The sequence below is a fragment of the Ovis aries genome, chromosome 3 (genome assembly GCF_016772045.2).
Source record: "Ovis aries strain OAR_USU_Benz2616 breed Rambouillet chromosome 3, ARS-UI_Ramb_v3.0, whole genome shotgun sequence".
Classification (NCBI taxonomy): Eukaryota; Metazoa; Chordata; class Mammalia; order Artiodactyla; family Bovidae; genus Ovis; species Ovis aries.
The window spans coordinates 171,686,149-171,758,237 of NC_056056.1; the positions used below are offsets into that span (position 1 = coordinate 171,686,149).

The 72,089-nt window shown below is 42.2% G+C and overlaps 1 protein-coding gene and 1 pseudogene across 1 annotated transcript; one reads left to right on the plus strand and one right to left on the minus strand.

Annotated features, from left to right (window-relative positions):
- The first annotated feature begins 11,621 nt into the window (after positions 1-11,621).
- Positions 11,622-15,536, plus strand: LOC114113795 (uncharacterized). Its single transcript, XM_027965964.2, has 3 exons — positions 11,622-12,048; positions 13,357-13,500; positions 14,941-15,536. Exons 1-3 carry the CDS (start codon positions 11,622-11,624, stop codon positions 15,534-15,536), a joined length of 1,167 nt encoding a protein of 388 aa, XP_027821765.2.
- A 14,680-nt stretch (positions 15,537-30,216) lies between these two features.
- Positions 30,217-31,812, minus strand: LOC114113649 (T-complex protein 1 subunit epsilon-like; annotated as a pseudogene).
- Between the last annotated feature and the right edge of the window lie 40,277 nt (positions 31,813-72,089).

Below are 72,089 nucleotides of genomic sequence, written 5' to 3' on the forward strand. Positions count from 1 at the left end.
CTAGGTGGAAGCAGAACTACATTTATTGATTTAATAAGTATTCATTCATATCAACAGATGGACATCCAAAAGACTAGCTGATGTCTCAAACTTCACATATACATAATGGAATTTTTGAGTTTCTCCAACTTCTTCCTGTCCTACCCTATACCCATCACAGTAAATGGTACCACTGTCCAGCTAGCTGGTCAAGCCCAAAGCCCAAGAGTTATCCTTATTTTCTCTCTTTCACTTCACACACCCAATCCAACAGTAACCACTATGATTCCAAAACAGTTATAAAATGCACTCTCTATTCCATTATTGTCATCACTATTGTTATCCAGGCTATCATTGTCATTTGTCTGGACTACTATGAAAACCAGCAAACTGTAGACCACATTATCCACCCAGCAGCCAAAGTCAAAATCTAAGTCAAATTACACTCTAAAAACTTGTGTTCAGTTTGTTATTGTTGTTGTTCATTCACTCATTCGTGTTTGACTCTGAGATTCCATGGACTGCAGTAAGCCAGGCTTCCCTGTCCTCCACCATCTCCTGGAGTTTATGCAAACTCATGTCCAGTGAGTCAGTGATGCTATCCAACCCTCTCATCCTCTATCACTCCCTTCTCCTTCTGCCCTCAATCTTTCCCAGCAGCAGGGTCTTTTCCAATGAGTTGGCTCTCTACATCAAGTGGCCAAAGTATTGGCACTTCAGTTTCAACATTAGTCCTTGAATGAATACTTGGGTAGTTTCCTTTAGGATTGACTGGTTTGATCTCCTTGCAGTCCAAGGAACTTTCAAGAGTCTTCTCCATCACCACAGTTCAAAAGCATCAATTCTTTGGTGCTCAGTCTTCTTTATGGTCCAGTTCTCACATCCCTACATGACCACTGGAAAAACCATATCTTTGACTAGACAGATCTTTGTCGGCAAAGTAATGTCTCTGCTTTTTAATACACTGTCTAGGGTTGTCATAGCTTTTCTTCCAAGGAGCAAGAGTCTTTTCATTTCATGGCTGCAGTCACTATCTGCAGTGATTTTTAAGCCCAAGAAAATAAAGTCTGTCACTGCTTGCATTGTTTCTCCATCTATTTGCCATGAAGTAATGGGACTCGATTCCGTGATCTTAGTTTTTTGAACACTGAATTTTAAGCCAGATTTTTTTCACTCGCCTCTTTCACCTTCATCAACAGGCTCTTTAGTTCCTCTTCACTTTCAGCCATAAGGGTGGTGTCCTCTGCTTATCTGAGGTTATTGATATTTCTCCCAGAAGTCTTGATTCCAGTTTGTGTTTCATCTAGCCTGGCATTTTGCATGATGTACTCTGCATATAAATTAAATAAGCAGAGTGACAATATACAGCCTTGACATGCTCCTTTTCCAGTTTGGAGACAGACTGTTGTTCCATGTCTGGTTCTAGCTGTTGCTTCTTGACCTGCATATAGATTTCTCAGAAGGCAGGTCAGGTGGTCTGCTATTCTCATCTCTTTAAGAATTTACCACAGTTTGTTGTGATTACACAGGCAAAGGTTTTAGCACAGTCAATAAAGCAGAAGTAGATGTTTTTCTGGAATTACCTTGCTTTGAGAATAATCATGAACAGGGATTTGACTGCCCTACTCATGAATATTCAATATCTTCCCATTACCCTTAAAATAAAATTCTAACTCCTCTCCATGGCCTAGAAGGCTCTGAATGATCTAGCTTTGACTATTTCTGCAACTTCATTTTGAGCCACTTTCTTCCTCATTCGGTCTATCCGGCTACATTGACATCTTTCTTTTTCTTGAATACACCAACTTCTCTTTCCATGTAATCTTTGTCTTTGCCATTTCCTCTGCCTAGAAGCTCTATCTTGGAACTTTGCAGTGCTAGCTTCTTCTCATCCTTCATGTCTCAGTTCTAATGCTGCCTCTTTAGATATGTCTTCCATGATCCCCACATCCAAGACAGCTTAATCTTCTTAAGCCCTCAAGTCCTATTATTTTCTTTCTCAGCATCCAGTTTGTTTCCTTTATAGCACTCATTATGTAAACATTTGTCTATTTGGTTTTTGTTTCTCTCCCTTACTAGAATGTGAGCTTCTTGAGGGTTAATTTAGTGTTGCACCCCTAGTGTCAAAAACAATGGCTAGAACATAGCCAGTACTCAATAAAATTTGTTGAACAGATAAACTTATTTAGCACCATCTATATATCATCCTCGGATTGCTGGTGGCTCAGATGATAAAGAATCCGCCCGCAATGTGGGAGACCTGGGTTTGTTCCCTGGGTTGGGAAGATCTTTTGGAGAAGGGAATGGCAACCTACTCCAGTATTCTTGCCCAGAGAATTCTATGGACACAGAAGCCTGGCGGGCTACAGCCAATGGGGTCACAAAGAGTTGGACACAACTGAATGACTAACACACACATATGTCATCCTGGGCTTCCCTGGTGGCTCAGTGGTCAAGAATCCACCTGCCAATGCAGGAGACGCAGGTTTGATTCCTGTTCGGGAAGATCCCCTGGAGAAGAAGTGGCAACACACTCCAGTATTCTTGCCTGGGAAATCCCATGGACAGAGGAGCCTGGTGGGCTACAGTCCATGAGGCTGCAAAAGAGACTGACTTAGTGACTGAACAACAACAATATATCATCCTAGACTTGGTGATTTGAAACTAAAAGACGCTTGCTCCTTGGAAGAAAACTATGATGAATCTAGATAGTGTATTGAGAAGCCAAGATATCCCTTTACTGAATAAGGGTCTGTATAGTCAAAGTTATGATCTTTCCAGTAGTCATGTATGGATGTGAGAGTTGGACCATAAAGAAGGCTGAGTGCTGAAGAATTGATGTTTTCAAACTGTGGTGCTAGAGACTCTTGAGAGTTCCTTGGGCAGCAGGGAAATCAAACTAGTCAATCCTAAAGGAAATTAACCTGAATATTCTTTGGAAGGACTGATGCTAAAGCTGAAGTTCCAATACTTTGGCCACCTGATGCAAAGAGTTGACTCATTGGAAAAGACCCTGGTACTCAGAAAGACTGAAGGCAGGAGGAGAAGGGGTGACAGAATAGATGGTTGGATCGCATCGCTGACTCGATGGACATGAGTTTGAGCAGACTCCAGGAAACGGTAGAAGGACAGGGAAGCCTGGTGTGCGGCAGTCCGTGGGATCACAGAGAGCTGGACACGACAGCGACTGAACAACCACAAGACTTGGTGATGGAGACACAGTAGCAAGCAAGCAAGAGCAGTACTTTTTCTTTTGTAGTTCAGTACTTAATGAGGGAGACATATATTAATCATCAGGTACAAAATTAACAATTTAACTATTATTGTGGTTGGAGCTGTGGAGGAAACACATACAGGGGAATGTGACTTTATTTCCCCCCAAGGAAGAAGTGTCTGAGATAAACTGTCTGAGATTCAGAGAGAGTAAACCAGTGAAAAGGAGTGGCGGAAGATCAGTCTTAGAAAAAGAAATAGCATATGTATAGGACCTGAGGCAGGAAGAAGCATGGATGTGAGACAGCAGAAATATCCTGGAAGGTTTTAGTGCTGAGCTCAAGAGTCTTCTTGGGCCCCCTGCTCCGGGTAGTTTTGATCTTAGGGGTTCAGTGTTAGGCTGTTGCCTTGCTCAGTGGTTCTTGTAAATTTTCATAGACATACGACTTTGTACAACAGGCACAGACTGTCTGCTTTAATTGGAAAGATAGATTTTTTTTTAGCATTTCAGAGAAACCCAGGAGAGGAGGTGGAATAGTTTTTCTTTCCACCTCGACCTCTCTTCATTCTGATGTATATCAAAGGCAAGGGAGCCTCTTCTTTAATTTATATTTGGAGACTAATATTTAAATGTGTGACAGTAAAATGGTGAGAAGCAGAGTTGAGTCTGGTGAGTATGAAGAGCTCTGATGTGACCCCAAGGAGTACCTCCAACCCTGACTCCGTGGTGGTCCACCTGCAAGATTCTGCAAAAGCCATTAGCCCTCTCCAGGCTTCGGTTGTCTTGTTTGTACATTTGACAAAGGACATTTGAAATACGTTATTGTATGAACTTCCTTACAAAATGGAAAGAGACTCACAGACTTAGAGAATGAACTTGTGGTTGCTGAAGGGAGGGATGGGAAGAAGGGATAGTTAAGGAGTTTCGGATGAACACATACACACTGCTATATTTAAAATGGATAACCAACAAGGACCTATTGCATAGCACAGAGAACTCAGCTCAGTGTTATGTGACAGCCTGGATGGGAGGGGAGTTTGGGGGAGAAAGGATCCACATTTATGTATGGCTGAATCCCTCCAATGTTCACCTGAAACTGTTACAATATTGTTTGTTAGTCGGCTATACCTCAATACAAAATAAAAAGTTAAAAGATATCTTATTGTTAAGATTTTATTTATACAATTCTTTTCAGGAATACCTGTTGAGAGGCATTCCCAGCTTACACATGTTTGAGGAATCAGAGCATTTGTGAGCATATCCCTAACCTCTGTAAACTTTAAAATATAAGTGTTACTCAAAAAAGAATCCTGGGATCTAAATCACCTTTATTTATTTCAGCTTTGCTTATTTTTATGACATATGTGCAATATTATTTCATCGCTTTCTGATCTGCCTCATATTCTCCACAGATAACTGTGGTTTATTTTTGTGAGAAGATTGTTGAATCAAAGCACTACATGTGCTAAGGGTGGTGGATTCTTCTGAAGCTCTTTTTTAAACTCTTATTGGTAAAATATCCCTTTGTTATAGAGTGCAATGTGGTTTGCTTAGGGTAAATGTGAAGAAGGCAGGATGTCTGTCTTTGCTTGGTATCCTAGCCCCTGTCTCTCATTTGGAAGAAGTCCGCTTCAGGTAGTTACATCCTGAGAAGGAAATGGCAACCTGCCTCAGTATGCTTGCCTAGATAACCCCATGGACTGAGAAGCCTGGTGGGCTACAGTCCAAAGGGTCACAAAGAGTTGAACATGACTAAGGACAAGAGCCTACATTCTAGTGGAAAATATCAAACTACTGTGTGGCCTAGAAGGCGTTTAAAAATATTGAGTTATCTCTGAGAGTCTATGAATTCACTTCTAAGACTTGTAGAGGTATTATTGGAAAAGGAAAATGAGAATGGTCTTTGAAGCCAGACAGTACTGTTTTGAAACCTGGCTGTACCACCTCTGGGCTTTGCAAGTCTTGAGGAAGTTCCTAAAGCTTCTGAAGTTCAATTAGTGTTTTTACCTTCAAAAGGAGAGTATTTGGGGGAGGGCTAAATGGGATAATACACATAAAGTCCCAGCACCTATTAGGTGTGATAGTTTGAAGGCGTGTTTAGTGAAAATGAAGACTGGATTAAACACAGTGACTTCAGGGTCTTTTGTTTTTTTCTTAATATATGTGTCTGTGGGATTGGAGGAATGAGAAAGGGAAGATGTTTTATAATAAAAAAGTAAAAAGGCAGAAAAATGTGACTATCTAGTTTACTGGGGAAGCAAGGCAATCCTAGGCTAGTGATGGGTAATGAATGATGTGGACTGAGCCGGCTCTGAAGCAGGTAGTGCATCCCAGGTGTACCCAAAGAAGATTAAGACATTCAGCACGTCCCACTGAGTGTGTCTGATGATAGTTTTGTGGTCAGGCTTTATTTGCCATCTCAGAGAACATGGAAAAGTTAATTTTAGTACTGCTGATTTTTTGGACAAAAAAATTCTTCTAAAAATATTTAATTGTTTGACTCACAGTCTTCAAGAACAAGCTTATGGTTATGGAGGGAAGGATAGGGGAAAGGGATAGTTAGGGAGTTAAGGATGGCCATGTACACACTGCTATATTTAAAATGGATTACCAAGAAGGATCTACTGTATAGCACAGGGAACTCTGCTCAGTGTTATGTGGCAGCCTGGATGGGAGGGGAGTTTGGCGGAGAATGGATCCAGGTATACGTATGGAGAAGTCCCTTCACTGTCCACCGGAAACTATCACAACATTGTTTGTTAATTGGCTTTACATCAATACAAAATAAAATGTTTAAAAATGTTTATTTTTAATATTATTATTATTTTAAAATATTATTATTTCTCATTAAGGAAAGAATAATGCTTTCCTGGCCAAATCCTAACTTGTTAGCAGCTAGTTCTTTGTGAAGCACTTGAGTGATAATTGCCAGTGTTTTGTTGTAGCTCTTGACAGTGGCAAATGCTTTTCCATGGACAATCTCATTTTTATCATCACGATATTACAGATGGAGAAGAGAAACTCAGAAATTATTTGGTTGAAGTAACACAGATAATATGTGTTTAAGTTGAGACCTCAAGTCTGGTCTTTTCCATCATACAGGACATAAAATTATGGGCCAAATCTTGGATTAAGAGATCAGAATTTTCAATGAAAGTAAAATTAAAATTGGATTGATACCTGTCATTCTATTTTCTTCTATTTTATCTTAAGTGTGAGTGGATAATCTTTGAAAAGCTTTCGTATTATTATCTAATTTAGCTCTGCTGAGCAACTGACTATCTAGACTCAGTTTTTATATTCTACTCAATATTATGTGACTGAAAACTTCACAGATTATAATAAGCTGGTAAGACTGAACAAACAACTCCTCACTCACTCAAAACACACACACACATAAGCATTTATTTGAGTTCAAGAACTGTATGGAATAATTAATTTAAGCAATTAAAATTTGATTATTATGTTATTGCTGTTACTTTTAAATAATCCCATATAAATACTATGATGTAAATTAACTTTAATTCATACCATAGGAGTGGTCAGGTATTGTCATGTGCTGGTAAATGTTTAACAACGAGCCCTAGGGAGGAGTGAAGTCCTGATTTTTGGCATTTGTTGATTTCTCCTGTGTAAATATTCCCACCATGGCCAGTTTCAAGCTACCAGTGTAAGGTTATGAAATGCAGGGATGTGCACGATAGGTTCACAGCCAGTACCACCTGCTCTCCTACAACACTATGACCCCTGCAGTTCTCTGCTCAGGGATCCAGACCCAGAGCTCTTCATATGTTGCACCAGAGGGTTCATTGATCGATATAAGGAATGTTTGACATAATTTGGGGAGTAAGTGAATCAGTTCAGTTCAGTTCAGTTCAGTCGCTCATTCGTGTCTGACTCTTTGCGACCCCATGAACTGCAGCACGCCAAGCCGCCCTGTCCATCACCAACTCCTGGAGTTCACTCAGACTCGCATTCATTGAGTCAGTGATGCCATCCAGCCATCTCATCCTCTGTCGTCCCCTTCTTCTCCTGCCCCCAATCCCTCCCAGCATCAAAGTCTTTTCCAATGAGTCAACTCTTCGCATGAGGTGGCCAAAGCACTGGAGTTTCAGCTTTAGCATCATTCCTTCCAAAAAAATCCCAGGGCTGATCTCCTTCAGAATGGACTGGTTGGATCTCCTTGCAGTCCAATGGACTCTCAAGAGTCTTCTCCAACACCACAGGTCAAAAGCATCAATTCTTCAGTGCTCAGCCTTCTTCACAGTCCAACTCTCACATCCATACATGACCACAGGAAAAACCATAGCCGTGACTAGACAGACCTTAGTCGGCAAAGTAATGTCTCTGCTTTTGAATATACTATCTAGGTTGGTCATAACTTTTCTTCCAAGGAGGAAGTGTCTTTTAATTTCATGGCTGCAGTCACCATCTGCAGTGATTTTGGAGCTCCCCAAAATAAAGTCTGACACTGTTTCCACTGTTTCTCCATCTATTTTCCATGGAGTGATGGGACCGGATGGGAGGTAATATATGCATCAGGCTAGAAGTGTCCCTGAAGGAACAGCACTGAAGGACCTAACAAACCCAGAAGCCTAACATCTTCAAAGTATGTCCTGGGTCTAAAATTTTGTTCTTTTTCTCCCTATTTAATCAAGACTCTGTGACCTGCTCCAATTAGTAGGTTTGCTATTTTTTAGATATATTGTTAGAGTATTATTGTAAAGCTTGTTGGAGTGCCAGAAAAGTAGAGAGCAGGAACTTTTTCAAGCCCATTGGAATTGTCTTGTTTGACTCTTTTGCAGTTTTCTAGCTAATAAATATTTCTAGGGGGCAGAATTTGGCCTGACATTTACTTGCACTATGCTTACTGCCTAATGGTGAGGTAGAGGAAGCTGTCACAACTTCTATTTATCTCTTATCTTGTCACCAAATATTGAGAAAAGCAGTGTTTACCAGAAGAATTGGAAAATTATGTGGGGCCAACTTGGCATGTCAATTTGCATTGTCATGAAGTGTCTAGTATGTTTGGGACACTAAAGTGTGATCAAATCCCTGTCTAAAGAGAGCTTTTAGGTTGATTGTTCCCAGTGTTATTTAAAAATGTGATGTTACCAGTTCTACTTGTAAAGTGAGAAAACAATTTGGATGCCAAGACCACACATGCCAGCAGAGAATGGTCTTGTTTATAATACGGAGAGAAGTTATGGTCCAGGTGAATACACAAATCCCTTCACTCTCTGATGGGGGGAGCAAGGACTTAATGAGAAACTAGCAAAAGTGTCCAGGTAATTTTTAACTGTAATGATTGTGCGGTACCTTGACTTTAAAATGCAGCCATGGAAGTTACTGAAACTCCTTCTTTCTAGTGGTGGAAGGTCTGTGTCTCTTCGCCTTGAATCCTCATGGATTATGATTGCTTGGCTGATAGAACATGGCAGAAGTATTGCTGTCCCAGTTTCTTAAAATATGACTTTGGAAACTGGCACTGGATCTGGTAATGAAGAAGGAATTCATAGGGCCTGGACTCCATCTTAGGTCTGTTCATGCTGATCATGCTCGGCCAGCTTTTCAATGGACTCTGAACACTGTGTTTAGTGCCTATGAACAACAACAGAAGGATAAGGCCCCCTCCAGACAGGGGAACCTTGACGATTGTATCTAGGTTACTCATCACCTAAGAGAAAACATACACTAATCACCCCTTCCTCCAGACAGGCCACACATTTTCCTGTATCTATCGGAGTGTAACCTCGGGTTTATTGGTTATTGGCTAATTGTTTGACTGTTAGAGCACATAGCACATGAATGATGGGGTTGTTGGGATTGTATTTTCCTTGGTTTATGTAAGTCTCAAGGAATTTGGGGTGGTGGGTTCAGACATGTACACATGGGGTATAAAAGATTTTCACAAATGCTGGTCGGAGTCCTTGGCTAAGAGGAGACTCTGCCTTGGGCCTGCCGGTATAATAATCTGCACTCCACTATCTGCATTGTCCTGAGTGAGTTTGTTTCCCGGAACATGTGGCTACAACATTTGGTGCATTGGCCGGGAAACTCCTCACTTTGAGGAGACAGGTCTCATTTGAGGCCACCCCGAGGCTTTGTGGCTTGAATCTCCTAGAGGGGGGAAGGCGCCTCGCCCCTCTGGAAGAATTCAGCCTTTCAACTCCAGGTTTCTTCGCTTTGGCAGATAGTGAACGGCAGCAAGGGAACTGAGCGCTCAGGTGAGGAGGAACCCACCCAGTAGGGTGGAAGAGGGGGCCTGATCACCCCCCTGGGAGGGACTAGAAGGGGCACGGACCCACAGGGGCCTAGAATAGGCAGGAAGCAGCGATTGCTTGGTACACAGGTCAAGAAGCGTGCTACGGTTTAGGAAGGAAATTTGTGAAGGTCACTTAGGAGGTGTGTCCATGCCATCTCAGGGAAAATTATTACCAGCGATCGCCAGGGGATTTTTAGGATAGGAAACTGGTCCTTGTATGCTCGTATTCTGCCCTCCCCCAGGATGTGTCTCGTCTGCTGTGAAATTCTTGACCCCCTCTTAATTGTTAGGCTAGAAGGAAGGGGATACTTAAGTGAGTATGAATTGGCTTTCCCGGAAATGGCCTGGGACATGGGATATTTAACTCATCTGTGTTTTCATCCACACCTGATCAAGCCCACCAAAGCAGAATGGACTATAATTGAGAAACAGTCTTGGACCACGTGGTGTTTGAGGTTTGGCTGTGCTGACTGGCAGGTGAAGGCATGCCGATGCCCCTTCTCCCTCTGGGATCTGGCAGGTAAGGCTCTTCTCACCCCAATTAGGAAGGAGGCAGAATGGCAATTTAAGTGTCATTGAGTGGAAATATCAGAAGTACATAGGGTACTGAGAACTTCGTAGACAGAAAGAAAAGGAAAAGTAGAAGAAGGTCCGAGAAGGTAAGCAAGATGGGGGGAAGTGAATCTAAGGCAACTGTATTGGAGTGCATGATTAAAAATTTAAAGAAGGGATTAGGAGATGATGATGATTAGGGGTGAAGATGAAGCCTAACTGCCTCCACATACTCTGTGAGGTCAAATGGCCCCCTTTGGGAGTAGGATGGTCACCAGAGGACACCATGAACTTAAAAATAGTGGAAGCAGTCTATACAGAAGTCACAGGAGAGCCAGGACACCCGGATCAATATCCATATATTGGCTCATGGCTAGGGTCAGCTCAAGACCCTCCTACTTGGACACGGTTCTGTATCCAGAAGGGAAAGGGAAAAATATTAATGGCACAAAAATTGACTGATGATAAAAAAGGAAATTCTACAGGATTTGGACAGGGATGACCTTCCCCCTCCCCCATACTGGATGATGACGCGCCCGCCGCCCAGTGCTCCACCAGGACTGGAGGCCGCCTTAATGCCCGATCCAGGGCCAGGTGAAGTCCTGCAGCAGCCGCTGCTCCTCTTCGAGCTCTCCCTGAGGTCATAGAGCCGCCACCTCAGCAGGTGACAGAGTGACACCTCTGGCCAACACTTCCAGGATCCGGCTCCAGCCAAACCGCCCAAGCTATACCTGCCTCTCCCAGTGAGTACTGACAAGAAGGGGAGGGAGATGTTGGAATTAAGCAGAGATTGCGCTCTGCCAGAGAGCTGGAGGGAATGAAAGAGAACAGACAAGAGATTTACAATGCTAGCTGCTGCTCTGGGAAAGTCTATCTTGGGCCCTCCCAAAAACCGCCTCTGCCCCAGGGGCAGGACAGTCCTTCAACCGGTCCCAACGGAGGCCCTGGGCCCCGTTACAGCCAAACCAGTGTGCCTGGTGCAAAGGTTTTGGCCATGGGAAGAATGAATGCCCTAAGTCAAGGAAGGAAGAGGAAGCTCCCGCAGTTGTGGGGCTTGCAGACTTGGAAATTAAATAGGGCTGCCGGGGCTCAGAGAAATCAGGTCCCCGAGATCCCATGGTAACCTTAAAAGTGGGGAACCAAAACATTGACTTCATGGTGGATACAGGAGTGGAACTGTCGGTAGTAACAAAACCTGTGGCACCACGGTCTGAAAAGACTGGGGTAACTGGGGTATCAGGAGAAGAGATGATTAAATCATTTTGCCAGCCCAGAAAATGTCAGATGGAGGGTGGGGGGAGCACCAAGTGATTCATGAATTCCTCTACATTCTTGAGTGCCCAGTACCCTTGTTGGGAAGAGACTTGCTCTCCAAACTAGGAGCACAAGTGATTTTCTCCCCTGAGGAGAGGCCCACCTTCCAGATGGGCACTATGACTTATTTTCTCTCTCTATCAATACCACCCTAAGATGAGTGGAGGTTGGATGAACCTCTGAAGGAAGGACCAGGTGGGCCGGAAAAGCATGAGAGAGAGCTAACTCAATTATCCCCCAAGGTCTGGGCAGAAGACAATCCCTCCTCCCCCCAGGCTGGCTAAACATCAAGCCCCAATGATAATAGAACTCAAACCAGGCACCATCCCTGTTAGAAAGCGCCAGTACCCGCTACCGATAGAGGCCTGGGTTGGCATACTGCCCCACATCAATAGATTGAAACAAGCGGGCATTCTAGTAGAGTGCCAGTCAGCTTGGAATATGCTGATCTCGCCAGTCAAAAAGGAAGGAGGACAGGACTATAGGCCTGTACAGGATCTCAGGCTAGTCAACCAGGCTACTGTGACTTTACACCCCACTATTCCAAACCCCTATACCTTACTTAGCCTCCTCCTGCCGAGGACTAAAGTTTATACTCGCCTAGATCTCAAGGATGCCTTCTTCTGCGTACCCCTCACCCCAGCGTCACAGCCCATCTTTGCCTTTGAATGGGAAGATCCAGTCGGGGGCACCAAGCAACAGCTCATCTGGACCCCCCACAAGGGTTTAAGAACCCCCCAACCATCCTTGGGGAAGCCTTGGCTTCTGACCTGAACTCATTTCATCCGGAAGAGTATGGATGTTGGCTCCTACAATATGGGGATGACCTGCTGCTGGATGCCGAGACCAAGGGAAAATGCTGGAAAGGGGCAAAAGCATTACTCCAGCTGCTGATGGAAGCAGGTTCAGTTCAGTTCAGTTCAGTTGCTCAGTCGTGTCCGACTCTTTGCGACCCCATGAATCGCAGCACGCCAGGCCTCCCTGTCCATCACCAACTCCCAGAGTTCACTCAGACTCACGTTCATCGAGTCAGTGATGCCATCCAGCCATCTCATCCTCTGTTGTCCCCTTCTCCTCCTGCCCCCAATCCCTCTCAGCATCAAAGTCTTTTCCAATGAGTCAACTCTTTGCATGAGGTGGCCAAAGCACTGGAGTTTCAGCTTTAGCATCATTCCTTCCAAAGGAATCCCAGGGCTGATCTCCTTCAGAATGGACTGGTTGGATCTCCTTGCAGTCCAAGGGACTCTCAAGCGTCTTCTCCAACACCACAGTTCAAAAGTATCAATTCTTCGGTGCTCAGCCTTCTTCACAGTCCAACTCTTACATGCATACATGACCACAGGAAAAACCATAGCCTTGACTAGACACACCTTAGTCGGCAAAGTAATGTCTCTGCTTTTGAATATGCTATCTAGGTTGGTCATAACTTTTCTTCCAAGGAGGAAGCATCTTTTAATTTCATTGCTGCAATCACCATCTGCAGTGATTTTGGAGCCTCCAAAAATGGAGTCTGACACTGTTTCCACTGTTTCCCCATCTATTTCCCATGAAGGGATGGGACCGGATGCCATGATCTTTGTTTTCTGAATGTTGAGCTTTAAGCCAACTTTTTCATTCTCCTCTTTCACTTTCATCAAGAGGCTTTTTAGTTGCTGTTCACTTTCTGCCATAAGCGTGCTGTCATCTGCATATCTGAGGTTATTGATATTTCTCCTGCAATCTTGATTCCAGCTTGTGTTTCTTCCAGTCCAGTGTTTCTCATGATGTACTCTGCATAGAAGTTAAATAAGCAGGGTGACAATATACAGCCTTGACGTACTCCTTTTCCTATTTGGAACCAGTCTGTTGTTCCATGTCCAGTTCTAACTGTTGCTTCCTGACCTGCATACAGATTTCTCAAGAGGCAGGTCAGGTGGTCTGGTATTCCCATCTCTCTCAGAATTTTCCACAGTTTATTGTGATCCACACAGTCAAAGGCTTTGGTATACTCAATAAAGCAGAAATAGATGTTTTTCTGGAACTCTCTTACCAGGTGTCAAAGAAGAAGGCACAGATCTGCAAGGAGGAGGTAAGGTATCTGGGGTTTGTTTTAAAGGAGGACACAAGGTTCGAGATCCTAGTTGGGTCCTATATACTGATGGCACTAGCCTGATAAAACAAGGACAACGGCTGTCAGGTTAGCCAGAGTGGAAGGGGACATCAAGATTGAAAACGGATGGTGGGAATTGCAAAGTGGCAAATTATCGGTACTGGAGGAGCTGGCATACAATCTGGTAAGCCAAACACACCAAGCGACCCACCTAGGCCATGCTGCCTGCTCACAGGTTAATGCTGCCTCTCGGGTACTCAGACAAAAACTTCCGGCTATTTAGCTGAAAGGCATGTTGCCCTTTGAACACCTGGGACTGGACTTCACTGAAATGAAACCTCACTGACACTACCATTACCTGGTGGTCATGGTATGTACATTGTCAGGATGGGTAGAAGCTTTTCCTACCTGGACTGAAAGAGCATCAGAAGTAGCCCGGTGCCTGCTTAAGGAAATAGTTCCCAGCATTGGTTCAGACAATGACCTGGCTCCTGTAGCTGATTTAGTACAACAAGTAAGCAAAACTTTAAACATCAAATGGAAACTGCACACTACATATAGGCCCAGAGTTCTGAGATGGTGGAATGAACCAACTGGACATTAAAGAGACTCTCCAAGTGAATCATAGAGACTGACTGCTCCTGGGTGGACTTGCTTCCGACAGCTCTGCTCAGACTCAGGATGACCCCACAGTCCCAAGGCTATTCTCCATATGAGATTGTGAATGGGAGGCCCCCTCCCATAATAAAACAAGTGTCAACAAATTTACCTCAGGTAAGGGGGATAGGATTTCGCAACAGATGGAACTGGGTAAGGCAATAAATCGGGTAACTAAGTTTGTACAAGAAAGGGTGCCATTCCCCCTTGGGGAACAGATTCATGAGTATATGCTTGGTGACCAAGTATGGGTCAAAGATTGGAAACATGATTTGCTAGCCCCTTGGTGAAAGGGCCCTTATGTTATTCTAACTACCCCTACTGCAGTTAAAGTTGCAGGTATTGTCCCTTGGATCCGTCATACTAGGGTGAAGAGAACATACCACGCAGACTGAAAAAAAATGCTTAATGGACTGCACAGAGGGACCCTCTGACCCTCAAGAGACTAAGACCATCCTTAAGAAGAAGGAAAAGAAGATCCTGGACGAGCCCCTTCAGGAAGCCGCACAATCAACTCCTGCTGCTTGGGCTCATCAACGTGATTTTGAATTTAATTTCCGTTTCAATTTATGACAGTGTTTTCATCTCATGGGCTCATTCCTACGCAGACTTCCACAACACTTCCAGCTGCTGTAGGGCTATGCCTCTGTCAGTGATGGATGGACTTCCTTGGTGGGTGTCACTGCTCTTCCAAGGAGATTTTTAAACCATTCTGCTCTTTTCTGGGATGACAAAAAGAGACTTTCCTCTCTCTCGTCAATCATAACCTCTCCTTGCTCTCTTGGTGTAAGACCTACAGGCAATAGACTTGGGTCATGGGGTTACATTTGATATAAATGCCAGTGTAACAAAAGCCTAACCTACAACAAGCCCCAGTAAATCTACCTTATTTACATGCTAGGTGGACAAGATCCGTGTTTCAGTGGTATGAGTATATTGCTGCCTTATTCGTACCCTCTATAGGGACAACAGATATCATGATTAAAGTAGAGGCCTTGACAAATTTCACAAAACGGGCCCTCCTAGATAGAACAAAAGCCATCCAAGCCTTAAATGAAGAGCAAATCCAAATGGGAAAAGTGATAATTCAAAATAGAATGGCTTTGGACACACTCACAGCTGCTCAAGGGGGGGCCTGTGCTGTAATTGAGGTGGAATGCTGTGCGTACATTCCTGACATTGGCAATGTATCGACTGCTTTAGATGACATGAAAAACCAGGTAAAAGCAATGTCAAATGAAAACATTCCCTTCTGGACTTTGGTCCTATCTTGGGTGAAAGGCGATTGGTGGAAAACTATATTTACCACTGTTATAGTTGCCTTGATAGTTCTGCTTTGTGGACCCTGGATTTTACAATGTATTATGAACTTTGTAACCCAAAGGTTGATGTCATTCTCCCAAAATGGTGGTCGGAGAGCCAGGGTGCAATATATCCCTATGAATAATGCTCATAATATGAGTTAAGAGCATCAAGAGACGGGAATGAAGAAGGAATTCAAAGGGCCTGGACTCCATATTAGGCCTGTTCATGCTGATCATGCTCGGCCAGCTTTCCAATGGATTTTGAATTCTGTGTTTAGTACCTATGAAAATAACAACAGAAGGATGAGACCCCCTCCAGACTGGGGAACCTTGAAGATCGTATCTAGGTTACTCATCGCCTAAGAGAAGACATACACTAATCACCCCTTCCTCCAGACAGGCCATAAATTTTTCTGTATCAATTGGAGTGTAACCTCAGGTTTATTGATTACTGGCTAATTGTTTGACTGTTTGAGCACATGAGCACATAGCACGTGAATGATGGGGTTGTTGGGATTGTATTTTCCTTGGTTTATATAAGTCTCAAGGAATTTGGGGTGGTGGGTTTGGACACGTACACATGGGGTATAAAAGATTTTCACAAATGCTGGTCAGGGTCCTTGGCTAAGAGGAGACTCTGCCTTGGGCCTGCCGGTGTAATAAACTACACTCCACTATCTGCATTGTCCTTCTGAGTGAGTTTGTTTCCTGGAACGCGTGGCTACAACAGTAAGATCCAGATCTTAAGAAATTAGTTGCTTTTGCTTCCTATCTCTTGGGATGCTTGCTCTTAGGAGCCAGTCTCCAAATTTTAAGAAAGAAGGCAATGGCACCCCACTCTTGTACTATTGCCTGGCAAATCCCATGGACAGAGGAGCCTGGTAGGCTGCAGTCCGTGGGGTTGCTAGGAGTCGGACACGACTGAGAGACTTCCCTTTCACTTTTCACTTTCATGCATGGAGAAGGAAATGGCAACCCACTGCAGTGTTCTTGCCTGGAGAATCCCAGGGATGGGGGAGCCTGGTGGGCTGCCGTCTATGGGGTCACATAGAGTTGGACATGACTGAGGTGACTTAGCTGCAGCAGCAGCAGCAGCAGCAGCAGCAAGCCTCCCCCATGGAGAGACCCACATGGAGAGAAACTGAGAGGCGGCATCAATCAGCTTTGCTGGAGGTGGACCATTCAACCCCAGTCAGGCCACGTGGAGTAGAGATGAGCTGTTCCCCTCAAGACCAGCCCAAAGTGCAAAGTGCAGACTCTTTATGCCAAATAAGTGATTGTTATTTAAGTTACTAAGTTTTGAGGTAACTTGTTATGCAGTGATTGAAACCTAGAACACCTGGTAAGTCCTCCAGCTGTGAGAAGAGGCTAATAGATTCTTTTACTAGAAGTTCCCTATAACTTCCCTGTTATGTTGTCAGTCATCCCTTTGGAAGCTGTAGATATGTTTCTCTTGCTCCCTCATGAAAAGTTTCCTTGCTCTTTGCCTGGCTTCTCTGGACAGGAATCCACAGCAGGTAAAACCCAAGGTGAAGCAGGGAACAAGTACTAACACCAGTGGAAGTTTCTGCAGAGGTGTTTCTGGCAAGTGAGATGCAAATACACTGATTTGCTTAATTCCTTTTGCTTTCTGGTTAGGGGTTATTAAGTCATATGACTGCTAATTCTTCTGATATGGAACTCTCTTCCAGCTCTATGAACCTTCTCTAAAAGACAAAACCCTTAGATGAGAGATTAAAGGTGCAAGTTGTTGCTCTACCACCTACTATGAGAATAGTGCAGTCATTTGACATTTCTGAATCTATGGCAAGATTAAGATGCTTGGAAGCCCTAAACAGTGAGCATATCATGACAACATGACCCCAGATGTAACTGTCAGCAAATACAAGAACATTCGGATTCTCTCCAATCTGATTACTTGATGCCTTTTTCAAAAAAACAAATGACCAGTTGTCAAATTTGCTTATCTTTTGTTCTTTTGGTGTCCCTAATTGAGTCTACTTATTGAGTAACCATTGTCTTGCTCTCAAATATGCTTCATCCACAAAATGAATAAATAGATGGGTTGATTTGTTAAATTTCTTTCAGATCTAAACTTTGATTCTGATTTTTAAAAAAATCTTATTTATTTATGGCTGTGCTGGGTCTTCATTGCTGCGTAGACTTTTCTCTGGTTGTGGTGAGCAGGGCTGCACTCTAGCTGAGGTGCGCAGGCTTCTCATGGTGGTGGCGTCTCTTATTGAGGAGCATGGGCTCGAGGGGGCGCAGGGTCAGTAGTCATGGCTCTCAGGCTCTAGAGCACCGGCTCAATAGTTGTAGTGCATAGGCTTAAGTTGCTCCGCAAAATGTGGAATCTTCCCAGACACAGGGATTGAACCTGTGTCTCACACTGACAGGCAGATTCTCCACCACTGAGCCACTGGGGAAGCCCTCTGAATCTGTTTTTAGTCCCTTTCTTTTGTTTGCTGTGTTCTTTTTTTTTTTTTTTTTTGCCCTTTGCAATAGCTTTACTGGGGGCTTCCCAGGTGGCACTAGTGGTAAAGAACCCACCTGCCAATGCAGGAGACATATGAGACAGAGACTTGGGTTCCATCCCCGGGGTGGGACGATCCCCTGGAGGAGGGCGTGGCAACCCACTCCAGTATTCCTGCCTGGAGAATCCCATGGACAGTGGAGCCTGGCAGGCTATAGTCCACAGGGTCGCAAAGAGTTGGACATGACTGAAGCGACTTAGCGCTCACGCACGCATAGCTTTGTTAGTCACTTAGTCGTGTCTGACTCTGCAACTTCATGTATTGTAGCCCGGCAGGCTCCTCTGCCCATGGGATTCTCCAGGCAGGAATACTGGGGTGGGTTGCCATTTCCTTCTCCAGGGGATCTTCCCAACCCACGGATCAAATCCAGGTCTCTCGCATTTCAGACAGATTCTCTACTATCTGAGCCACCAGGGGAACACATTATTGAGGTATAATTGACAAATCATAAATTGCATAAATTTAAAGCATGCAAACTGAGAATTTTTGACAGACTTATACATCCATGAAACCACTGCCATAGTCAGAATAGTGAACACAGCCCTTGTCCCTACAATTTCCTTGTTGTCTTTGGTAAGCACCCCTTCCATCTTTACTCACCCCAGCTACCAGGCAACTATTGAGTTAGTTGTTTTCTGTTACTATAGATAAGTTTACATTTTCCAAAATTTTATATGAATGGAATCATACAGTATGGACTTCCTGTTTTCTGGCTTAACTCAGCATAACTATTTGGAGATACAGCCGTGTTGTTCGTGTATCAGTTGTTCATTCCTTTTAGTTGCTGAGCAGTATTTCACCATGTAGCTATACTATAATCTATTTATCCATTCTCCTGAAGATGGATGTTCGTATTGTTTCTAGATTTTAGCTATTTTGAATAAATTTGCTGGAAACATTAAGGTATGAATCCTTATAAGAATATATGAAAGCTCCATTTCTTCCATATTCTCACCAACACTTTGTATAGTCATTCTTTTTAATTTTATCCATTCTAATTAAATTCACATTTCTCTAACCTAATGTTGTTGAAAACCTTTTCATGTGCTTATCTCCCATCAGTGTATCTTCTTAGGTAAAACATCTGTCCAAATCTTCTGTACAATTTTTTATTATTGAATTTTGAGTGGTTTTCAAATATATGTACATTCTTGATAACATTTGTTGTATATATAATTTGTGAATTTTTAATTTTACTCTATGGCTTATTTTCATTCTCTTAAATTATGCTTTTAAAGAGAGAGTTTTAACAAATGTAAGTTATTTTGCAAACTCTGTTAAGCTCAAAGAGGAGCATATGTGAATCTGGGAATTAAAAGGATATAAGCAAATAATTCTACATTTTAGCATTGAATTCCTTTTTGCATGATTTTCTTTAGTTAGCACTTATTGAGTGACTTTTCTGTGTAAAGCATTGTAGTATAAATAAGCACGGTGGTAAGTAAAGTTTAAACTTGAATTCCAGGCTCAAATCAAACTTTTGAAATCAGTCTCCAGTTTAGATAAAACTTTTATTGTCATGGTTCTCACAGTATCATGTCTGGTCAGCAAACAGTCTAAACTAAAATATCCATGCATACCATCTATATATCTATACCTACATCATCATCCATATGACTTATATTTCCATATATGTATGTATGACTTGTAAAAAGCAATCTAACTTGCATTCACATTCAACTTATGTCTTTGGTCAGACATAACCATTGTGGAGACTGTTATGAACTTAGAGGTAAACTAAATGATAATATGAAAATACATGTCACAAAGCCAATGAACTTTACTCCACAGTAAAAACATGGATCTTCCTTCAGGTCTTTATCCAGACAATTATTTATAAAGTAAGATATATTATAAGCAGCAAGGCCAGCATGTGGAATAACAGTTTACAATGATGGGAGGAGAGAAAGCTAAAATACAGAGCCAAAAGCTACAATGCACAGAAGCCTGGATTTATTTTGTATAGCTACAGTAAGCTTAAAAGCATGAATTCTCCAGAGGACCCTGAGTCATGCAAAGTTTATAATAATTTATTTCAGAAATGGTTGGAATAAAATATAAGTTCTCAAAGGGAATAAAGTTTTAAGGAACATATAATTAAATCCTTGATAATGTAAAAAAATTATATTATGATATAACTTGAAGCTATAAAATGTGTAAGATTTTAAAAGAATGGAGCCAGAGATCTGAACAAAGTGAAGGTCGAGTGTTTATCTTGAAAACGCTTCCGCTTTTAATAGTCTAAGAACAGATAGGAAATTACAGTTAATTCTATGTGAGAAAGCAATAGCTATTAAATGGATTTCTAGTGGATACTGAATAGATAGTAACAGTAATTGAAAAGGGGTACTCTCAAGTAATCTTGAGTGAAAAAAAAAAACTGCTTAAAACTCAACATTCAAAATACTAAGATTGTGGTATCTGGCCCCATCACTTTATGCCAGATAGATGGGAAAACAATAGAAACAGTGACAGACTTTATTTTCTTGGCCTCCAAAATCACTGTCAATGTTGACTGCACCCATGAAATGAAAAGATGCTTGCTCCTTGGAAGAAAAGCTACGACAAACCTAGGCAGTGTATCAAAAAGCAGAGACATTACTCTGCCAACAAAGGTCTGTCTAGTCAAAGCTATTGTTTTTCTAGTAGTCATGTATGCATGTGAGAGTTGGACCATAAGGAAGGCTGAGCACAGAAGAACTGATGCTTTCAAACTGTTGAAGTTTTAAGGAACAGCACTTGGAGAAGTTTTGGTGTTGGAGAAGACTCTTGAGAGTTTCTTGGACTGCAAGGAGATCAAACCAGTCAATCTTAAAGGAAATCAACACTGAATATGCTTTGGAAGGACTGAGGCTAAAGTTGAAGTTCCAATACTTTGGCCATGTGATGCAAAGAACTGACTGATTGGAAAAGACCCTGATGCTGAGAAAGACTGAAAGCAGGAGGAGAAGAGGACAAGAAGATGAGGAGAGAGATGAGATGGTTGGATGGCATCATCGACTCAATGGACATGAGTTTGAGCAAGCTCCAGGAAATGGTGAAGGACAGGGAAGCCAGGCATTCTGCTATCAGTGGGGTCTCAAACAGTCAGACACGACTGAGTGACTGAACAACAACAGGCAACCTATTATTAAACTTCATAGTATCAAACTTTTAATCTAACATTTGAAAATTTTAAAGGTAGGACTTCCTCCATTGTTTGTTATTTCCATTGTTAGAGCTAATTAGTGCCTAACAGCATGCACTTTAGAAACTGTCCAATGTGGGTGTGAGTCCTAATACTATCACTGGGCTGGATTCTATAAACCGCAGGATTCTCATCTGCAAAACAGAGCTAGAAATCCTCACCTCATGGGGTGGTGGTGAAACTGTTAGTTGCTCAGTTGTGTCTGACTCTTTGAGACCCCATGGACTGTAGCCTGCCAGGCTCCTCTGTCCACTGAATTCTCCAGGCAAGAATAGAGGGGTGGGTAGCCAATATCTTCTCCAGGAAATCTTCCTCACCCAGGGATTGAACTTGGGTCTCCTGCATCGGAGGAAGATTCTTTTATCATCTTGAGCCACCAGTTGGTGAAGATGACATGAAATACAGAAAAAAAGGCTTATTCCAGTGCCTGGGCCAAGGTTTCAAATAATACATATTAAATATTACAGTCATTATTATTGTTTGTTCTAGGCAGAAATCAGAAAGTGAAGAAACATTGGAAAATTCAAGCAAAGAATACCAGTTGTTGGTATTCTATAATTTAGAATTGCGGATTGAAACTAGGTTTTATTTTCATCTGTTTTTGTTTCTCTGATTTTAATAATAATACTTGAGGAAGCCCCAAAACATACTTGGCCACTTTTAGGGGAGTCTCTTGATGCTTCATGTGCTCCATCTGGGCTGCAGCCGTCATTCTAGCTCTACAGACGAAGAGGTCACTGAGGTTAAGTGTCCTTCACAACGACACCCAGGTCGATGGCAGAGTTAAAGTATGCCCCCCAGGTCACATAACTCATTCTCTGTTCAAAAATCTTCCCTAATCCCTGTGCCATTTGGGAATGGTTTCAAAGGCATTCCAACTGCAGAATCATGCCAGTGCACTGGTTATCAATTATTTTGTTGATCCTTTAGCAAATCCTCAAACTGATTTTTCTGCCCTCCTGGGACACAAGTCACAAAGCTGACCTTAACCGCTTTGGCATCCCCCTCCTACCCCCAAGGCACACAAAAGAGCTGTGCGAGAGTGCTGATTTATTGTTTTCCCACACAGGTCATGCTCGAGCCCAGACAGATAGAGAAGATCTGTCTTCAATGAGAGAAATGTACCATTACTTGGTCGTAAATTCAATGTAATGGTAATTTTAGTAGGGCAGCTTGCCCAGGGTTTGTAGCAACACAAATCAAAAATCCCAAATTCCAAGCATATCCTCCTAGAAACTCTTTTGGCAACTCCATTCCCTTTGCTTTTTAAGGAACTCAATTTCCCTAGTTATGGTCCCTAGTTGCTTAGGGTAGATTTGCACAAGGGCTAGAATCACTGTGGCAGCAGAGAGTAGAGTGAGTGGCATGCTGCTCAAATTATTTCTGCCAAGCATCAGACCTTGACTTCAGTCGTCAAGGAGGCACAAGTGAACTGACACACAGATTCGGTATACAGCCCAGAAAAGTAGTTTGCAGTAAGAATATTCAAAACAACTCCAAGGAAAGGTTTTATTTATTTATTTCAAATCCTCATGTCCTTGGTCAATTCTAAACTGACTCTTATTGGTCATTACCACTCTCAGATCTCAAAACAACTTTTTTTCCTAAGATTTATTTTTTTTTTTTGGCTGACCTGGATCTTCATTGCTGGGCATGGACTTTCTCTAGTTGTGACAAGTGGGGGTTACTCTTTGTTGGGGTGCATGGGCTTCTCATTGCAGTGGCTTCTCTTGTTGCAGAGCACAGGCTTTAGGCATGTGGGCTCAGGAGTTGTGGTGCATGGGCTTAGTTGCCACTTGGCATGTGGGATCTTCCCAGACCAGAACTCATGTCCCCTGCATTGGCAGGTGGATTCTTAACCACTAGACCACCAGGAATCCTCAGAATAAATTTTAACCTCTGCAGAGTTGACTTAGTTGGTGGTACTGGGTTAGGAGGATATGCAGAGTATATTCAGGCCCAATGCTGCTAGATACCCCATTGAACTTTCAGAAGTAGATTTGAATATACCCTCTTGTCTTATATCATATCCTATGCTCACTTTCATCATAGCAACTAGCATCTCCTTCTGGGCTTAGTTATTCAAATGCATTGCCTTCTACTAAACTGTATGCTGCCAGGTAGGGAGATATCACACCTGTGCATTTTTCTCTAGTTTCTAGCCCTATGCCTGACATGTGACACATGGTGTATGTAGATGGGTGAGACAGTGCTCTGGAAGACATTGGAGAGAAAACAGAAGTGAAGATAACCACCTTTCATGGAGTCTGTTAAAAATATTACTTCTTTCATCCGAACAAATATGTATAGATTGCCAATACAGCTAAAGTGTTAGTGCCAGGTATTGAAGGATATTCAAGATGAGTAGCAATCAAAGAGCCTGCAATTTACTTCTATTAATAACATCCAATGTATACTCTTATGTTATTTTTTCCTAAAAACATAGATCTGCTTGGTGAAAGGACATGAAATCTAGTTCTCCTTCAGTGATTTGGTTTTGCAGTGGGGTGTACCTAAATACTCTCTCCAGATATAGAGGGGAGTTTAACTGGCACTTTATTTGTATTTTATTCACACATCTAGCATGTGGGAAGGTCAGGTTTAGAGCAGAAAGGGAGGCCTGGAGGCCATGAGAAACTCTGGGCTGGATGAAGCACAAGCTGGAATCAAGATTGCCAGGAGAAATACTAATAACCTCAGATATGCAGATGACACCACCCTTATGGCAGAAAGTGAAGAAGAACTAAAGAGCCTCATGATGAAAGTGAAAGAGGGGAGTGAAAAAGTTGGCTTAAAGCTCAACATTCAGAAAACTAAGATCATGGCATCCAGTCCCAACGCTTCATGGCAAATAGATGGGGAAACAATAGAAAGAGTGGCTGACTTTAAGCCACTGTAGCCATGAAATTAAAAGATGCTTACTCCTTGGAAGGAACATTATGACCAACCTAGACAGCATATTAAAAAGCAGAGATGTTACTTTGCCAAAAAAGGTCCTCCTGGTCAAGGCTATGATGTGAGTGTTGGACTATAAAGAAAGCTGAGCACTGAAGAACTGATGCTTTTGAACTGTGATGTTGGAGAAGACTCTTGAGAGTCCCTTGGACTGCAAGGAGACCTAACTAGTCCATCCTAAAGGAAATCAATCCTGAACATTCATTGGAAGGACTGATGTTGAAGCTGAAACTCTAATACTTTGGCCACCTAATTCAAAGAACTGACTAATTTGAAAAGACCCTGATGCTGGGGAAAGATTGAAGGCGGGAGGAGAAGAGGATGGATGAGGAGAGAGGAGAGATGGTTGGATGGCATCACTGATTCAATGGACATGAGCTTGAGTAAACTCCATGAGTTGGTGATGGGCAGGGAGGGCTGGCATGCTGCAGTCCATGGAGTTGCAAAGAGTCGGACATGACTGAGCGACTCAACTGAACTGAACTGAACAACAATAATAACAAAAAGGCAGTGATGGGCTTCCCTGGTGGCTCAGTGGTAAAGAAACTGCCTGCCAGTCCAAGAGACATAAGTTCAACCCTTGGGCCAGGAAGATCCCACATGCCACAGAGCAATTCAGCCTGCGCTCCACAACTACTGAAGACTGTGCTCTAGAGCCCAGGAGCTGCAACTACTGAAGCCCACTTGCCCTAGTGCCTGTGCTCCACAGCAAGAGAAGCCACTGCAGTGAGAAGCCTGATGTATCGCTGATCCTGTTCGTGATGCCAGTGGCCTTGCTGTTCATATTGCACCATTCGTTGGACCCACTGTAGATAAGGTGCAAGCGGGGACGCTGGAAGAAAACTCAAGGAACCGTAGGAACTACAGACATGTTTTATTCTCTGCTGGCTGGTGCAGCAACTGTAACAGTATTCTCTCTCGGTTGGTGCATCCGCCATAGCAGTAGACATACTGCATTCTCTCCTCTCGTGCTTGACCCAACACACACAGCTGGGATGCAACAGCAAATGCCGCCACTTTCTACATGGAACTCACTTAGTAAAAGTAGCCTGTGGCCAAGCGAGTACCTTGTGACACACATGTGCAATGTTATAAATGATCTCAGCTGTTACATAATCATTATTTACAAATCATGGGGCAAGAACAAGGGGCTGTGGGGTGAGAGAGCCTGACTATGCCATCTTGGCTAATTTGCTCTTTCCCTACACTTGAACACTGCAACAAAGATCCAGCACAGCCATAAATATTAATGCATAAATAAAATTTTTTTAAAGGCAGAGAAGGGCATGACAGAGGATGAGATGGTTGAATGGCATCACCAATTCAATGGACATGAGTTTGAGAAAGAAAGCTGTTGTAGATGATGAAAGACAGGGGAAACTGGCGTGCTGCAGTCCATGGGGTCACAAAGAGTCGAACATGACTGAGTGGCTGAACACAACAAAAAAAATTTTTTTTTAAAGCAGTGACTTTTAAGCTTGAGCAGGTTTGAGAATCATCAGTTTGATGATTTGAGAATCATCTGGGTCTGTTAAGACCCAGACTTCTGGCCCCCACCTCCAGAATTTCTGTGTTAGGAGGTCTGGGTTAGGATTCTGGAAGTTGCATTTCTAACTGGTTTCCAAACAGTGCAGATGCGGTAGGTCCAGGACAAGCTGATCTAAAGTAAGCCCTGACACTTACCTTCTACCAAAGTTTATTCTCCCATTCTCTTGAATAACCCCACAGAGTGATTCAATTTGTATGGTTGTGTCAGGGTGGCCTTGAACTGAGGTAAAAAAAAAAAACAAAAAACAAAAAACAATTTGGTTTATTTTGTAGCCATGTGCTAGTGATTGACCAGATTTTTCACGCTGGTGTTTTCCTTTAGCCATTTAGCCCATGGAGTTATAGGCTGCATCTCCTAGCATTAGTTCAGAATAAGAATAACTGTGTGGATCACAATAAACTGTGGAAAATTCTGAAAGAGATGGGAATACCAGACCACCTGACCTGTCTCTTGAGAAACCTATATGGAGGTCAGGAAGCAACAGTTAGAATTGGACATGGAACAACAGACTAGTTCCAAATAGGAAAAGGAGTACATCAAGACTGTATATTGTCATCCTGCTTATTTAACTTCTATGCAGAGTACATCATGAGAAACGCTGGGCTGGAAGAAGCACAAGCTGGAGGTCAAGATTGCCGGGGGAAATATCAATAACCTCAGATATGCAGATGACACCACGCTTAAGGCAGAAAGTGAACAGCAACTAAAAAGCCTCTTGAAAGTGAAAGTGGAGAGTGAAAAAGTTGGCTTAAAGCTCAACATTCAGAAAACGAAGATCATAGCATCTGGTCCCATCCCTTCATGGGAGATAGATGGGGAAACAGTGGTAACAGTGTCAGACTTTATTTTGGGGGGCTCCAAAATCACTGCAGATGGTGATTGCAGCCATGAAATTAAAAGACACTTTTGAAGAAAAGTGTCAAAGACACTTTGAAGAAAAGTTATGACCAATCTAGATAGCATATTCAAAAGCAGAGACATTACTTTGCTGACTAAGGTCTGTCTAGTCAAGGCTATGTTTTTTCCAGTGGTCATGTATGGATGTGAGAGTTGGACTGTGAAGAAGGCTGAGCACCGAAGAATTGATGCTTTTGAACTGTGGTGTTGGAGAAGACTCTTGAGAGTCCCGTGGACTGCAAGGAAATCCAACCAGTCCATTCTGAAGGAGATCAGCCCTGGGATTTCTTTGGAAGGAATGATGCTAAAGCTGAAACTCCAGTACTTTGGCCACCTCATGCGAAGAGTTGACTCATTGGAAAAGACTCTGATGCTGGGAGGGATTGGGGGCAGGGGGAGCAGGAGCAGGGGACAACAGAGGATGAGATGGCTGGATGGCATCACTGACTCAATGGACGTGAGTCTGAGTGAACTTCGGGAGTTAGTGATGGACAGGGAGGCCTGGCGTCCTGTGATTCATGGGGTCACAGAGTTGGACATGACTGAGCAACTGAACTGAACTTAACTGAATATGAATAAAAATAACACTTAGATAATTTGTTAACAGAGGGAAGTGTACATGTAAAGTATTTCGCTTATGCCATTGGCCTTGTGTGAAAAACTCTGTGAAATGATGAATTTAACATTGTCCCTTGGATTCCTGCTTCTTCCCCTCACCTGCTCTGACTAGGAAAATAATTGTAACTTTAGTCTGAATGGGAATGTATCAGCCAGGTCTTTCTGACTTTTAGATGGCTTCTGTAGCCTGGCCAAGCTATCTGGCTTTCTGATTACACAGTTTTTATGAAGAGGGAAAAAATATTTTCACAGGAATCCTTTTTAAATTATTTTCTCCTCTAACAGAGGAGATCTAAAGATCTAAAAGCTGGCACTTCATTCAGGACTGTTTCCTACTCTTTGGTCATTCCCCATTCTTCCCTGATGCCACCTACCCCTTAGACAGTCAGGGATTTAAAAGTATGTTGGAAGATTTTGATGGTGTCTGCAGAGTTGAATTACATTCTTCTATGTAACATTCGGACACCAAGCAGAAAGATAGCACAGTCTGTCTAGCTCTTTGTAATTAGTTTCACGTTATTGTTTTAATTGTGGCACAGCTTAATCACTGGCTGTGCCCAGATTATGCCACATGGTTAAAATAATTATGGGGATTTGATAAGATAATGCTTTGAATTCATATAATGCTTCTTTTCCAAAAAGCTCTACACTTTAAAAGGAGAGGGAGAGAGCAAAGAAGGACAGCCATTCAATTCCAGCTTTGGTTGTTTTTTTGCACCTTGTCAGGGCTTGTTGGTAATTATGTATATATATGTGTATATATATACATAATTATTTCAGGTCATAGTCTACTTGTCTAAGGAAATATTTTATCCAGTACTCAAAGGTTCTGAAGGTAGTGTGAAATGATACATACTTGATTTGCTGCTGCTGCTCCTGCTGCTAAATCGCTTCAGTCGTGTCAGACTCTGTGTGACCCCATAGACGGCAGCCCACCAGGCTCCCCCGTCCCTGGGACTCTCAAGGCAAGAATGCTGGAGTGGGTTGCCATTTCCTTCTCCAATGCACGAAAGTGAAAAGTGAAAGGGAATTCACTCAGTCGTGTCCGACTCTTCTCCGACTTGATTTGCTAGCTAATACTTAATACAGACTATACAACTGGTAGCCTAGGCAAGCCTGTATGGATGCATTAGTTCTAAATCTAAATATTTGCTTACAAAGCTGATGACTACTGGCTCTATGAGCAGTTGTTTACTTTCAGAAGAGTGCAGTCTGGTCATAAACCTTTCTTAGAACTACCATACAGTTTGTATGGTTTATTGAACATTCATTCATTCATTCCAAGTAGTATGCCTACTATGTGCTAGTCAGTAAGTTCAGTCACTCAGTCATACCCGACTGTTTGTGACCCCATGGACTGCAGCACGCCTGGCTTCCCTGTCCATCACCAACTCCCAGAGCTTGCTCAGACTCATGTCCATCGAGTCAGTGATGCCATCCAATCATCTCATCCTCTGTTATCCCCTTCTCCTCCCACCTTCAATCTTTCCAAACATCAGGGTCTTTTCCAATGAGTCGGTTCTTTGTATCAGGTGGCCTAAGTATTGGAGTTTCAGCCTCAGCATCAGTCCTTCCAAAGAATATTCAGGGTTGATTTCCTTTAGGATTGACTGGTTTGATCTCCATTCAGTCCAAGGGACATTCAAGAGTCTTCTCCAAGACCACAGTTCAAAAGCATCAATTCTTCGGCACTCGACTTTCTTTATGGGCTCAGTCATTAAAGAGTCTGCCTGCAATGCGAGAGACCTGGGTTAAATTCCTGGGTTGGGAAGATCTCCTGGAGAAGGAAATGGCAACCCGCTCCAGTGTTCTTGCCTGGAGAATTCCAAGGACAGAGGACAGGGCTGCAGTCCATGGGGTCACAAAGAGTCAGACACGACTAAGTGACTTTCACTTCACACTTTTCTTTATGGTTCAACTCTCACATCCATACATGACAACTGGAAAAAATAGCTTTGACTAGACAGACCTTTATGGGTAAACTAATGTCTGTGCTTTTTAATATGCTGTCTAGGTTTTCCATAGCTTTTCTTCTAAGGATCAAGTGTCTTTTAATTTCATGACTGAAGTCACCATCTGCAGTGATTTTGGAGCCCAAGAAAATAAAGTCTGTCACTGTTTCCATTGTTTCCCTATCTATTTTCCATAAAGTGATGGGACCGGATGCCATGATCTTTGTTTTTTAAATGTTGAATTTTAAGCCAGCTTTTTCACTCTCCTCTTTCACTTTCATCAAAAGGCTCCTTAGTTCTTCTTCCCTTTCTGCTATAAAGGTTGTGTCATCTGCATATCTGAGGTTATTGATATTTCTGCCAGCAATCTTGATTCCAGCTTGTGCTTCATCCAGCCTGGCATTTTGCATGATGTACTCTGCATATAAGTTAAATAAGCAGGGTGACAATATACAGCCTTGATGTACTCCTTTCCCAATTTGGAATTAGTCTGTTGTTGCCTACGCCGTTCTAGCTGTTGCTTCTTTATTTTTTTGTCAGTATTTAAATAAATTTAATAGGACCAAGCCGATATTCCTCAACGTTAAAGCAAATCTTGAGAACAAACTGAACATTTACAGTTGTTAAAAACAGGTTCTACATCTTATTTTTAAAAAAATCAACTCAAACTTCTTCAATTAGGGCATTTGATGAATGTTAGTGAATGTTTGTTAACTTGAGCAGAATATAAAGGTTGTTTAAAGTGTTCCCTTTAATACAACAAATACAAAACCTTGTGAGATCATAACTCTATAATTTCATGCATGTCTTTGAACAAGTGAAACTATGGTTACCAAACAGCTACTGTTGTCACAGTGTCTGATACGGGGTAACAATAAATAGCTGTATATGCAGCACAAGACACCCATTTATTTAGTCACAGTAGCAGGACACTTACTTAGCGACTTCACTCTCACTTTTCACTTTCATGCATTGGAGAAGGAAATGGCAACCCACTTCAGTGTTCTTGCCTGGAGAATCCCAGGGACGAGGGAGCCTGGTGGGCTGCCGTCTATGGAGTCACCCAGAGTCGGACAGGACTGATGCGACTTAGCAGCAGCAGCAGCAGCAGCAGCGGATCTTACTCCTCATTTTATTCTAAATTCTGTCTTTACTGTTCAGATTCTCCAGGCTTATGGATGTTGTCAATCTTCAAAGTCATTCTAACCATTTGTGTTACAAGAGAGATCTGCTGCTTTTTGCCGATCAAGGTTTCTATGACATGTTGATGTTTCATATTATTGGTTCCCTTGTGCAGACAGCCAATCCCCGAGGGCGGGGTTCACCTCCTTCACATGTCTGGCCCGGATTTCAGTCATGGTCTGGATGGGGTTCATGCCTCTGTTCTCCGTGAGCTCCATAGGGATGACCACCAGTCCCTCGGCAAAGGTGTGCATGGCCTACTGCTCCAGGGCTGGGCACTGGTCGACCTCCTGGCTGACCACCAGGGCACAAGCGATCTCGGTAGTGCCCCTGCAATATACCATGTGGTTGTCCTGGATGAGGTTGTGGATGACACACAGAGCGTCGTGGCGGGAATGCTTGGCCTCCTTGATGATCATCTTATTTCCTCCTCTGATGAAAATGATGACGGCTCTGGAGTTCTTACACTGCTTGATGACCAGCCTCTTGTCTCTTGTGGTCCCAAACGAGATCTCCTTCACAAGACCTGCAAGCCTAGCTTCTTAGCTGTGAGCTCTGAAAACCTAGGGATGATGTGGCCACCTATGGCGATGGCGATCAACTCAATTTCAGATCCTTCAACCTAGTGGACCGCCAACAGGTTATTCTGGAGAAGTAAATGATTAGCTTCATCATCAAAGCCCCACTGGCAAATAGCTAGATTAGCACCAGTTTCTTTAATGTGCTGGATCATCCCTTCAAACTTCTCCTTTACAGAAGTGCTCCTTCAGTACTTCTGAAGGGCTTTAAAATCTTCCACAGATGTCACATCCACCTTCTACTTCATCTTTGGTTTCAGTGGCTCAAATAAACATGTGAGGATTGCAACCTTAGCATCTTCCACTTGCTTGGGCATCTGCAGATGACTGAAGTCCTTGTCCATGATCAAGCCCTTGATCAGCTTGGTGTCCTTCAGCCACTCACCCACCTTGCCTTCTACCTTGATGAGCTGGAAGTCAATGTCCCTGAGCTGCATGTCGGCCACGGTGAGGATGGCATTCACAGTGATCTAGGTCATTTGTCAGTGACAGCTGTTAATTACTTTGGAGCCCAGAATGGTCTTTGCTGTCTGGATCAGGGGCTCAGTGTTCTTCATGTTGTCAAGGACACTGTTGCTGATCTTGTCCAGGTGCTCAATAGTGATGCAGGTGACCTGCTCTTGGCCATCGGTGATCCTGATTGGGTGAATGTGGAGGTCCATCAGCTGCTCAGCCTTTTCCAACAGGACAACCACTCCTGTGGTTCCATCTCATCATCCTGTGATTTGGACAGTTCAGCCATCAGCTTGGTGATCTGATGGTCAACATTCATCATGCTTAAGAGGGTGGCACTATCATTGGTCATAGTCATGGCCATACTTATTCACCATCGTCTTATCAAGCCCATTTGGTCCAAGTGATGTTTTCATTGTATTTGCTACAGCCTTTGCTGCCATTATATGAAATTTGAGGGCCTCAAGTACCATAAGATGAGACTTGCAGTCCTGATCCTTGATGATGAGGAAAGGACTGCCATAGTTGTCGAAGTCAAGGGTCCCCACGGTCCCCAAGATGCAGTAGCGAGTTACTCTCCCTCAGCCGGCGGAGACCATGCCAGAACCCAGAGCCCACCTTCCTCTTCAGGGCTATCTGTTGCTTCTTGATCTGCATACAGGTTTCTCAGGAGGCAGATGAGGTGGTCTGGTATTCTCATCTCTTTAAGAATTTTCCACAGTTTGTTGTGATCCACATAGTCAAAGGCTATGTGCCAAGTGCTGTTCTGAACTCTTACAGTAAACAAGTTAAGCAAAATTTATACCCTCATGTCCCTGACATTCTAGATGTAGGGGAATTGACAATAAACAAACAATAAAGTAATGATTTCAGATATGATTAGTCCTACGAATAAAATAAAACACAGTTGGGGATCAGAGTGACTTGAGTGGGGAACTTTTAGATAGATTAAAATGTATCTTTTTCAGAAGATGACACTGAACAGGGTCCTGATGGTGAGAAGGAATCTGACATGTGAAGGTATGGGAAGGGAATTTTAGGCATAAGGAAGAGAAAGTGTAAGGGGTTGAGTCAATGATGAGCTTAGTGGTTCTAGGAAAAGCAGGTGGGGCAGAGGGGTTGGAGGAGAGTGAGTAAAGGGTAGACTTATTGGAGCTGAGATGACACAGAGGCTAGGTCAGAGGACTGTACCCCATGGCACCACGATTTCAATTTTAAGGTGATGGTAGGTCATGGAGGGTTCACATGGGCTGGTTCACATTTTTGAAAGGTCATACTAGTTGAGGAGATTAGACTAATAGGCAAAAACAGATAGGAAATACTAAGGAATGCAAGCCTTTTTTTTTTTTTTTTTTAAGACACGTTGAGTTTGACATAGGTATTATACATACAAGTGTGGGGTCTAATTGGAGAAAGAAATGGCAACCCACTCCAGTATTCTTGCCTGGAGAATCCCATGGACAGAGGAGCCTGACAGGCTACAGTCCATGGGGTCACAAAGAGTCAGACACAACTGAAGTGAGTTAGCACACATGTGGTTGAAAGTGTAAATCTTAGAGCTTAGGAGATAGGTCAGAGTTGGAGATGTCTATGTGGGAGTCCTCACTGTATACATATAATCATTATGCTGTGCTTAGTTGCTCAGTTGTGTCCAAGTCTTTGAGACCCATTGGACTATAGCCCACCAGGCTCCTCTGTCCAAGGGATTTTTCAGGCAAGAATACTGAAGTGGTTGCCGTTTCCTTTTCCAGAGGATCTTCCCAACCCAGGGATCGAATCTGCATCTCCTGCATTGCAGGTGGATTCTTTACTGATAAGCTACTGGGGAAGCTCTACCCTGAAAGAGATTTTTAAATACTATCTTTTTTTCTGATGTGCATAATGAATAACAGAAGTTAACAGAGTGTGACTTGAATACAATTTTTATTATCTCATTTGTTTGTTTAATAGCAACTAGATCAAAATTTAGGTCTTAAATAAGTCTTATCTTTCAAAGGAGCCATGTGGGAGGGCTAGCCAATTGGGCCAACAAAGCCACCATTGCTTAGAACTTTCTTGGAGTGATTGGGGCTCCCTTTTAGATTTGCTTTTGCCTCACAAGAAAGTCAGCCTAACTTTTTCATAGAATTGTCTCATTTTTTATTGAAAAATAGAACCAACTTGGAAATTCATCTGCTGTTGTACTTATAACAAAGTTAAAAAAAACCCCAAAAAACTGAATATTTCACCAGAGGGAGATGACTTGATTCCACTGATGATTTTAAAATGACTTTGTCATTTGCTTTGGCAATTCTCAGAATGGTGTCTAAATATGTCTGGGTCAATAAGGAGATGATCAGAATAAGTACACAGTTTTCCAGGTGATAACTTTGAAGGAAATACTATTTATTTGGATTTGAAGTTTTAGCTTTATTCATTCATTCACTTATTCATTCATGAAAAAATTTATTATCTGCCACATTCCAGGTGGTTTTTTAGGCAGTGAAAAGGCAGTTACAAACAATGAAAGGCATAAAACAATGCTAGCTTTTAGTACTTCATCTTTGAACTGAAGGATACCTTAACCATCAAAAATCCCATTTTTACAAATGGTTCAGTTAATCAATTTATTGAAACAAAAACATTCAAGTGAAAGAATAAAATTTAATGTTGCTTGCTTTTGCCTTCCTCATCTGTTTTCTTCTTCCTGTCTTATTTCCAGAAACCTGCCTCTCAACCTCTGATTTTTAAGTCTTACATGATCTGTTCCTTATGCTATAAATTTCCCCTCAGACACAAAGCATCCTTTTATTTTTCTTTCTCCTCCCATTTTGTTACTAGAAGGTATTGATGAATCTTTGGGATAAGATTCTAATACATGAGTTAATTCATAAGAAGGTATAAATGATCTGATGCTAATTTATTACAGTCTGAATTTTTTTAAACAAAAGAACAAAACAGATTGAAGAAATGCATCTGTAATAATGGAAATTAAAGAATTTGCAAGTAATAAAGTAATACATTTCTTGGTTGAGAACCTTCTCCATGTTTCTGATACCACAACTATATAGCTTATATTGCCAATCAGTATCTCTAGGAACCAGAAACTTTCAGTTTCCCTGATGCTACTATCTTTTTTTTTTTTTTTTTGAGGGATATTCTGCAGCCCTCATGTGCCTTGTAAAATAGTAGCAAGATATCATAATAGTTTTGCTAGAGTAAAGGGCCAAATTTTGCCTGGCCTTTGTTTAGCTGGAAGGTGCCTACCCCTGAGCTGGGGCTCTCCACCACCATAGCGCCTTCAGCCTCATGCAACATATTATTACAATCAGCTTTACTTGTTCCCAGGGCTTTCAGCATCTGTAGTGGCAGCTGGCACATCTCCCACTTCATCAGGAAGTGCATTCAAGGGTATCCGGCTAAAAAGTTCCCCCAGCAAGCACTTCTTCATATTGCAAAATGAAGAAGCAAGGTTTCAGTTGGAGGTATTCATATCTGGGGTCAAGTAAGGTAGAGGAAAGTTGGGGAGCTCTTCCATCACCAGAGTGTCTTCTTCATGGGTGAGAGCAGTAAAAAAAAAGCCACTCTTTTTCTTCTAGTAGACTGGCATTCCTTTGACCCTGGGTTTAATCAGAAAAAGGATGAGTAGAATTATGCGATTGGCACTGCCCTTGTTTGTTTTCCAAATTCTCAGAGAGAATTGCTCTCATACCACGGGTTTCCCTCAAGATCTACATTTCTGATTTCCATGGTTCAGTTTTGTGCAGAGTTTTCTGTTTTGCCTGTGAACACCCATATTTCTCTTTCCAGCAGTTAATAGGAAAATTCCATTGTGCTGAGTATACTTTGCTCTTCTTTCCTGTGAAAATAACCTCTATTGTCCTCCACCTGCTTTTACCTCCAGCCATCTGCACTAATATGTAATTGCGTGTCAAAGAGGGTGGTGATGATGACCAGCATATGTCAGAAACATTTGAAAACTGTTCTGGATAATTAGAAAGAGCTATGGTTTAGGAGATTGAGCTCAACTGAAAATAACGTGGCCCAGAGATCTAACTCCTCTTTTTTCTCCCTTTGAGAATAAGAACTTTGGGACAACATTGCTCAAGATCATTCATTTTTATCTTTTAATTATTAGTATGCCCAGTGTCTAGTCTGGAGTAGGAAATGGCAACCCATTTCAGTATTCTTGCCTGGAAATCCCACGGACAGAGGAGCTTAGAGGACTATAGTTCATGGGGTTGCAAAGAGTTGGACATGACTGAGTGACTGAGGATGGTACTGGTGTCTAGTAATCAGCATTAGAGCCAGAAGCATTGAGCCTTCAGGAGTCTTTGGTGGATACTGAAATAGATGTATCTCCTGAAGAAAAATTAATTGAAGTCTGATATGTTTAAGGAAGCTAACGATTATTGAGTACTCATTTTGTGCCAGGCAATATGTTTAGAATTTTTGCACATATTATCTCATGTCATAAATTATCAAATTTTCTGTTTATTCCAGTCATTCTTTGGTGTCTGTGGGGGATGGTTTCAGGACCCCCACTTTCCCCACTAAAATCTGCAGATGCTCAAGTCCCTTGCGTAAAATGGCTAGTATTTGCATACAATCTACATATAATCCTCATACACTTGAAATCATCTCTAGATTGCTTATAATATCTAATAAAATATAAATACTATATAGATAGTTATAAATTCAATTTAAACTGCTATGTAAATAGTTGCCTATATGTGGCAAATTCAAGTTTTGCTTTTTGGAAATTTTTGGAATGGGGGGGATTTTTTTTTTTAATTACTATTTAGATTTTATTTTATTTTATTTTTTTAAAAATCTTTAATTCTTACATGCATTCCCAAACATGAACCTCCTCCCACCTCCCTCCCATAACATCTTTCTGGGTCATCCCCATGCACCAGCCCCAAGCATGCTGCATCCTGCGTCAGACATAGACTGGCGATTCAATTCACATGATAGTATACATGTTAGAATGTCATTCTCCCAAATCATCCCACCCTCTCCCTCTCCCTCTGAGTCCAAAAGTCCGTTATACACATCTGTGTCTCTTTCCCTGTCTTGCATACAGGGTCGTCATTGCCATCTTCCTAAATTCCATATATATGTGTTAGTATACTGTATTGGTGTTTTTCTTTCTGGCTTACTTCACTCTGTATAATCGGCTCCAGTTTCATCCATCTCATCAGAACTGATTCAAATGAATTCTTTTAACGGCTGAGTAATACTCCATTGTGTATATGTACCACTGCTTTCTTATCCATTCATCTGCTGATGGACATCTAGGTTGTTTCCATGTCCTGGCTATTATAAACAGTGCTGCGATGAACATTGGGGTACATGTGTCTCTTTCAATTCTGGTTTCCTCAGTGTGTATGCCCAGAAGTGGGATTGCTGGGTCATAAGGTAGTTCTATTTGCAATTTTTTAAGGAATCTCCACACTGTTCTCCATAGTGGCTGTACTAGTTTGCATTCCCACCAACAGTGTAGGAGGGTTCCCTTTTCTCCACAGCCTCTCCAGCATTTATTGCTTGCAGATTTTTGGATCGCAGCCATTCTGACTGGTGTGAAGTGGTACCTCATTGTGGTTTTGATTTGCATTTCTCTGATAATGAGTGATGTTGAGCATCTTTTCATGTGTTTGTTAGCCATCCGTATGTCTTCTTTGGAGAAATGTCTATTTAGTTCTTTGGCCCATTTTTTGATTGGGTCGTTTATTTTTCTGGAATTGAGCTGCATAAGTTGCTTGTATATTTTTGAGATTAGTTGTTTGTCAGTTGCTTCATTTGCTGGGGGGATGTTTTTGATCTGCAGTTGATTTAATCCATGGATGTGGAACCTACAGAGATGGAGGATGATTATAATTGGAATATAGATTTTATTTGGTTTTATTCAAATCTTATTTTTATTACTCTGGTATGAAATGTTACCTATGTAGTTTTATGCTTGAGGGAAAATATAGTTAGTGTTCTAGAAGAGCAGTGGTCGTTGTGTATAATTTGGAATTAAACTTGTTCATGACATAGACAAATAAATTCAAAGTACACCAACAAATTTAAATTACAGAATCAAGACTGGTCAACACAATGAGAGTGAAGTAAGTTCACAAGACAGTTTCATGAATTTGGCACTATTGTAGTCATTAGGACTATGCCTCAATAATTCCAGGCAGTGCTCTTGTGCCATATAAGAACAAACAACCCTTATAGTTAGACTGTGTTAATCCACATCTTTAAAATTATATGTGGCTATGTAACTTGCTTCAGCCAAAGAAATGTGAGCAGAATTGATGAACATTGTGTGTGGGTGCTCAGCTGCTCAGTTGTGTCTCTGGATCCCATGGTCTGTAACCCACCAGGTTCCCCTGTCCATGGGATTATCCAGGTAAGAATATTGGAATTGGGTTGCCATTTCCTCCTCCAGGGAATCTTCCCCACCCAGGAATTGAATCCATGTCTCCTGCATATCCTGCTTTGGCAGGCAGATTCTTTTACACTGAGCCATCATCTTCAGATAAAAGCTTGTAAGGCCAGTCATGAGTCGCCATCTTCCCATTCTCCAGCCATAATGACCAACACTATTTCAGATGGTGAGGGTCTGCCAGTCTGAGTCCTGTGTGAGGATCATGTGATGCCAAATTCATTGTGCGTGTGCGTGTGTGTTATACGCTCAGTCGTGTCCAATTCTATGTGATCCCATGGACTGTAGCCTGCCAGGCTCCTGTGTCCATGAAATTCTCCAGGCAAGAATACTGGAGTGGGTAGTCGTTCCCTTCTCCAAGGGATCTTCCTGATGCAGGGATCAAACCTGGGTCTCCCACATTTTGGGCAGATTCTTTTACCATCTGAGTCACTAGGGAAGCCCCACCAAATTCATTACTGACTTCATATAGCGTGAGTGAGAAATTAAATTTTGCTATAAGACATTGAGACTTGGGGATTGTTTGTTACAGTAGCACAACCTGTTTGAACTAATGTAGGCACCATTCATCCAGAAAGTAGAGACCCCAAAAGTCCTTCCTAAATGTACCTTTTTTCATTATCTGTGTAGTTTAACCAGAAGTTTGAATTGACCAGACCCTTGGAATGATTAAATGGCATAGACATTAAGAGGTCTGTGCCATCAGGCTGCTTCTGTGCAAATACTGGCCATGCTGCTTTCTTCCTGGAAAGATTTAAATGAGTTACTTAATCTCTTTGAGTGTCAATTTCCTTGTTTGGAAAATATGACTAATAGTAATATCTACCTTATAGAATTATTTGAGATGAAGTAAAATAATGTATAGAAAACACCTCGCTTTTCAGGTGGCTCAGTGGTAAAGAATCTGCCTGCCAGTGTAGGAGATGGAGGAGACTTGGTTTTGAAGCCTGGGTCAGGAAGATCCCCTGGTGTAGGAAATGGCAAGCCACTCCAGTACTTTTGCCTAGAAAATTCCATGGGCAGAAGAGCCTGGCAGGTTACAATTCATGGGGTCGTAAGAGTCAGACACAACTGAGCATGCACACACACACACACACACACACACACACATACACAACACTTAGCGTGGAGAATAATGGTTTGTCAGGTCTTGAGAGAAGGGGGATGTGGAGAGTTCCTAATTAACAGGCATAAACTTTCATTCGACCAGGTGAATGATCTTTTGTACAACATTGTGCCTAATAATACATTGTACACAGAGACATTTATTAAGAGGGTAGATCTCATGTTAAGTATCCTTTCTCCAATAATAATTAAAGAATAAATGTTAGGTAGCGTTCTATTATTATCCAGTACACTTGACAATGACTTTATGGAGCCTATCTTTTCCAGTGTAATTGTCTGGGTAATTGATTGTGAAAGCCCCTTCCAGCTCTAAAACATGCTTTATGGTCCCTACCTTTCCTTAGAGTAGCTGTAGTTGTGGTTTGCGTTTTATGGTGCCTAAGTGAACTGATGGTATCAGAGTTCCTCTGGCTTAGTGAGAACTCTACAAAAAATCTACAAAAAATCAATTTATTTTGCTGCAGTTTTCTCTTCCTTCTTCTGCTCCATTTCTCTTAAAGTTGTCCCAGAATTCTGTTTGGCTTTGTAGTTTTCTGCTTCTTTCTCATTCTGAAGTTTTTTTTTTTTTTTTTTTTTTTGGCTTTTGACACTGGACAACATAAATTTTTCTTTTAATCGATTTGCCCACGTATATAGTAAATAAGATCAGGACTATATCAGGGATGTTTCCCCAAGAGATCAGGCCAGTTTTTGATGGTGAGGAAAAACTTGTTATTCACTTACACACCTAAAACATGTCAAAACATTTTATACACACACATTTGCAACAGTATTTCTGATTTACTATGTTTATTTACCAGTGTTCTCTCTAGGAAAGAATAGATTATCCCCTGAAAAACTAGTCATCATTAGCTAAAACTGTTTTGTCAAATATAAAAGTACAGTCTTAACTATTGTATTAGTGTGGTTGGGATCAATGACTATTGCTTTGAAATGCAGATGGGTGGTGAAGCGGGAATGTGCAAGGAAAATGGCACTGTCTAGGTGAGGGGAAAGCCTAGACCAGAGTCACATGGAGTTGCAGGTAAGGCCAAGATTATTTGTCGAAAAGATAATGGTGGGAGGGTGGCTGAATTCCTGGGACAATAGCCTGAGAAGTCAGGGCCTGGAAAGAGTAGAGGCAGGAAAAGTGAGCCTGAGGATGGAGGAGGGGGAGAATCCGAGGCAGGAAGAGGGACGAGATCAGAGAGGATGCATAATAAAGGCAGGGCAGCAGACAAAGCCCTCAGGAGCAAATGCCAGAGAGAATCCCAGTTTGTTTAGTGAAGAGACAGGAAAAAGGACATCCTTTCAAAGGACCTAGGTTATGGGACTGGATGGGTGAGATAGATAACAGGAAAGAACCAGGCTGCTCTAGGGACCCAAAGAGCAAGGCCTGTCCCTCCTTCCCCCCGCCACCCCCCACCCACTCCTTCATCCCTGCCCAAACCGTTCGTGTGTGTGTGTGTGTGTGTGTGTGTGTGTGTGTGTGTGTGTGTGTTCTTTGTTCAGTCACGTTTGACTCTTTGCAACCCCTGGACTGTGGCCTGCCAGGCTCTTTTGTCCATGGGGTTCTCCAGGCAAGAATATTGGAGAAGGTAGCCATTTTCTTCTCCAGGGGATCTTCCTGACCCAGGGATTGAACTGGGGTCTCTTACATTATAGGCAGATTCATTATCATCTGAGTCACCAGGGAAGCCCAACCTTTCTCATAATATAATATGAGATATATTATGAGGATAATATAATAGCTTGACTTGAGACAAATGGGACAAACTACCTGAAAGGAGATAGAACCAAGTCCTCAAGGCAGGAGACTGCCAGAGAAGGCCTGTTAGGAAGTCCAGCATACTGATGCATCCCTCAGTGACAGGCCGTCTCATGCTTTTTTTTTTTTAAACTTTTAATTTTGTATTGGAGTGTAGCTGATTAACAATGTTGTGATAGTTTCAAGTGGACAGAAAAGGGATTCAGTCACATATATCCATTCTCTCCTAAACTCCCCTCCCATCCAGACTGCCACATAACATTGAACAGAATTCCTTGTGCTAACAGTAGGTCCTAGTTGGTTATCCATTTCATTTCATTTCATTTATTTATTTATTTATTTTGTGGTAGGGGAGGAAGGAGGAATGGAGGGGAAAAAAGAAGGAGTGGGAGAAAGGAAAAAAAGAGAGGAAGCTCTATGGTGGGTCTTTTTTTAAAAAGTTTATTTGGTTAGATAATATATGCCAGTGTCTATAAACATTTATATATTATTAGAATTAAGAGTGCTGTTTAAACTTTTTATTTTGTGTTGAGGTATAACTGGTTAACAATGTTGTGGTAGTTTCAGGCATACGTGAAGGGACTCAGCCATACATATACATGTATCCTATCTCTCCCATGCTCCTCTTCCATCCAGGATGCCACATAACATTGAGCAGAGTTCCATGTGCTCTACAATAGGTATTTGTTTGTGCTTAGTCACTCAGTTGTGTCTGACTCTTTGCAACCTCAGACTGGAACTGTAGCCCACCAGGCTCCTCTGTCCAAGGGGATTCTCCAGGCAAGAATACTGGAGTGGGTTGCCATGCCCTCCTCCAGGGAATCTTTGAAACCCAGAGATCAAACGCAGGTCTTCCGCATTACAGGCAGATTCTTTACTGACTGAGCCACCAGGAGAGGTTATCTATTTTAAATATAGCTGTGTGTACATATCTATCCCAAACTCCTTAACTAACCTTTTCTCCCATTCATCCCCCTTGGCAAAGCATTCTTTTATCAAATAAATGAATGTGTGGAGTGGGAAGTGGTGAACTTGAGCTGGGCTAACCAGCCGCATGGCATTCAACTTCAACTCTTAAAAGCTGAGATCCTGAAATTCCCTCCCAGGTGGTAAAATGCCTTGTCTGGATTTGGTGCCCATCAGACACTGAGGGAGACAACACTGAAGCTGAGTCAGATGTGAGCACAGCTGCAGAGAAGGGGCAGAAGAGGTATGGTATCCTGGCTGGAAAGTGAGTGCAAATGAGGGAGTTCCCTCTTTTTCTTTCCTGCCTCTCAGATCAGGTGAGTAATGTGGAGCCCTGGTAAATCCATCACACTAAGTAAGTTGTGTTGTGTAATTCACTGAAACATTTAAATTGTTTAGTCTACATTAGGGGGTCACTGATAATCCAAAGCAGATACAGGAAGCATTTTGAAAACAACCAATGCTAGACAAGGTTCCAGGATCCTCTGTCAATTCAGTGTCATGAATGCCAACCTACTTTTCCCTTTCAATCTCTATGAATCCCAAGCAAATCACTCATGAGTTAGTCCTAGGGAATTTGGTCACCCCACCTTGGGTAACTAGACCCAGAGTGTCCCTTGCCTCACCTCACTCCTCCTGAGGGGGCTTCTCAAACGTCTTCTGGGAGGATGACCTTGGTTCTCCACTCATTAGTTTTATGTCTTTAGGAGTCTGCCTTGCTTACCTGAGCTTCAGTTTCCTCATCCATGAATTGGAGAACCACCACTACCACATGCTGCTGCTGCTGCTGCTAAGTTGCTTCAGTCGTGTCCGACTCTGTGTGACCCCATAGACGGCAGCCCACCAGGCTCCTCTATCCCTGAGATTCTCCAGGCAAGAACACTGGGGTGGGTTTCCAGTTCCTTCTCCAATGCGGGCATGCATGCTAAGTCGCTTTAGTCGTGTCTGACTCTGTGCGACCCTATGGACAGCAGCCCACCACACTCCTCTGTTCATGGGATTCTCTAGGCAAGAATACTAGAGTGGGTTGCCATTTCCTTCTCTACCACTACCACATAGGGGGTTGTATAAACTGATGACATGGTACATTGGAAAGGTTCCAAGGCTGGATGTGGGCTTTCATTGTAGCTCAGATGGTAAAGAGTCTGCCTGCAATGCAGGAGACCTGGGTTCGATTCTTGGGTTGGGAAGATCACTTGGAGAAGGGAAATGGCAACCTACTCCAGTATTCTTGCCTGGAAAATCCCATGGACAGAGGAGTCTGGTGGGCTACATCCATGGGGTCTCAAGAGTTGGACACAACTCAGTGACTAAACTACCACGAAGGCTGGATATGGTGTACAGAAGTTCTCCAGTAGATGCTTTCCCTTTTTTTCTCTCAAAATGCCAGGCCTCTAGTACATCATCTTTGCCCAAGTAACCCTGGGGGATCTTGCCCCAGAAAAAAGCAAGCTGAATTTTTGTGAGAGTCTTAAAGACTGCTTCAAGAAGATGAGTTTCCTCTTAGCCAAATGGGCTTGAGCAACAGACAATCCACTGTTACTTTCATCCCCCAGCTGTAGACCTGTTCTTGTAACACTGGCTGCCTGAAGGGTGGAGCCACTAACCCCTCCTTAAATCCATCAGAGAACAGGTTTGAGAACTGGTAAAAATGAGCACCAGTAGATGTACATGTAGCTCAAGCAGTAAAGAATCTGCCTGCAGTGCAGGAGACCTGGGTTTGATCCCTGGGTTGGGAAGATCCCCTGCAGAAGGGAATGGCAACCCACCCCAGTATTCTTGTCTAGAGAATCACATGGTCAGAGGAGCCTGGAGGGCTACAGTCCATAGGGTCACAAAGAGTTGGACTCGACTGAGTGACTAACAGTTTCCCTTTTCATTTCATGCATGCATGTTATGTGAGTTCTACTTTACTGAAGGTCAACTTGCAGGGAACAGGTCTCAGCAAGCCTAAGGATGGTATCAGACAGGAGTATTTGCCTGGTATAGCTTCTCAGAAACCCACACATCCTAATGAAAGACACTTTTGTCTACCTTCCTGACCCTCAACCACATCAACCCAAAACAGTATGGTTACTTCATGGTGGTGGTAGCATTGCACTGCTATTTTAGCCATGGCTATAAAATAATCATTAAGAGTCACATGGGTGCATCTATAATAATACTTCACATTCCAGCCATAAAGCCTAGAAGAGACTGAACACGTCCTGCAGTGTTAGTACTGCCAGAGCCTGGAGCTCAGGGGTTTGCATGTGTGAACTCCTGTTCCTTCCAGTGGGATGCCTGAAGAGCTTATGCCATCTGCATTGCAGGCAACTACATTTCCCACATTCCCTTGACAACTGGCTTTCAAGTAGATTTGACCAATGGTGGAAGACTGGAGGGCAGGACAAACCAGAGTATTTCTCCTCATTTTTGCTTCCAAAGAGGCTTTCAACACTGGCTGCTGTGTTTGCTTGCTTGTTTATGCAGTTTCAAGCCCATTCTCTGGGTTCCCAGCTCCTGCAGAACAGTGCCTGCCACACTGCTAACTCTCACCCAATGGCTTCAGGTTCTGGCTCTAGTAATATATATCCTTCCTGTGTCCCTTCAGCCCTAGGGATGGTGGCAGCTTTCTGCTCTTGCTAATATCTGAGTTGTTTCACCATCCTCCCTTTGGCTTTTTAGCTCTCTCATTACCTATGTTACCAGTTCCCTATGTTAAGTTGATTCTATTTAAAATGCATGGGTAGAGTCTGTTTTCCTGATGAGTTTCTCATTGCTCTATCTCCTTCAGTCAGCACTATTTTACCTTCATGTTGAACCTAAGTCTCTCATGTAAGGTCTCTCCTCTAGCAGGCCATCCACTGGGAAACTGGGCAATGGTTTCTTCAGCTCTCAGGTTTCCCCAAACATATCCTGAATTTCACTTACTTCTGTGGGCTTTTGAACTCATGAAGGGGACAGAGTATTTTTCATTTCTTGGTGACCTATTTGATATAAGCACCAGTCAAATTTCTTCAGATTGCCTTTGGCCTCCCACTCACTGGTTAAACTAATTTCTTTTAGAGTCCAAAAATGGCTGTAAGTTCACTATCTCTTCTCCCTCTTTCTTTGGTTTATGATATAAACTCTATGTTATCCTCCTAGACTTTGCTGTTGGGAGACAAGCCTTTAATAAAACAAACACAAACATAAAACCAAGCTAACAAGCATTGAGGACCCTGTAGATCCATCCGTTAAAGTGATTGGCAGCTGCTTCCAGTTCCTAGGGACAGCAGTGGTTCAGGGCTGTCAGCAGTGTCTTGTGATGGGAGTATGGGTCTGCTATGACTGCTCGTGGCATGATGTCTTTCCCAACCAGGCTCTGCAGCATAATTTGAACATGATCCCTGAATGGGTAGCTTCTGAACTTGGTTCTCTGACTTTCCTAGAGAATTTGTGAGCTACCCAATATAATTTTTCCCTCTAAATCCTTAAAAATTTGTTTTTGATGCATATAACTAAATAATAGGTATGGACATTGGAACCATGCACAATGTTTTCTGATTCACAAAATCATGCATTTCGCTGTGTTCAGGTGCACTCTAATCTGATATGCTCTCAAAAGAGGTCCACAAGGTCTGAGTTTCATGTAAATATTCACAAAAAGTCCTGGAGTACTTAGATGATCAATAAGATCTGCTCTTTGAATGCTAGTGGCTCTTTATCCTCAGCTGAACTCAGCGGGCTCCGTAGTTAAGTGGCTATGGTGGCAGGAATTGATATACTAGCTCAATTATATGAATTTCTTCACCAAGGCTCTCCCAATATCACCAGCTTGCCAGCTCTAGTGACCAGCCATGACCTTCCCAACTGATAGCACTCCAAGAGGCTAGTCATTCACCTGATGGTAGGTTCATAGCATTTGAGTCCTTCCTTTGTGGAGAGAGAAGCAATATATCCTTACTAAAAGAGAGAAGATTTGGATTTACTTCTCTTCCCTTAATGCTTCTGCCAAAAACCATAATCTGTAGGTATTCTGAATGCCTTTTTCACTGTCACAGTATCTTACTCAATGTTGCTTCTCAATAAGAACCTTACCTGTTAGGAGAGGAAGACAATGTGCTGATGCCCATCGAAATTCACGGTCTTATCTTAATCTCTGTTTTGGAAGCAACTGGCTTTATAAAACAGTGGAATGACTGAAGTAAGAATCAGTCATGGTGCCAACTGAAACTCAATGTCTTGAAGGATTGGAGTGCTACCTTAAAGCTGGTACTGATATCTACTTGTGTTTGATAGATGGTGCAGGCTCTTGCAGAAAAAGTGGATCCAGAGACCAAGGTGAGAAATGGGAATGTCACTTCTCACAGTTACATTTTATATCATACCTTTGACTTTGGGTAATGCTCATATATGGGCTTTAATACTTGGAGAAGAGATGCTTCCACCAGAGGAAACAACAGAGACTGCTACCCTGCCACTCCAGGTTCTTTTTAACACCAGGTTGGGCTTTCTTGGTGGCTCAGACAGTAAAGGATCTGCCTGCAACACCGGAGGCCTGGGTTCGATCCTTGGGCCAGAAAGATCCCCTGGATGAAGGAAACAGCTATCCACTCCAGCATTCTTGCCTGGAGAATTCCATGGACAGAGGAGTCTGGTGGGCTACAATCCATAGTGCTGCAAAGAGTTGGACGTGACTGAGCAACTAATGCTTTCACTTTCGGGGAAAATATAGGCTATAGTCCATCCTAGTTATCAAAGGTTCTGATACATAGCATAGTCAGAGGGGAATATGATAAAATTCCAAGGAACCTCTTAGGTCTGCTCTATCCATGCATAAATTAAGGGGGAGGGTGTTTATAGAAATTCTTTATAACCAGGGACCCCTGAAAGCTCAGATCTCTCTGGAATAAAGTTTTGGGTCACTCCATGGTTGGAACGCTGGCTATTTGAAGAGAAATTGAAGCAAACATAGGATAAGTAGTGAAGAGTGGAAATAATAAACCTTCACTGTGGCCTTCAAGTCATGGTTTGAAAATGGATATGAAAAAAGCAGGAAGTATCTACACTTGTAAGAACATAAAGGAAACCTCCAAAGCTTGTAATGTCTGGGATCCTTGTTTTATCTCATGTTTATAGTGTTCTCCAAACAGTAGCTTAATATCTCAGTGTTGGACGCATAGTAAGTATAGTTTTAAAAAACAAAAAGCAATTGATTGACAGACTTTTGATTGATGCCTAATTGAGGCTTTTACTAAAATTTAGGTGAGTCAGTATGTGTATATATTTGAATATCTTTACCTCTATTTCAAACTTTTAGTAAAGCTACACTAGTTCTAATCTTTTCTTTGATTGATCCCATGACTCTACAGTGTGGATGAGTGTCTTACAGCTTCACAGAAAATCCACTTTTGACTATGCAACTTCAACTCCATTTCAAAGAAGGCAAACAGCAGACCCCCTGTCTTCTTCAGGCCTCTTCTAGCCCAATCTCTGTGGAAGAGGAGGTGCCACCAGAGACTGTTCAATAATGTGGGCAATCAATCAACCAGTTACATCTTTGTAATGACCCTCTAATAAAAACTCTGGACTCCAAGGCTGAGTTCCCCAAGTTGGCAATATTCTATATTGTCACACTAACGCCAGGGGAAGGGGGCGTTCCTGAATCCTCAGGACAACAGAAGCTTTGCATTTGGAATCCTCCTAAACACTGCCCTTCGTGAATTTTCCTTTTGTTGCTTCTAACCCTTCCCTATAGTAAATCATGACCATATGTAAATAGCTTTCAGTGAGTTCTGTGAATCTTCCCAGTGAATGGTTAAACCTGGGGTGGTTTGAGGAATCCCTTAAACCAGCAGCTAGTGTGAGAAGTAAGGGCAGCTGGGGAAGCTGTGCCTTGATACTGCAGTTTGGCTGACTCCAGTAATGACACCCCTCATTCCTCCTCTTTCAAGAGCTTGAAACATGATTGGAATCATAACTTTATATTATCGCAGTTTAGGAGAGACAGAGCTGACCTTTGCTTGTGTTCTAATTTATTTTTCTGCCTACTCTGCTGTCTTCATTTCTACAGGCTTTTTCAACTTTTAGTTTCTCTCTTCCTAATGTCCCTCACCATGTACTCAACCTTACCCAACTCCAGGACTTCAGGAAGAAAGGTGGGCTACATGGCGGATTCATGTTGATGTGTAGCAAAACCAATACAATATTGTAAAGTAAAAAAAATAATAATAATTTTAAAAAAGAGAAAAAAGAATACATAAATCACACACACAAAAAAGAAAGATGGGCTAGAGAGGAAGAGCCACTTCTTAGCTGGTGCAGCCCACATTAAGGTCCTCTAAAGGTCTCTGGCCTCCTGGAACCCAGTGATGACCCTTGGCCAGTGCTTTTCAAACTTCAAACTTCCCCTTGTCCACATCAGATATGGACTTTGTGCTACCACAGCAGGTCATTCTGTGTCTGGGGACACTGGCTTTCTTTTGCATTAAAAACTTTTTCTACCCATTTTCAGTACTTCCTAAAGTTGCTTAACCAGGTGTTTCATAAACCCAAGTGATCCTAAGATTCTTGTTAAATGTTCAGGTTCTCTGCATATCTCATGGAGATTTCAATTGTAGGTCTGAACTTTGACTCAGGTTCTGTGTTCTTTTAATATATCTCCAGGCTTCTCTGTCTAAGGATTTTCCAGGCAAGAATACTGGAGTGGGTTGTTATCCCTTTTCCAGCAGATCTTCCCAACCCAGGGATCAAACCCAGGTCTCCTGCATTGCAGGCGGGTTCTTTACCAGCTGAGCTACTAGGGAAGCCCAATATAAATGATAAGTACCTAGTTATTCTTTATGATCACCAACCTTATCCATGAGCTTGGACTTCTGCTTCATATCTACTGTTAACTTTCAAGGACCATCAAAAGCATTTTCCTGTCCCTACTAACATAGGGAAGCAAATCTGAGCCTGTCTGTATGCCCTCTGTGCTGGAGGAGTCATGCCTTCGGCCTGGCCCCAGGGCTGGCATTTCTCCTACCTGGCATTGTTATGGCCGGCTCTCCTGTCTGGCACTAGGATCCTTCCTGTGCCCTATCCCAGTGTCTGTAGTCTTGCCGCACATAGATGGATGGATATCTAATATGATGACCAGCTCTACAAACAGCTTCATTGAACTCAATAAACATTTACTGACTTGAGTTATGTCCCAGGCACTGTGCTAGGTCCTGGCAAGCTGAAAAAAGGAAAATACTCATAGTTTAAAGGGTGTGACAGACACATAAAGAAACAGCCATAATATCGTGTGATAAATGCTTCAGCAGAAGCATGTACCAAGTGCTATGGAAACTCAGACGGGGGAGTAATTAATTCCTCCTGGGAAGGGTCAGGAAAAGTCACAGGGAAGAGTTTACATTTGGAAGGTGACCGAAAGTTCTCTCAGAGGTCAGGGAGAGGGGAGGGCATTCCAGGCAGAGAGCGAAGCCAAATCAAAGCCAAGGAGAGTGAGACTGCTCGCTGTACTCAGGCAGCTTGGATGAAGTAGTTTTATGGACCAAGAGCAGTGTTTTTTCCAAGTGTGGTTCTCAGGCCATCTGCCCCGTAATTCCCCTACATGCCTATTGAAAATGCACATTCAAGGACCCCACCTCACAGTTAGTGATTTAGAGTCTTAGGGGTAGGGGCCTAAGCAAACTTTATTCTTAACAGCCCCACTAGATGATTTTATTTTTAAAATTTTGGTGCTTGCCAATCAAATAGGTAAAAAGATGCTATTGCACATAGTGTTTCTTTCTCTTTTTTTCAAGAGATCCGTTGGATCTTCATTGTGTGTGTATGGGGGTGGGGGTGGGTTTTCTCTAGTTGTGGTGTGCGGGCTCAGTAGCTGTGGTGTGCCACCTTAGTTGCCTGTGGGATCTCAGTCCCCTGACCAGGGATTGAACCCATGTTCCCTGCATTGGAAGGCAGATACTTAACCATTAGATCACTAGGGAAGTCCCCAGAAGATGATTTTTTTTTTAATTTTTATTTTTACTTTATTTTACTTTACAATACTGTATTGGTTTTGCCATACATTGACATGAATCTACCACGGGTGTACATGTGTTCCCAAACATGAACCCCCCTCCCACCTCCCTCCCCATAACATCTCTCTGGGTCACAGAAGATGATTCTTAAAATCACCAGTGAAAGCAGTGATTCTTTACTTTGGTACACTATAATCACGGGGCAGGGAGGGGAAGCTTTTAAAACTCCTGATGCCTGAGTATCACCCTCAGAGAGTCTCATATAATGGGCCTGGGATGTGGCCTGGGCATCTGAATTTTTAAAGTTCCCTGGTGATTCTAATTGGAGAACTCCTGTACCCTGCTTGAGAACCACAGAACCACAGAACCAGAGCTTCAGACAGTCAAGCAGGCACATGAACAGCTACAAATTATGATGAAGATGCAAAAAGTTTATGAAGGGCTTCCCATGCCAGGCTGGGGAGTTTGGTTTTGATTTTGTAGGAGATGGAGAGAGAATGGGTGTGGTGGCGCCTGCATGCTCATACTTCGATTTAGCTCTTACGAAATGGTAGTTTTCGGAAACAGGACCCAATCTGCTTTGTACTTCCTTTGTGTTCGGGAAGAGATGTTCTCCAGGGAGCTTGTCTGCACAAGTGTCTCAGCTGATCCCTCAGGAAAACTGTTCTTTCCTGATGTCTGGGCACTGAGTATTCCTGTTACTTTCTTCAGAGATGCATTAGACACCTATCCTGTGCCTATGGTTGAAAAATCCGCGTCTGTACCACCGGCAAATTCTGAGCCATGACAAATTCGAGGAGGCAAGACTATAGGCAGATTGGTAGTAGGGATTACACATCCACATAGTCTAGGTTAGGCTCAGAAGTGAGAGGTAAAACCTCAACCAAGTCCCTGAGTTTCATGAATGGAAAGAAGTATGTTGTGTGGGTTACGGTGCCTTTAGTGTGTAGAGGAGAAGCTTGCAATGGATCGCAATGGCATAGAAGAGCGAGAGGTCCCAGGTGAGAGAGAAAGTCTAGGAAAACAGGCAGTCACCACCCCAGGCTGAGGTCCAGGGACCTTAGTGGACCAATTTGATCAAAATAGAATCAGATATTTTGTGAACAAATGCATGAAGAAAAAGGAAAGGAGGTCAGAAGTCCAGTCAGGAACCACCTGAGGGTCCTACCTAGCAAGCAGTCATGCAGACACTCAGTGAAAGTCTCTCCCTCTTATAATCTCCATTTTCTTCTCTTTTCTCTTCTTCATCTCTTTCCGCTCTTCTTTAACCCTCTGCATCTTCAGTATTATCAACAGGACTCCTGGGGACAACCACCAAAATTTACAACACTCCAAAGCTTTTTTTCACGAGCCTGTGAGTCACAGCCCTTGTTGAATCCCAGAGTGAGCCGAGAGAAATGTGGGCAGTTCTTTGGTCCAACCCTTTCAATTTGTAAATGAAGAAACAGAGGCTTGGAGAGGCGAAGTGACTGCCCAGAGAGACAAAGATCACATAGCTAGTCAGTGGTAGAATTATGACAGACTCATGTCCCTGGCTTACACTCTGAACCTGTGTCTGCTTGACTAAGCTGTTGTCACAGTGGTGAATTCTTGTGCTCTGCGCGCTTTGAGTGGTGAATTTCACATTCATCATGCTTAGTTCCTACAGCCACTTTGTAAGAAGTCTATAGTGATTAGTTCCTCATGTTTGCTGAATCAAATGAAGGAGAATAGAACTTTCCTTAAAGACACAAGTGTTTTCAGAAAGGAAGTAGAAGTTTATAAAATAGGGAATTTCAGGTTCACGTGCTATTAAGGCATATAATCAGAATTTTCATATAGTAGATTCCAGAATTACAGCTTACCATTATCATGATTTAGAGTCCCAGAAACCCCACCCTGGGATGAGGAGCGACTGATATTTCTGTGGTCAAGTGCGGGAAAGGACATTAAGTGGTTATGTTACTTTGGCTCTTTGAATTTTGTCTTGCTCCCTTTTTTGAGTCTTCTGACTTTGTCTGCTGGTGCTCTCACACTAGGTTGTGGGAAATGAGCTCATTACTTCCCTCACCAAGCAATACAATGACACCTTTGGCTTTATAGAACCAGGGAGCCCAATGTGGTGTCTGACTCAGTACCTGGCACATAGCAGGCACTCAAGGGATATTTGTTGACCTGAGTTGAGATGAAGTCAGAGGAGCTGCACTGAATTACTATCAGGGCAACCTTAGGCAAGTCATTTCCATTCTCTAAGCTCATTCTTTTCTCCTATAAAATAACAGACAAGAACCAGACAACCTCTGATGTTCCTTCCCGCTCAAAGATATGTTTTGGCATCCCTTTTTCAAAAAATCCCAGAAATTTGGACCTAGGAGTGACTTTGAAGGTCAATTAGCTCAACCCACAGTTGTTCAAGGCAGAGCCAGACTATTCAAAGAAGTAGAGATTTGGCAACTCTGTGGTTTGTGTAATAGTGAAAGTCAGCCAGGAAGAATAATTCAGATTAAAAATCATTTGAGGGCCAGAATTATTCTCTTTTGCTCAATATCCATCAAGTTAATGAGAAATAGTTAAGTCTCTGCTTTGGTTTTCCTCTTTATTTTTTATTACTGTATAACTTACAGCAAAAAGCACAGATCTTAAATGTACAGCTTAATGAATCTTTTACATAGGTATCCATCCATGCAACTACCTCCCTCATTAAGACATGGAACATTTCAACACCCAGAGAAACTTCCTCATGCCCCCTTTCAGTCATACCCTCTCCTAAGGAATAAAGATCTAGTTTCTACCACCATAGTTTGGTTTTGCCTAGTTTTGAACTTCATATGAACAAAAGCACATAATATATAGCTTATTGTATCTGACTCTTTCACTTAACATTTTATCTGAGATTTATCCATGTTGTTTCATATGCCAGTAGATGCTTTTTATTTTTAATTGCTATATGTGAATTGTATGAGTGTATCACACTATATGGGCTTCCCTAGTAGTAGCTCAGCTGGTAAAAAATCTGCCCGCAATGCAGGAGACCCCAGTTCAATTCCTGGTTCAGGAAGTTCCCCTGGATAAGGGATAATCTACCCACTTCAGTATTCTTGGGCTTCCCTGGTGGCTCAGATGGTAAAGAATCCACCAGCAATGTGGGAGACATGAGACGTGGGTTTGATCCCTGGGTTGGGAAGATCCCCTGGAGGAGGGCATGACAACCCACTCCAGTATTCTTGCCTGGAGACTCCCCATGGACAGAGGAGCCTGGCAGTCTACAGTCCATGGGGTCGCAAAGAGTCAGACATGACTGAGCAACTAAGCACAGGAGAGCACATCACACTGTGTAACTATGACAACTTGAGAATTCACCAGTGCAGAATATTAGCTATATCCTTAGAGAAAAAGTTGGGAGAAATATCAATAACCTCAGATATGCAGATGACACCACCCTTATGGTAGAAAGTGAAGAAGAACTAAAGAGCCTCGTGATGAAAGTGAAAGAGGAGAGTGAAAAAATTGACTTAAAGCTCAACATTCAGAAAACAAAGATCATGCCATCTGGTCCCATCACATCATGGCAAATAGATGGAGAAACAGTGGCAGACTTTATTATTTTGGGCTCCAAAGTGACTGCAGATGGTGACTGCAGCCATGAAATTAAAAGACGCTACCCCTTGGAAGGAAAGTTATGACCAACCTAGACAGCATATTAAAAAGCAGAGACATTACTTTGCCAACAAAGATCCATCTAGTCAAGGCTATGGTTTTTCCAGTAGTCATGTGTAGATGTGAGAGTTGGACTACAAAGAAAGCTGAGTGCCGAAGAATTGATGCTTTTGAACTGTGGTGTTGGAGAAGACTTTTGAGAGTCTCTTGGGCTGCAAGGAGATCCAGCCAGTCCATCCTAAAGGAGATCAGTTCTGAATGTTCATTGGAAAGATTGATGTTGAAGCTGAAACTCCAATACTTTGGCCACCTGATGCAAAGAACTGACTCATTTGAAAAGACCCTGATGCTGGGAAAGATCGAAGGCCGGAGGATGAGGTGGTTGGATGGCATCACTGACTCAATGGACATGAGTTTGGGTAAACTCCAGGAGCTGGTGATGGACAGGGAGGCTTGGAGTGCTGCAGTCCATGAGGTCTCAAAGAGTTGGACGCTGCTGAGTGACTGAAATGAACTGAACTGAGGAGAAAAAGTCAGAAGACTAGAGTTCTAATCAAGCTACCACTAAGTGGCTAAGTGAACTTTCTGGACCAGTTTTCCTCATTTGTGGATGAAGAAGTTGAACTAAAGCCATTTTTCCAACCTAAAGTTCAACAAATAATGTACTAATCACACACTCAATAAGCAATTGGAAGAGAGTAACAATCTTATATCTGTCAAGGAAGTCATACCAGCAATGTATAAGGATAGGGCGAGAGGTAGGAGGGAGGCAAGGGATATATGTATACCTATGGCTGATCTGTGTTGATGTATGACAGAAACCAAGACAATATTGTAATTAGCCTTCAACTAAAAATAAATAAATTAAAAGAACATATAAGGGCGTCCTATCAGTAAGCAAAAAAGATAAACAACTCAACTAAGAACAGGAAATATTCTGTGTGTGTGTGTGTGTGTGTGTGTGTGTGTGTGTGTGTGTGTTACTGTTGTTACAGTGGAGGAGAAATTTGTTGAATGGGAAATCTTAAGGTGCTATGATGATGTAAAGGTTGTTTAGACACTCAGAAATATTTGTTATCTATATGCTGCAGAGGCTGATTTGTTAAAAAAAAATCCTTTTGTATTGTTTTCTGTAAGGGAGACACCGTGTTTAATGTTAAAGAATGCATGAAAGGTACATAAAAGGCTTCATAAACTGTACAGCTTTCTGCAAATGAAAGGCATTATTATTCCCAGATACAATATGAATGCAGCTGACATCAACCGCCATTCATCCCAGTTGCAAGTAATGACCAACACGAGTATTTGTCTTTGTTCCTTTGCCATGGCCATGGGAGAATGTCTGAACCCAACACACAAATAACAGCTGTGATTTTAATGGAGACTTCTGAGAGGATAAGCAAGGTGTACATGGAACGCATAGCCACAGACAGATTTTCACTTGGGCAGCCACATTATTATTTCCTCAGACTTTGAAAAGGGAAAGTTTTAACAGACCTCTTGGAAGTGACCCTTGTTTTCCCCCCACCTGTTCACAGTTACTGTCGCAGAATGCGTCATCTCTCTCCCACGCACACAGTGGGAAACAACTTTGCCATTCAGAGCAAAGGCAGTGTTTTGCTGCGTCAGGGATATGGGAGTCTACATATGGTTCATTGTCCATTTCTTGATTAGGCTCCTTCCCTGAGCACTGGAGTTTCCTACCCAGAGAGCCTACCTTGGATCCTTATCTTTTCAGCAGAAATAAGTCAGTGTGAGAGGCGATAGCAAACCAGAATTTTGCCAGAATGCTTGTGGTCTCTGACTTGCCCTTTTGAAAAATATTTTGCAACTCTGGTTTTGCCTTAGCAGGGCAGGAAATCATCCCAACAACGTAATCAGCCCAGATTGGTCAACCAAAGGGAATGCGGTTATTTGTTCACATGTACTGCCTATGTCTTCTTGGACCAGGTGGTCCCTGAGCTCTGCCCCTCAACTGGGGTGTCTAACTATTGGTATTCTCTTTCCAGCATTATGCACAGATGTGTTTCAGACTTTGTATTTGCCCATGAACATTTCCCCTGTGATGGATTTAGCAGCTCTGTAGTAACATGCACACACACACCCCTAATCTAAATACTGTAGTCGTACACACTGCTATACTTAAAATGGATAATCAACAGGGTCTTACTGTATAAAAAGGGGATTCTGCTCAATGTTATGTGGCAGCTTGGATGGGAGGGGAGTTTGAAGGAAAATGGATACGTGTATAAGCATGGCTGAGTCCCTTTGCTGTCCACCTGAAACTATCAAAACATTGTTAATTGGCTATACTTCATACAAAATAAAAAGCTACAAGATACTATAGTTGTGGGGGTCTTTCCTGGTGGATCAGATGGCAAAGAATCCGACTGCAAGGCAGGAGACCTGGATTTGAACCATGGATCAGGAAGATCCCTTGGAGAAGGGAATGGCTACCCACTCCAGTATTCTTGCCTGGAGGATTCCATGGACAGAGGAGCTTGATGCGCTATGGCCCATGGGGTTGCAAAGAGTCAGACAAAGTTGTAGCGTGTAAAGGATCTCAGGACCTAGAAAACCTTGGTTTGGATCCTGAACTTCTTATTACACCCAATGATAGGCCTCGGCTGCCTTATCTGTGAAATGGGGATAAAAATACTTCCCTTGTTTCCAGGATTCTTGTAACATCAAAGGAGGCAATGCATGTACAGCTTCCCAGAGAGTTCTGGTCCATAGTTATTGTCTCATAAACAGTGATTGAGATGAGTTTTCTGTAAATGTTGCTTCTGAGACTGTCACCCAGGACACAGAAGTGGCCAGCCCAAGTATTGCAGTAAATTAATGGCAGGCACAGGACAAAAACTAAGGCTCTTTTCCACTCCAGAGCAAAGGGAGCCACGTCCAAGAATTGCTTCTGCAGGTTTGGGGAGGAGACAAAACAAAACAAAATGGATTGAAATACACTTCAATGAGATGAGTTATTAAGCTTTGGTGATTTCTTAAACTTAGTGGCCTGTAGTTGACTGTCTTGAAAGAGAAGTTTTTGGTTTTGTTTTTGAAATACTAATCTCTCTTTAAGTTTCAGTATGTTTTCCCTAATACAGCCAGTAATCTGTATTACTTTGAGGAGAGCTAGGATTGTTAGACCAGGAAAGCAAAAAGGAAGAAACTGGTAGGTTTCTAGAAGGCTGCACAGCTTACAACAGAAGTGTGAATTTCAGTGCCAGAACTTTTGATTTTGAAGAACCAGGTTTTAAGAGAGGAAAGAGTCACTGAGAATCTGAGATAAAGGTTCTTAAGGAAGCAGGATATGGAATCTATGACATAAAATTTGGTGACATAGAGAATAGGGAAAGAACCAGGTTACTGGGCCCTGAGCCCCCTCTCTGAACTGGCAGGTGGTGGTCTGGCTAGCTGATTAGGAAAGGGAGAAGCGATGTGGTGGGCTGAGGGTTGGGATGAGCCAGCTGTACCTGAGGGGACCAGGTAGAAGGGAGCTGGTGGGCAGACATGGGTGGGGTGTTCTCAGGACTGTGCATGGCCACTTAAGGGAGGGCCATGTTGGCTGTTTCTTTAAGTCTTTTCTGTCAAGGACCTTCTGTATAAATAGCTGCCTGCATGGCACTCATGTATTGTCATCAGAAGTGATACCCCACAGTCTCCCAAGATTTTGCTAAACGCCATATGAGCTACCTATTTGGACATGACTCTTTTTAAAGACCAAGGATACTAATAAAAGGCTGTGGACCACAGGCATAGTCCCCAGAAGATGGATGGAGATGTGGTGGGGAAACCCGAAGCACTCATCCCCAGCCATCTTTGTTAGATTTAATTTCTGTCCATAGAATTCTCCAAGCAAGAATACTAGAGTGAGTAGCCACTGCCTTCTCTAGGGGATCTTCTCAACCTAGGGGTCAAACCTGGATCTCCTGCTTTGCACGTATATCCTTCACCATCTGAGCCACCAAGGAAGCCTCAGTTATTAGGATTGTGGTCTCTGGAGTCAGGCTGATTGCTTTATATCCTGGTTCAATTTCCTGATTAGTTGGGAAATTTTGAAGAAATTTATGTAACTCTTGGCTTCCTCATCTGCTAGAGGACATAATCACAGTGCCTGCTACATAGGTCTGCAGTGATCAAATGAATTAACACACACGGAAGGCTTGATTAGAACAATGCTTTATACATAATAGGGTTCAATAATTGTCACTGACAGTTGTTCTTACTGTCTGTGTGTAGCCACACCAGGGCAAGTGTGTGTGTGTGTGTGGGTGTATGTGTTAAAGAGCTGGCAAACTCTGACAACATTTTATAATAATCAAGAGAGAAGTTACATTTTAACTCTCTTGACTTTACGGGGTTGTTCACTTGATTTTCTGTGCATTCATTGTATATGCTTTCAAGAAATAGTGGGAAAAAATAAAGAAAGAAAGAAATATTGGGTCGGCCAAAAAGTTCATTCGGGTTTTTCTGTACGGTGGTATGGAAAAACCGGAAGGCACTTTTTATCCAATCCAATATTTATTGAGCCCTTTCTATATGCCTGTCAGGCACTATGAAGGTGCTAAGGATAAAATGATGTATCCTTCACATATCCTTGTCCTTCTGTAATTTGTGACCCCAACTATTCTCTTTCAGTAACCCTTTTCCCTTCATCTGATCTGGGGGCCAGGGCAAGTTTCTTGAGTGCATTCCTTAGTGCTGGCAATCTGGGGTCCTGCAACAGGCCATAAAATGCATGGTATATGGGTTTAATAATGTCAAGGGAAATTTTCAGTTAATCCCTTGGACTGTGGGTACACTCAGGATTCAAAGGCCAGACCAAAACGGCACGAAGAGAAACAGAGAACTGGTAATTATCTGGTGAATTTGGGTCATGTGGAAAGCCAAACCAAATTACTTAAGCCAAGGAAAAAATGATTTTTTTTCTCCTCGCATGAATTAGTCGTTTTGGTAAGATTTTGCTGGGGTCTCCCTTCCCCTTTTTGCTTTATTTCACCAGATATTTCCTAGAAACCAACTCGCTGTGAGAAAAATACAAAGACAGGATTTAGAGGGAAATGACCACCATCCATTCACGGGAACCCTGGTTTTATTTCCAGTGCATTTGTAGATAGGAAGATTGAAGCAGGATTCTTGGTTGGACTAAGCTCTAAGTTGGCAGTGCTATCATAAACCCAGTCAACTGTTAGGTGCTTGAATTTTGAACTAAATCTGACAGATTCTCTCAATTTGTGAAACAAATGTTTGGAGTTAGATGCTCTCATATGTCTCTTTTAGTTCCAAATTATCTTATATTATGAATTTGTGTTTTTAAGGCAAAAGTGAATGACGAGAACATGCTTTAATTTTTATGTTTCAAGTCATTTATTACCCTTTTAATAGAAAGTTTCAATGTAGTCCCCATCCAGGAAATGGCAATGGAAATTGCCTACTTCCAGGTGTAATCTATAAAATCTCATTAAGTAGTATAAGGAGAATTTGTCACTTTGTCACCTAACTGACCTTTTACAATGCTGAGACCCACAGTGATGTGACACCCTCCCCAACTGAGATGAAATGCCCACATATTTTACTGTGTTCTCACCAAGAAAAGCCTTCAGCCAAAATTTCAGCTAGTCCAAGTCAATTTTTAAGCAAAGTGCATAACCAGAAATTGGCACAAACATTTGTGTATCATCCTTTCCATATTCAAAAGCTGTCTGAGACTCATTTGATTAAGCATAAAAATAACTCTGTGAATGTCATTAGAAAGGCTGATGAACATTCCATGTCTGGTCCCTTGAATTTGTATTCTGGAGATGTATTATTAAGTCACCACTAAATAGTTTCTCTTGTAAGAACCTGATCATGCTCTCTAGAGTCTGAAGGAATTATTTTCATCTTGAGTTTAGAAGGTTTAATTTTTCTATTTCCACTCAACAGAAAGGAAACAGCTGGTAAATTAAGGAAGGCTGGTATAATTTATTTGGCTATGTGGCCTCCACTGGCTTCTTCAGTTAACAGAGCATCTTTATTCCAATGAGGGTCTCCTCGCTGCCAAATCTCCTCATTAAACTGAGTTGTGATTAGAAAAGAATAAATGACATTTTATTTCATATGTGATTCCTTCCAAGCTTCCATACTCCTCTTTAAGTTTTCCTCTTACACAACTTTTCCTTGCCTGGCATTTCTTCTCCCTGGCAGCTCTTCAACACAGAATGTGCAAAGTTCTTGTCCAGTCCTGTAGATGGCTACTCAAGGCAGCATCTCCTCAGCCCTTCCTTGGGTTCAGTTGTTATCCATTCATTTATTTCTTCCATAAACATTAATTCTTACACACAATATGGCCTCGTGTTCTTTAGATGCAGGCAGCCATCTCTGAGGATCATGTATTGGTCCAGAAATGGAAATCTCATTTCACTTCCTCAGATTTGTTTCTCTGTCATGTGGTGGTGGTGGTGGAGCGCGTCTTTCAAAAGTCAGGAAACACCAAAATATGCCTTGCATGTGGTAGCATATGTTCCACATGTGGGCTGATGTTGACTGAAAAAATGCCACTTGAGGAACTTGTTAAAAATGGGGATTGTAGGATCCTAATTTTCAGAAGTTCTGAAGCAGTTTTGGTAGAGCTCTGAGAATTCTTATGTACAGCTGGCTTTGGTGCCTGTACTGTGTAGGGCTAAAGCAATAGAAGTGATTATGGAACAAGAGGACATATTGCGAAAGGATGGTCCTAGAAGGTAGAATGGGAGGGCTTGATGCTTACAGGTGGTGAAGGGAGTGAAAAAGAGAGAAGAGCCTTTATACATATTGTCCTCAGTTCATTTATAAAAACAAAAAGAATGCTTCTCATGTAAGGGAACTTTAATGCTTTCAGAACAGTTTTAATGAAACCGTACCAAGGAGTATTCCCCATGTAATTCTTTGATCTCAAAAACAAAACACCAGTTAGAATGCATACTTTTTAAGAAGAATTTATTTTTAATTGAAGGACAGAATGCACACTTTTTGACTGACTGTAAGGGGTTTACTGGAGGTTAAAGAAAGTAAAATTTAATGCTGTATTTAACAAAGACTTTGACCTTTTCCTCTAGTATATGCAACCGATAGCCACAGATAAGTGGTCACACTGGTACCGCTATGTATTTGTAATCCTCACCCTCAAATAGATATTGTCTGCTAATGCGTTTCTCTCCTATATGACCTTCTACCCTCTGCAACAGATAGATATCCCCTAATTACCCACCACAACAAATATATTTTTTACCTTTTATTCCCACCTCAGACTTCTACCTCCCCTGCCTCTTCTCCCCATCTCACACTGCCCTCAATTTAAATGATGATATTGAATCCTACTTCATGGAGAATGTAAACATCATCAGATAGACACACATTTTTTTCCTACAAATTTTTGAACCTACCTGAAGCTCCGCTTCTTTTTTTTCTTTTTTCCTGCATTGTTCCCCTGCATTGTTATCATCGAGGAAGTATCCTTTCTTGAGTCAAAGACCATTTTAAAATTTGAATCTGTTGGGGTCTGGAGCTCATCTTCATGTTTTCCCTTTTGTCTCTTTTTCATTTTTAACTTTTACCTTTTTTACTGGGTCATTTCCATATGGCTGCCTCAAATTCATATGCTGCTGCTGCTGCTGCTGCTGCTGCGGCTAAGTTGCTTCAGTTGTGTCTGACTCTGTGCAACCCCATAGACGGAAGCCCACCAAGCTCCCCCATCCCTGGGATTCTCCAGGCAAGAACACTGGAGTGGCCATTTCCTTCTCCAATGCATGAAAGTGAAAAGTGAAAGGGAAGTCGCTCAGTGGTGTCCGACTCTTAGCGACCCCATGGACTACAGCCTACCGGGCTCCTCTATCCATGGGATTTTCCAGGCAAGAGTACTGGAGTGGGGTGCCATTGCCTTCTCCACAAATTCATATAATGAAATCTTCATGCCCAATATGATGGTATTAGGAATTGGGGCCTTTGGGAAGGGCTTCGGTCATGAAGCCCTCACGGATGGCATTAGTGCTTTTATCAAAAAGACTTCACAAGGCTCCCTACTCTCTTATGCCATGTGAGGACACAACGAGAAATGTGCAGTCTGGAAGAGATCCCTCACTTGACCATGCTGGCACTCTTAACTCAGACTTCCAACTTCCAAGACTGTCAGAAACAAATTTCTGTTGTTTGAAAGCCACTCAGTCTATGGCATTTCCTTATAGCAGCTCAAATGAACTCAGATATCTGTCTGTCTGTCTATCTACCTATCTATCTATCAGGTTGGTGCAAAGGTAATTGCAATTTTGCATTGCTGAACTTCACTGTTCAATATTGGAATATGTTCTTATACATCAATTTAATGCGCATTTCTTGCTTTCTGTTTTTTGCTGATGACTTATTACTTGCTGTTTGTTCTGTATGTAATTTAGACTATGGGAATGATGTTAGACAAAAAACAAATTTGAGTAATTTTTTTATTCGAGTTCAAAATGGGTCATAAAGCAGTGGAGACAATTCACAACATACAATGCATTTGGTCCAGGAATTGCTAATGAATGCACAGTGCAGTGGTGGTTCAAGAAGTTTTGCGAAGGAAATGAGAGCCCTGAAGATGAGGAGTGTAGTCACCAGCCATCAGAACCTGACAATGACCAATTGAGAGCAGTCATCGAAGTTGATGCTCTTGCAACTACATGAGAAGTTGTTGAAGAACTCAGCGTTGACCATTCTTTGGTCATTTGGCATTTGAAGCAAATTGGAAAGGTGAAAAGCTCGATAAGTGGGTGCCTCATGAGCTGACCAAAAATCAAAAACATCGTCATTCGGAAGTCTTCTTTTATTCTACTCAACAACAATGAACCGTTTCTCTATCAGATTGTGATGTGCAATGAAAAGTGGATTGTATACGACAACCAACGATGACCAGCTCAGTGACTGGACTCCAAAGCAAAACTTGCACCAAAGAAAGGTCATAATCACTATTTGGTGGTGTCTGAGCTATTACAGCTTTCTGAATCCCAGCAAAATCATTATACCCGAGAAGTATGCTCAGAAAATTGATGAGATGCATGGAAAACTGCAACGCCTGCAGCCAGCATTGGTCAACAGAAAGGGCCCAATTCTTCTCCATGACAATGCACAACTGCACACCGCACAACCAATGCTTCAAAAGTTGAACAAGTTGAGCCACGAAGCTCGACTTCTTCTGCCATGGTCACTTGACGTTTCGCCAACTAACCATCACTTCTTCAACCTCTCAACAGCTTTTTGTAGGGAAAACGCTTCCACAACCAACATGATGCAGAAAGCGCTTTCCAAGAGTTCATTGAATCCTGACACATGGATTTTTATGCTATCAGTTCAGTTCAGTTCAGTCGCACAGTCATGTCAGACTCTTTGCAACCCCATGAATCGCAGCACGCCAGGCCTCCCTGTCCATCACCAATTCCCAGGGTTCACTCAGACTCACGTCCATTGAGTCAGTGATGCCATCCAGCCATCTCATCCTCTGTTGTCCTCTTCTCCGCCTGCCCCCAATCCCTCCCAGCTTCAGAGTCTTTTCCAATGAGTCAACTCTTCACATGAGGTGGCCAGAGTGCTGGAGTTTCAGCCTTAGCATCATTCCTTCCAAAGAAATCCCAGGGCTGATCTCCTTCAGAATGGACTGGTTGGATCTCCTTGCAGTCCAAGGGACTCTCAAGAGTCTTCTCCAACACCACAGTTCAAAAGCATCAATTCTTCGGTTGGTCATAACTTTTCTTCCAAAGAGTAAGTGTCTTAATTTCATGGCTGCAGTCACCATCTGCAGTGATTTTGGAGCCCCCCAAAATAAAGTCTGACACTGTTTCTACTGTTTCCCCATCTATTTCCCATGAAGTGATGGGACCAGATGCCATGATCTTCATTTTCTGAATGTTGAGCTTTAAGCCAACTTTTTCACTCTCCTCTTTCACTTTCATCAAGAGGCTTTTTAGCTCCTCTTCACTTTCTGCCATATGCACTTTCTGCATATCTGAGGTTATTGATATTCCTCCTGGCAATCTCAATTCCAGCTTGTGTTTCTTCCAGCCCAGCGTTTCTCATGATGTACTCTGCATAGAAGTTAAATAAGCAGGGTGACAACATACAGCCTTGATGCACTCCTTTTCCTATTTGGAACCAGTCTGTTGTTCCATGTCCAGCTCTAACTGTTGCTTCCTGATCTGCATACAGATTTCTCAAGAGGCAGGTCAGGTGGTCTGGGATTCCCATCTCTTTCAGAATTTTCCACAGTTGATTGTGATCCACACAGTCAAAGGCTTTGGCATAGTCAATAAAGCAGAAAGAGATGTTTTTCTGGAACTCTCTTGCTTTTTCCATGATCCAGCGGATGTTGGCAATTTGATCTCTGCTTCCTCTGCCTTTTCTAAAACCAGCTTGAACATCAGGAAGTTCATGGTTCACATATTGCGGAAGCCTGGCTTAGAGAATTTTGAGCATTACTTTACTAGCATGTGAGATGAGTGCAATTGTGTGGTAGTTTGAGCATTCTTTGGGATTGCCTTTCTTTGGGATTGGAATGAAAACTGACCTTTTCCAGTCCTGTGGCCACTGCTGAGTTTTATGCTATAGGAATACACAAATTTATTTCTCATTGGTAAAAAATGTGTTGATTGTAATGGTTCCTATTTTGATTAATAAAGATGTGTTTGAGCCTAATAATGATTTAAAATTCATGGTATGAAATTGCAATTATGTTTGTACCAACTTTAACATCTAACATCTATCAATCATTTCCATGGAAAATGTATTTTTTGCTATTGTATACATGATATGTTATTACACATATCTTTCTAAATCTTGCTTTTTTATTTAGATTGTGTCTTGAAAATCTGATCATATATTTCATAGAGATCTACCTTGTTATTTTAACTGTTTCATAGTGTTCACTACCATGAATACATTCACTGTTATGTAATTGTTCCTTCTACTGTGGACATTGACTTTTACAGATTTTCACTCTAACAGACAGCACTTCAGTGAATATCCTTGTTCTTTCCTTCATGTACATGTGGGTGAGAGGACTTCTCTAGGACAGAAGTAAAATCGATGGATCACAGGATATGGGCATTTAAAATCTTAATTATTATTGCCCACTTGCCCTTCAGTGAACCAGCTTATACCATCTATAACAGGATACACATGAGAATATCTGTTTTCCCATATTCTAGTCAATATTTGGTATTACCAAACTTAAGAATTTTGTCAATATGAGTAAAAATTCTATTTCATTGCTTAATTTTTTATTTTCTGCTTACAAATGAAATTGAGCTTTTTTTTTCCAAACACTTTTTTTTTCAACATAGAAAAGACAGCCGTTTGTATGTTTATTTCCATGAGTTCTATATTCATATCTTTTGCCCATTTTTAAACTAGGTTATTTGTATTTTTATACTGACTTACAGGAATTTTCTATAGCTACTGGATACTTCTACTCTTTTACATTTCATATCTTATTTACTTATTTTTAAAATTAATTTTATTGGAGTGCTGTTGCTTTACAATGTTGTGTTAGTTTCTGTTGCGCAGCAAAGTGAATCAGATATACATAGAAGAATACATTCTTTTTCGAATTTCCTTCCCATTTATGTCACCACAGAGCACTGAGTAGAGTTCCCTGTGCTGTACAGTAGGTTTATACATAGTAGTGTATATATTAATGTGTTAGTCCTAGTCTCCTAATTTCGGAGAAGGCAATGGCACCCCACTCCAGTACTCTTGCCTGGAAAATGCTATGGATGGAGGAGCCTGGTAGGCTGCAGTCCATGGAGTCGCTAAGAGTCGGACACAACTGAGCGACTTCACTGTCACTTTTCACTTTTCACTTTCATGCATTGGAGAAGGAAATGGCAACCCACTCCAGTGTTCTTGCCTGGAGAATCCCAGGGATGGAGGAGCCTGGTGGGCTTCCGTCTTTGGGGTCGCGAAGAGTCGGACACAACTGAAGCGACTTAGCAGCAGCAGCAGCAGCAGCAGCAGTCTCCTAATTTATCCCACCCCCTTTTTCCTCCCTTGGTAACCATAAGTTTGTTCTCTGTATCTGTGATTCTATTTCTCCTTTGTGAATATGTTCATCTGTGCCATTTTTCTAGATTCCATACACATATGAGTGATATTATTCAATATTTGTTTTTCTCCTCTAACTTGCTTCATTCTGTATGACGATCTCTAAGTCCACCAACATCACTGCAAATGGCATTATTTCATTCTTTTTTATGGCTGAATAATATTCCACTGTATATATATATCACATCTTTTTTATCCATTCCTCTGTTGATGGACATTTAGGTTGCTTCTATGTCCTGACTATTGTAAATAGTGCTACTATGATTGGAGTGCGTGCATCCTTTTGAATTCTGGTTTTCTCCAGATATATGCCCAGGACTGGAATTACTGGGCCATATGATGGCTCTACTTTTAGTTTTTAAGGAATCTCCATGCTGTTCTCCATAATGGTACCAATTTACATTCCCACAACAGTGTAGGAGGGTTCCCTTTTCTCCACACCTCTCCAGTGTTGATTATTAGATTTTTAGATGATGGCCATTCTGACTGGTTTGAGATGATACTTCTTCGTAGTTTTGATTTGCATTTCTCTAATAATTAATGATATTGAGCACCCTTTCATGTATTTGATGGCTATCTGTATGTCTTCTTTGGAGAAATGTCTATTTAGGTCTTCTGTCCATTTTTCAACTGGATTGTTTATTTTTTTGATATTGAGCAGCACAAGCTGTTTTAAATTTTAAAACATATATAAAGATATATGGGGCTTCCCTGGTGGCTCAGTGATAGAGAATATACCTGCCAATGAAGGAGACATGGGTTTGATCCCTGGGTTGAGAAGATTCCCTGAAGAAGGAAATGGCAACCCACTCTGATATTTTTCCTGTGAAATCCCATGGACAGACGCGCCTGGCCAGCTACAGTCCAGGTGTGTATATGTCTGTTAGTCGCTCAGTCATGTCCAACTCTTTGTGACCCCATGGACTGTAGCCTGCCAGGCCCCTCTGCCCATGGAAACTTCCAGCAAGAATACTGGAATTTGTTGTTATTTTCTTATTTAGGGAATCTTCCTGACCCAGGGATTGAACCCACGTATCCTGCATTGCAGGCAGATTTGTTACCATCTGAGCTACCAGAGAAGCCCAAGAGGTTGCAAGGGTTGGACACAACTTGGTGACTAAACAACAACCACAACTACAACATGAGGATATATATATGCAGACAGTGAGAAAACAAACTTGGGATATATCTGTATTGGAGAGGTAATGGGGTTTGCTGATGAATTTGATTGGAGCATGAGAGAAAGATATCAAAAAGGACTTAAGTTTTTTTACCTGAGCCCCTGGGTGAGTAGTGGTATCATTTCCTGATATGGAGAGAATAGCAAGTTCAGGGGAAGAGGATTATGAAGACTTTCCCTATTCACTCTGATAATACAGCATAGAAATTAAGAGCAAGGCCTCTGGGGTCAGATAGGCCTGGGCTCACAACTGGTGTTGTGTTTTGAAGCATTTACTTAATCTCTCTGGACCTTGGGATCCCTACCTGCAAAATGGGTGTATTAATAATATCTCCCACATAAGGTTGTTGGAATGATTAAATGTGACTAGGCATGTACCGACTCGATGGACATGAGTTTGAGCAAGGTCCAGGTGTTGGTGATGAACAGGGAAGCCTGGTGTGCTGCAGTCCATGGGTTTGCAAGGAGTCGGACATGACTGAGTGAATGAACTGAACTGAATTCACTAATACATGTGAGGTACTTAAGCGTTCATGGCAAATAGGCAGTACTCCCTCTATAACACTTATCTATTCATTATTTTGAAAGGATCCCACAAGGATGCCCAATGTTCCTTCAATTGCAGCATTCTTTGATTTTGTTATCAGTGTGCTAGATTTGGAAAACTGATATAGTATCAACATACAGGTTAGATGGGAATGGGGAGATTTGTTATTGTTTATTTGCTAAGTGTGCCCTACTCTTTGTGACCCCATAGACTGCAGCACACCAGGCTCCTCTGTCCTCCATTATCTCCTAGAGTTTGCTCAAATTTATGTCCATTGAGTCCATGATGCTATGTAACTATCTTATCATCTGCCATCCCCTTCTCCTTTTGCTTTCAATCTTTGCCAGCATCAGGCCTTTTCCAATGAGTCAGAAATGGGGAGATATGGAAGTGTACTACAGCCACAGCCCTTAGCGCACGGCTGAGGCTGTGCACCGTTACTGACCCCCACACCCGTTACCCGGCAACAGTTACCCAGTACCATTAGTACTCCTGCTCTGCCATTGGTCCATGCCTGTCAGAAGGCCCCTCCCAAAAGCAACCAACTTCAATGAGCAACCATTAGTGGCAGCAACCATCACTGCCACAGTGGGCCCCTCCCACAAGCAACAAACTGTAAGTGAGCGACCGTTAGTGGTCCCATTTGTTGGTGGAATAGTGGTCCTCAAGCAGAGAGTGAGGTAAGAGGCAGATCCCGACTGTCTCCCCTGGGGCCCCCAGCCCACCAGGCCCTGGGCCAGCGGGTGAACTGGTGTTTCAGAGACCAGACTGGGGACTGCATGTTCCAGCACCAGGCAGCCCACTGGCCTTGGCCCAGGTCTTGAGGGAGCAGTGAACCTCTTTTCCATCCCTGTCTCTGTGACCTAAGGGCAGCAGTAGTCTGCCTGGGTCGCAGTCTGTGGGATCTGGCCATCCCCCACTTCCCCTCCCCGTGGGGTGGCCTGTGGAGTCTGAGGGCCAGTTGGGTCCTGGGCACTGCTACCGTTGGGCAGGGTCTGGGGAACTGGCCCTGAGGAAGCTGCCAACTGAGATCTGCCTTCTCTTAGTTAGGACTTGGCCATTGTGAGGTGAAAGCTGTGCCTTGGAAACTTGCCCTTTCTTGTTACAACAGAATAACATTTGTTTGGTAGAGGTTTAACAGGAACATCGTTACCTGATCATGACCTGACCTCAAGAACAAAGCATCTGACAGGAAGAAGTTTGCAACCCATGTGCCTCCCTCACCTTTCTAGAAAAGGGCTTTGCTGAAATTTTATGGGGAGTTCAGGGGTTTTTAAGGCATGAGCTACAAACCTTTGTTGTAAACCTTTCTCTGGGGCTTTGTTGCAGGGCTTTGTTGTAAACCTTTCTCTGCCCCAAAGTCGGACGTTTTGGTATTGCTTGGCCTTGTTGTTCATCGGGCACACGGACTTGTATTTCAGTAACATGAGCAGCGTACAAGCTAAATTGCTTCAGTTGTGTCTGACTCTTTGTGACCCTATGGACTGTAGCCCACCAGGCTCCTCTGTCCATAGGGTTCTCCAGGAAAAATACTGGAGTGGGTTTCCATGCCCTCCTCCAGAGGATCGAACCCACATCTCCTGCGTCTCCTGCATTGCAGGCAGATTCTTTACTTCTGAGCCACAAGGGAAGCCCAACAGGAGCAGAAATCTTACTAAATTATTCTTCGAGAGACATCAACAACAGTGGTATGAGAACAGAAGGGAGGGAGGAAATAGAGACCGTGCTACAGAGGAAACATAACAAGATTTGGCAAATGATGAGCTGTGAAAAAGAAAATAAAGATACCTGACTTCCTAACTTGGAAAAATTGGGACAGAATCATTAACAAAGATAGGAAGGCCAACATATCAGCTTCCCAGGTGGCACTAATGGTAAAGTATCCACCCGCCACTGCAGAAGATTCAAGAAGTGAGGGTTCAATCTCTGGGTAGGCAAGATCCCCTGGAGAAGGAAATGGCAACCCACTCCAGTATTCTTGCCTGGAAAATTCCATGAGCAGAGGAGCCTGGCGGGCTACAGTCTATGGGGCTGCAATACAAAACACATGTAATCCACAGGAAAGCGAACATACAGAGTAGCCTTGGGGAAAGGAAAAGACACCTTCAGTTTGAACTGAAGTACTAGCAATACTAGAAGTTAGGTATCAAGTAGAATCATGCCTAGCATACAGTGAGTGCTCAATATCTATTGAATGTTTCATAGATCTTCCGGGTAAACACTGTCTGATAGAAATACAATGAGAGACACAAATGTAAGCCATGTGTCATTAAAACATTTTCTAGCAGTCACATTTAAAAAAGTAAAGAGAAACAGATGAAACTGATTTTGATAATATATTTTACTTAATGCCAAAATATTATTGTGTCGACACTTAGTCAATATAAAAATGCCAAAAATACTAATATATTTTCATGCTCTTTGAAATCTAGTACATGTTTTATACCTACAACATATCCCAATTTCAACCTGCTGTCCAGTGGCTGCTGTACTGGACAGTTCTAGGTGGAGGTGATTGTCAGGCAGTGGATTATAATGACTGAATTCCAGAAAAGAGATCAGTCTAGCATCATCTTCATGGTGGAGAAAACCAGATGACAGGATGGACTTTGTTAAGGGAGAGAAGCTAGAGGAAAAGTGAACCCAAGGCAAAACGGGGTAATAATTCATTTTGTAAGAATTCGACTTCTCCATTGGATTGCTTGGCCCCAGAAAAGAGATGAATTAGTAATACTGATTTGATCCATGTTTTCTTGAATTGCCCTCTTGTTTTCTCCACTATTTGAAAGCATCTTGTTCATATATTTGTCTACTGTCCATATTCCTCTTATTATAATGTAAGTCTCTTTTGTTCATTATTATATTCCCAGGATAGTATTGTTCATACATTAAGGCTCAGTAAATACCTGTGGGTTAAAAGCCAAATCTCTGCCTTCAGAGATTTACAATATGATTGATAGACAAGTGTTCCATAGAAGAAGAAATAACATCATGATAGATTATTAGAGAATTAAAGTCCTAATGAATAGTACTGCTAATGTGGGGTCCAAGAGTTCAAAAGAGATAGATCTATAGGGTTTCAAGTAGCCTAGAAAGACAGAAATGAAATATGCACTGTGTCTTTAATGGTGGCTAGCCTTTGAATATTTAGAAAAGAGGGGCATATGCAAAGATGGAGATGAACAGAAGTAGTTTAGTTGTAATAGATTTCGGGAAAATGGAAGATATCAAGTTGGAACAGTAGCCACTGAAGTTTCTGAGAGGTGTACAAAGCAGAATTTTACAAATGGTATATAAAATGGATCAGAGAAGCAAAAGCTGCTAGGCAGTTATCATAACCAGAAGGTGATGAGGTTTGGATTGTGGTGATGCTTCTGGGGATAGGCAGGAGAAGAGAGATGAGAGATGTTTAAATAAAGGCCTTAATGAATTTTGTTTTGGACTAAATATGCATTGGATGATCGAATGTGTTGCTAAGGACAGCTCCAAGTTTCTGAACTTGGTTGACTGAGTGATGGTGCCATAAACTGAAAGTTCCAAATGGTAAATTCCTTTCAGGGGTGGGGGCTGAGGGAGGAAAATGGTTGAAGTCAAAATGATGGAAGATATCCAAGTGGAAATTTCCAGTAAGCCTTCAGATGACTAAGGGATTCAGAAAATGTAGGCACTTTCCAAAACGTCTGTTCTTTTTGCCTATATACAAAGTGTTTACTTTATGTGTTTCCCTGTGGCTCTGTTGATTACATTCTTAAGTGTGGTTTGAAGCTCCTCTGGCTTCAAACTTATATTTGTTTTGAGCATGGTTGGAGTAGAGCGCTAATGAGCACAAGGTCATAGGTTTGATCCCCAGAAGGGCCAGTTCATTTCACGGAGAGGAAAATTGTGTTCCATGGTTCACAGACCTTACCCTTAATCCTGTCTGCCTGTCTCTAAACTACGTAGCATGGGTCTCCAGGGGGCCCAGTGAGAAAGTGTGAGTGGTTGTTTGCAAATCATTAAAACTACTGGAAGAATGGCTCCACGTGGGTTTATTTGGGATGCCTCTTCAAAAAGCTTAGTCTTCCTTCCTCCCTCAGCTAGTGGGACAGAGGTCAGATTTTCAGAGGCAATAACCTGACCAAATGCACATGGAACTGTCCTGGTGATGGCCACCCACATCTGGTTCCCACATTCATTTACTTCCTAGGTAAAAAGCAGTGTACTGATCCAGGAATATGTGGTACTCAGTGCAAGAGTTTACTTATGAGTTTTGGAGTTTTATCTATTTGACTTTTAGAATTGGCTTATTAATACTAAACAAATAAACCCTGGAGGGCTTAAACATGCCCCAGAGCCTCTAAGCAAAACTTTCACTGATTTTCCTTATCTTATCCAGCTGCTTTTAGCTTGCTATGTACTCTTTCTGGGAAATACAACTCTACACTCAGAATTCTTGCAATAGTCATACAAGGATACAGCATAGAATGTGCTGTGTTTAAGAGTGATGGTCTCCACAGACAGCAGCTGGGCAAACCCACAGAAGGCATCTTCCACAGAAGTGTAGAGTTGCCAGCGCTTGCTGGGATAGTATCTGAGGTCTGTTTCTGTGGACACCGCATTTTGAAAAATCAATCCCAGAGATTCTCAAGTTGCTTTTCCAGTGACTGATACACCCCTTGGGTCCTGCAGGAGTAACCCCAAAGAGGATTCGGAATAATGTTACACACACAATGAAAGATAAAAAATAAATTCTTACAGCTTAAGAAGACTTGAAAATATATTCTCTTCTCTTTCAGGGATGTGTTTGCCTCATGAAGGATATTTCTATTATTTGATATTATGGAAAACTGAAAAAACTGAGAAGTAAGAGACCAGACCATCAAATATCATTTAATAGTAATTGCTAAGAGTAATCATGATGACTTAGAATATGAATTGGAACAAATATGACTAAAAGTAAAAGGCGGAATAATTGAAGGTATGTGCTGAAAAAGCCAGTAAAACTGGTTGAGAAATTATTGAAAAATAAAAGCCAATGGAGATTTTGCATGATGACAAATAACTGACTTATTTGCATTGTTTCTTTGAATTACTTATATTAAATGTCTTGGTATTATTTAGGAAGGGCCTGAAAATATCATATAAATAGTTAAAA

What these genes read in the sequence shown, in the direction of transcription:
- LOC114113795 (XM_027965964.2), top strand. Translation starts at nt 11,622, where the DNA reads ATGATAATAGAACTCAAACCAGGCACCATCCCTGTTAGAAAGCGCCAG. An exon ending in CATCTGGACCCCCCACAAGG is followed by an intron (nt 12,049 to 13,356) that starts GTTTAAGAACCC and finishes CTCTCTTACCAG; the next exon opens with GTGTCAAAGAAGAAGGCACA. An exon ending in ACAAGGACAACGGCTGTCAG is followed by an intron (nt 13,501 to 14,940) that starts GTTAGCCAGAGT and finishes ACCTACAACAAG; the next exon opens with CCCCAGTAAATCTACCTTAT.